The sequence below is a fragment of the Clupea harengus genome, chromosome 12 (genome assembly GCF_900700415.2).
Source record: "Clupea harengus chromosome 12, Ch_v2.0.2, whole genome shotgun sequence".
Classification (NCBI taxonomy): domain Eukaryota; kingdom Metazoa; phylum Chordata; class Actinopteri; order Clupeiformes; family Clupeidae; genus Clupea; species Clupea harengus.
This window is the reverse complement of record NC_045163.1, coordinates 10,451,785-10,523,873: the sequence shown is the minus strand read 5'-3', so window position 1 is coordinate 10,523,873 and position 72,089 is coordinate 10,451,785. Positions and strand designations below refer to the sequence as shown.

General features: G+C 42.1%; 1 protein-coding gene and 2 long non-coding RNA genes across 5 annotated transcripts; all 3 read right to left on the bottom strand.

Moving 5' to 3' along the window:
* Positions 1–4,363: 4,363 nt before the first annotated feature.
* LOC116222907 lies at positions 4,364–5,127 on the bottom strand. The gene is made up of 3 exons (XR_004164828.2): positions 5,065–5,127; positions 4,592–4,756; positions 4,364–4,501 (listed from the first exon to the last, which is right to left on the bottom strand). It is a non-coding gene; the product is annotated as an uncharacterized LOC116222907 (long non-coding RNA).
* Positions 5,128–5,758: 631 nt separating this feature from the next.
* Positions 5,759–6,728, bottom strand: LOC116222896. The gene is made up of 3 exons (XR_004164816.2): positions 6,706–6,728; positions 5,882–5,970; positions 5,759–5,801 (listed from the first exon to the last, which is right to left on the bottom strand). It is a non-coding gene; the product is annotated as an uncharacterized LOC116222896 (long non-coding RNA).
* A 38,209-nt stretch (positions 6,729–44,937) lies between these two features.
* On the bottom strand, positions 44,938–64,997 carry pargl (poly (ADP-ribose) glycohydrolase, like). Of its 3 annotated transcripts, none has more exons than XM_042709291.1 (16): positions 64,427–64,997; positions 59,542–59,940; positions 59,211–59,330; positions 58,589–58,678; positions 58,433–58,504; positions 56,304–56,390; positions 55,992–56,152; positions 52,965–53,044; positions 52,099–52,171; positions 48,684–48,759; positions 47,330–47,477; positions 46,924–47,002; positions 46,417–46,525; positions 46,132–46,237; positions 45,544–45,672; positions 44,938–45,233 (listed from the first exon to the last, which is right to left on the bottom strand). In XM_042709291.1, the coding sequence occupies exons 2-16, from the start codon at positions 59,938–59,940 to the stop codon at positions 45,127–45,129; spliced, it is 1,836 nt and encodes a 611-aa protein (XP_042565225.1). In that variant the 5' UTR covers positions 64,427–64,997; the 3' UTR covers positions 44,938–45,126. The 3 variants fall into 3 exon arrangements, with proteins under 3 accessions (XP_042565225.1, XP_012669939.2, XP_031433787.1); XM_012814485.3 differs by having other exon boundaries at positions 64,362–64,994; XM_031577927.2 differs by lacking the exon at positions 64,427–64,997 and adding an exon at positions 61,152–61,236.
* Positions 64,998–72,089: the final 7,092 nt, after the last annotated feature.

Sequence of the window (72,089 nt, the reverse complement as noted above, 5' to 3'; positions counted from 1 at the left end):
TTAAACACCACAGAGCCTCCGCACGCAGTGTTGGTGTGGCACTGTCATGGAAAAAGGGGTCCGGGTGATGTAATATTGGCTTTCGAACGACTCTTGAGTGACAGTTGCTATACCAACGGTAGTATTACGTCACCCGGACACTTTTTTGGAAGTGACAGACTTGCGCTGCATTAAATACCTCAATAACGCAATTCACCCCAGAGCATCTCCCATTATACTTCTCTACCTGAGACCAGCTTGCCTGTATTTTACCTGCCATAAACCAAGCAAAACAACCATGTGCTTGATGTTTGACTGTGTTAGGAAAGTTGTTGACTTGCTAGTTTGTTATAGTATCAAAGTAATCAAATTTCAGGTTCGCGCTAGCATCTTGTTAGCGATTAGCAATTCCTTTGTTGTGTTGTGATTATTAGACATGTCTGACGGCAGCCACAATTACATTTTCACAAAACAGGGAATTGTTTGCAGCACCTTTAACTGTAGATCACAACTGAGTAATTGCTAATTGCTAACTAGATGCTAGCGGCGAAACCTGTTAAAATTTGCTACAGGATACCGGCAAGGCAGGTGTAGCTAAAACTACAGCTTAGTGTCCTTTTAGGCACAATATTAAGAGACTATGTAACCCGGACACTTTTTGGCTATCAGTCAGATAGTCTCAAGAGTTGTTAGAAAGCCATCAGCTGCTTTTTAGTCGCTTAATATTGGCTGCCAGTCTCCTGTAAGTAAGCACATAGGCGTAGCCACTAGCATCTCGTTAGCGATTAGCAATTCCCGTGTTGTGCAACAATCTTAAGCGACTAAAAAGTAGCTGATGGCTTTCGAACGACTCTTGAGACTCACTGACTGATAGCCAAAAGGCGTCCGGGTTACGTAGTTTCCGTTTAGGCACAATATTAAGCGATTTAAAAAGTAGCTGATGGCTTTCAAACGACTCTTGAGACTCACTGACTGATAGCCAAAAGGCGTCCGGGTTACGTAATGTCTGGGTTACGTAATGCTAGCGTTGGTATAGCAACTGTCACTCAAGAGTTGTTCGAAAGCCATTGTGACATCGCCTGGACCCCTTTTCGCAGCCGGACACCTTTTTCCATGACAGCGCCCATAGTCACCCGGAGGTCAGACGTAGTTGCTGGAGCCGTAGCGTTGGCTTGTACCGTGGCACTAGCTTTCGGTGGTGGTGGTGCAGCAGCACAGACAGTTGGCAAAGTGGTAGAATTAACTGCTTTCGCCGACCGCGCATTCCATTTTTATGTTTAGTGGATTGCATATGCGACCGAAGTGCATTAGCTCCCATCCAGTTGACATTGATGTTTTTTGTTCAAACCGAACAATAAGCCTGCCGGTTATTCCCTACGACGACCCCATGACGACGACGATAGTTGTCTGGACGTTGAAGATATGCCTAAGCAAGTCAAAAACGTAAGCCAGCCAGTTGGCTACCCAGTTGAAGCGCGCAGTGTTTGAGATGTCGAACGACCACTGAATATGACGTCAGCATCAAACATGCAAAGTTGAGACTTCAGGATTGATACGGAAGATCTTTGATTATGTGTCCAGCTTTGCTAAAGCCCGCATTTAAACGAACTAACGGGAACTTTAGAAGATAAAATTTCAATCAGAATAGGACACTTGAAAAAATAATACCTATTTTAAAAAAAAAAAAAACCTCTGAAACTACATTTAACACTTTTAATGGCCTTAAATTTGGCAATTTTGATTTATCACCTTTTAATACTTTTTAAAACCCCAAGCACAATGGCAGCAGAGGCAAGAAAAAACTCCCTGTTAGTCAGGAAGGAACCTTAAGCAGAACCACGGCACATAAGGGGGGACCCATCTGCTTGAGGTTGGCCGAGTGGAGATAGGAAAGGGGGGGTGGGGGAAGGGTTGTGTGGCAGAAGGGGAAGGGAAACAACAAGTGTTGTATACAGCATGCATTTGGTAGATGTTGTCGGCAGAGATAACGTGTTGACCAGAGAATCCGTATAGAAGCCGGAAGTGGGTGATTTATTCCGTTTGATTGGTTAATAACAGGACCTTTACTTTTTCGTTGAGAAATTATGTTGATCGCCTGACATTCAAACGATCAGTTTTCTTTTAATTATTATTATTTTTGTGAAGTTATACAGCTTAATGTGAATAAAGCTACATACACGACTTTTTATATGTCTACATTGACTCGGTTAGTTGTTCATGTGGTACACAAATGTTGCAGAGTATTGTAGGTCTTAACTGAAGCTATCGACCATTATTGTTAGGTTGCTGCTAACGCTTAGACCAACAATCTATTGGAACACATAGTAGCTAGCTAGCTAGCTGCTAATAAGTATAACGTTAGCATGCTGATATGAATTGACCCATTATAGTCAGGTGGCTTAATGCTCAATTGACTTGTTAACCGAACTTTTACGAAGTCATACAACTAAACACACAAGTGACTTGTTAAAGCCCCAGTAAGGAGTTTTTCCCTTGGAGCTCCCCCTTAAGGTTTGGAGGTATTTAACGTTTACTTCAGTGTCGTAAATACCCAGTTACGATAGATGCAGCCTCGCATACACTTGTATTGATGACCAGACGAAGTCAGAAACCAACAAATTATGTCAACCGATAAGGTAAGAATATTCAAAGATTTTACATAAATATGACTGCATAGTTTTATTCATTGTGATATCGGAGATGAATGCTAACATAACCAAATGAATGACAACATTTAGTTTAGATGAAATACCGATCGCGTTTTCAGCGTATACATTGTGTGATCGAATACAATATTATTGACAACACCAAAACGCTACATATTCATCAGTTACATTGGAACGTGTAATTCATTACAAGCTAGCGAAGTTAGGTTTCCAAGGTTGCAAACTTCTAAGGCTTACCTTGCGTGTGATTGACTAAGACTAACGTGTGAAATCCTTGGCGTGTGAGACACTGATTTGCATGCTAGTCTGAGACGGTCGATGACTTTTGGCATCTACTTAAATAGGGTGAACAGACGTGCTCTCTTGCCCAGACAGGTCCTCTTTCGAGACCTACAAAATGCGTCCAGCAGGGATTCCAAAAACGTCCGGGATTTTGCCTTGTCGAATATCTGTGTTTATCTGGGTCTTTCACAAACTAGTTATTACGCCCTTACAAGGTTTGGAAAGGGTATTTCCCTTACGTTCCACCTTCTTGCGCGAGCTCTGACTGTAGAGAGAACTGTCAATGGTCGATAGCCTTGTCAGTGCTGGCAGATGTACGATAATTATCCTCTAAATACGATCATTCTGAGCCTTTGGTAAATTTCGTCGCGGGGGAGGGCTATACACTACCCCTCCCCCGCAACAAAGTGTCCTCTTTTTCACAAACTAAAATCTGGTCACCCTAACTAAAACTACAAATCTCCGTGAGACAGGGATGACACTGATAAGGCTACAGCATATTCTTTCATTAATTACATAGGCAGGGATGTACATCACAATACATCAATTTTCGTTGTTTTATCGACATAGGACAGATCACAATAGCTAACGTCAAAGACAGTAGAAACAGTTTATTATAACACTGTATTAGCTAAATTCGAAAGGATAATTCATGCATGGCTTAATGGTGTATGAGGTTTGGATGTCAACAAGTTTTTTTCTATGGTTTTATTGCAGGAATCGACGTCATTGTCAACATCTGCCTCTTCTGAGGTAGAGACAGGTAGGGACCTTTACATTGGTGCACCTGCAGTAATTGCAGGGAGATGACAACAGACCAAGAAAGGCTCTGCTGCCGCCAGGCCCCTGAAAACTCCGTCAGCAGCATGGCACATATGCAGTTATATGTTCTTGACCCGGGCGTTTTACGGCTGGCATGGGCTGCATGGAACGATGTGTTTGCTGTTGATGACGAACAGGAACCAGGGGTGGAGCAGCGACAGTACAGACATGCGGCATACCGCCAATTTGTACTGTGGCAGCATGGCCGCTTGGGTGAAGGCAATAGGGTTATTATTCCGAGCTGCTGCGTTTGGAAGATAAGAACTGCATTTCCTGACCCCTTGGGTCAATATGTTGGCTTCAGGATGCGCCGTTTGGTGTAAATATGTAAATAGTTTTGTTATTTATGTTCAATGTCAAAAAACATGTACAGTTTGATGTTCATTGTTTTTTATTTACATATAAATAAAAAAATATTTCTTTTTACGACTCTTGAATTATTTGCAAATTATTTACACACACAGCTATGAAAGAATGGAATAGTTCAGAATTCAATTTGGGCACCACCCTCTCCCCGTGAAACCTGAGCCGCGACAAGTTCAAATGTGGATGGAGGCTGCGTTGCGGCAAGCAAACCCAAGCGCCTGGGATCATCAGGCCTTAGACCCTGTATTCTGGGAAGGCCCATTCCACTTCCCAGCCTCTCAGCAAGGATGGCCTTCTGCAGGTCTGGAATGTAATGGTAGCCTTTGCTCTCCTTCAACACATATACACTCCAGCGCTCGGACTTCTTGTTGAAGTACTGTCTGTACCTAGTAAAGTAATTGCACAATTCCACAACTGTTTAGGTAAGAACTAATGAATTATTTTTGGTAGTACACTACTGTTATAGCAAAGCTTACATTCGGTGTCCATCCTTATCACGTGCAGGAATGCGGTGGTTGTGATAGTTGTAATCGATTGCTGCAAGCAATGTCTGGGTTTTGTAAACAGGGGGGCTGTAGGCAAACCGCTTTCCTGCATACATGAGTATGTGGTTTTGGAAATTCTCCAAATCTGAAGTTGTCCTGAAAAACACATACATAACCCGAAAGGCCCAGTCAGTGACACACTTCTCACCACTAGATGCTACTCCAGAAAAAGTATCAGATGAGGCTTCATTTCAATTTCAATTATAATGTGCTTAGCAGTCAGGCCTAAGCAGCTGATTTTGCACACAAAACAAACATGGAAAATCACCCAGAGTTATACAATTATTGTATTGGTAATGGTTCTACAAGACAGACAAAAAAGTTCAGAAATATGATCATAAGTGCTTGTGTGTATGTGCAAATGTATGACAAATACTAGCATTTGCATAACTATAGGGGCATACCTGAAACTTTTTGTTGTTCTGGAGTTTCTTGTATGTCCTCACCTGGAGGATTGGGTGTTGCCACATCAAGCACGGCTTTATCCATGCTTATCTCCAGGAGTTGGTTTATGTTGGCAGTCATAGCTGGGGCACTGCAAAGCAGCAAGATATGTACATAGAATCAATTTGAAGATCAAAAAGGAACAACTGCATCATGTTCTCCTAAAACGTTGTCTTCTCCTGAAAGACCAAAATATTTGTGATTGCACCCTTCAACATAGCAGTAGTTCAACCTGAAATGCAACTAGAAACTGAAACATACCGTAGATGAAGAAAAGGACTATAGTCTTCATCAGAGCTGTCCCGATCTTCTTCCAAGCCCTTCTGATTAGGATCCTCCCAGCAATCATCCATGTCAATACTGTAAATAAAAATGATTTACAAAACACACACACCCACAACACCATAAACTTGAAGCACAAAAGAACACGAACTAAGATGGTTTCATGTGCAAGACTTACATGCTATTCCTCATATAATTCGCCGCCTCCTCATCCAGAGAGTCATGCTGCTCCTCTTCAGCAATGCTCAAGGAGTGCATGCTGTGAATATAAAACGAATCTAAATAAATATATTCATCAACAAAACAATGCATTACGGTCGCAGTTGTAAGACGAACTCACCTAGATTCTAGCACACCAACCGCTTCGGTTTCTTTGCCCAACGGTTGAACACCTTGCATAGCGAATTCTTTGTCCCTGATTCAAAAGATAAATAAGTCAGTCACAACTTACAATGTCCTGCATGGCTGGTTTAGAAACGCAGTTCTAAGATACACCCATCTCGGTCGGACTCTTCTGAAATACTAGATACAGGCGGCGGTGGTGGCTGTGCATGTCCCTTGCTGGGAGTAGACATTCCCTACCGCTTTTGATATAAAGAACCAATTCAGTATGTTTGCCGCTACATCTTTATATATGTTTTCACAAATCATGGCATTCAAGTCAGGTAACACACAAGTAGCATACTAAGCTAACGAAACATGAACCACAGACCAACTGGCTGTAAGGGAATGCTAACAGACAAAGTCAACTATGGCTAAATTCCTTGGAAATATCTGGAATATTCTGAGACTAGTGGAGCTTGGGTGGCAAGTTAGCCAGATAGCGATCACAATAGCATTACAAAGAAGTGTATACGACGTTATTACTAGCTACTCGATTATTACTAGCATCATTGTCCAAGCGTGTTATAACAAGATGTCTGATATCGCTAACGAGATGTCTTGATAGCGGCTAAGCTAGGGTGACCAGACGTCCTATTTTACCCGGGCGGACAAGTCCTCTTTTACCTGGACAAAAAAGAGGACGTAAACCTAGCATCAATGTCCAAAAGTGTTATAATAGGGTGACCAGATTTGAGTTTGTGAAAAAGAGGCCACTTCGTCGCAGGGGAGAAGGCAGGGTAGGCTAGTGTTTAGCATGCTGGACCCCGCACCCTCCCCCAGCGACGAAGTCCTCTTTTTTACAAACTCAAATCTGGTCACCCTAAAGCCTAGCAAAACCTATTGAAATGTGCTTTCCTCGAGTATGACAAACTAGCGAGTCAACAACTTTGATAACACAGTCAAACATCAAGCAAGAGACAGTACAAACTACTTACTAATCCAGCAGAAAGATGGCTAGATGTGAATCGAACTTGTATCCAAATGTGTCTTTCAGCTCTCTCCAACTAGTAAAAGCTGTTCCGATTGTGACCCTAGTCCGATCTCTTGCTCTGTCGGCCTCTCTTTTTCTCTTCTTTGCTTCATCAGACATCGTCTTCTTCTGTTTCTTTGGTGCGTTCTCCATGATGAATACTGATGAGACTTCGCTTGCTTCTTCCTTATACTGTAGCTGCGAGCGTGGACTGGCACTATATGACATTGCGTAATCACTGCCAGAAAGCAGGTCGAAGTACATCCGCCCCCAGATCGGGCGGCCTCAAAATCCTACATAGCGGAGTTATTTCCCCACAGACCCCCGATGGCAATGGCGGAGGTGCAAATCGCCATATTAAAAGTTATTGTAGCGGCACAATTTTTTTCAAGCTGTTATTTTAAGGTACAATTGTTGCATACTGTTACTTTAACCGAACTTTTACGAAGCTATATGACCAAACACAAAGCTAGAACTGTTAATTCCAGTATAGCTAGCTAGGTCAATTAGCTCACTTAAGATACTGTAATTTAAGCTAACCAATTACCTCATTTCCCCCAAAACCCATCGATTGTGTGTGTTTGTGATGTGTAACATATATCCTTTATTAGTCATTCAAGTTTTTTACGTTTATTTACCGCTAGCGAATACACCGACACAAGTGTAATTCAATCGCTATTAATGTTAACATGACACAACATTAAAAGTCAGGCATCGACATGGTTCCTAAAGAATAAATCAAAGGTCCTTGTCCATTTCTGTTCAGGACATGTGACAAGTTTTATCCAACCAGAGACCGGAGTAAAGTGACGACGTCCGGTTTCAATACGGATCCTTTAGGAAATACGTTATCTCTGCCGACAGATGTACATAATATATATACAGGCATCAGGTGGTATATACATGATGCATACAAAAACAGCTTAGTGGGTATACACTGTGCTCAAAGGGTTACTGTTACAGGGGTAAGGACAGGGGAACAGATCAATGTGTATAGATCTTTTGATGGCATAGAAAGCCCTTTTTGCTTTATCTCTTAATTTGTTCACAGCCAAGTTAAAATTGTGTGTTTGAAATATGTAGTCCTAAATATGTATAATGAGTTGTTTGTTCAACAGGGTTGTTTCCAATTGTGAAAGTGGAATTGCTTTTCTGTGGCCTGGACCTTTTTGGAAAAATTGGTACTTTGGGTTGGTTGACTGTCAGGTATTTGCATTGTATGGTGGGAGGTGACTATTGCTCTGGTGGGTGTTGCTGCTCGCGAAGGAGAACTGAGGTTTGTCTGCGGCTCTGGTGGCTTCTGCAAGTCTGGAGAGGCAACCAGTTGGTGAGGTGTGGGCTTGAGTTAGTAAGAACTTGCAGCTGCTTGCTGAGGCTGTTAATCGTCACCTCTCTCTCTCTCCGCTTCTCAGACAGTGAAGAGATCTTTTTAGTTGTCAGTTCTCTCTTGTTGTATTTCTTTCAGCATTTCTTTTAGCATGGCTAATTCTTTCCTGCTTGTGTCCCTGTCATGCTGAAGGTATTTTATCTGACTTTGGGTGTGTTCATAAAGTGTCCTTATTGTTGACAGTTACTGGTAGATGGCTATGTTTGAGTCTCTAAGAGTGTTTGTCTGGAGCGAGATTTCCTGTAGTTGCACTAGTTCCCTTTCCATATGTGCCAGCTTGTCTCATGTCATTCATGTGAGGTGGAGTAATAGTGGTCAATTCCCTCTCCTTGTCACTCTTCCTCCTCTATCAGGCTGCTGTGTGGTGGTGAGGTGGCAGCTGAGGTTGTCTGTGGGGGATCCAGAGGACCAGATTTCTTTCTCTGTGCTCCTGCTTGTTAGCCTGGATACCAGACCGAACTTAGCCCCGCCCACAATTTTTTTGGTTGGGAAGTTCGGTCTGGCATTACTCCATTGAGGAGAAATTATCTGCGGACAGATATTGCCGTACCAATCAAATTGTCAAGGCGGGCTTTATACGATGATGGACAGATGATCAACCATCACGTAATCAACCACGTCACCAAAGAGCTTTTGGGGTGAATTTGTTTTCAACAAACATGGCTGCCGTTGGAGAGCTGAAATGTGGTGATTCAAGTCTGTTTTAGAAGACATTGACAGCACATTCATTTTGAAAGAGGAACAGAGAAACGTGATCAAGGCATTTGTCGATCGAAAAGATGTTTTTGCCGTCCTTCCTACGGGATCCGGTAAAAGTTTAATGTATCAGCTGGGCCCATGGTCTACGTTATGGTCATACTACGTTGCTCTGATTGGTTCTAGATATATCCAATTGAGCGAAGAGGCATTTTTTTTCCTGGTTCGGTTGAAACACGCCCCATAATCACAGCCCATTGGAGCGGTATCAGACTCATATTCTGACTAGAATTATGAGTATGACATCGTCAGGCTACCTGCTTGTGCTTTGAGGGTTTGAAATTGAGCGCGACGTTGCAATTTTAACACATCACCGCAACTTTCCCGCAAATTTGACAAATCATTGTCATCTGCCACAACTTTATCCCTTCCGCTTCTCCAAGGGCGGAAATTCTGCCCTGTGGACACGGTGCAGACACTAGCAGAGTTCTAATCCGTTGTAAACAATGAGAATGGCTACACCAGACATGTATATTGAACACAGCCCATGTCCACACTGAAGATTCCGAAATAGATCTGGCTTCAATTTTTTATAATTTTCCGCAAGGTGTGCTTGGCCCTTTTTACATAGAGTCTGGTAATAGATCTATGAAATGTAATGAACATTATTTATTTTGCTGTGAATAATGAAGGAAGCAATACATCCGATTATTTCCCAAACCCTCGAGAGCTGTTGCTATGGAGATTTAACATTACTTTTGGATTGAAGATAAGGTAGCAGCTAGTGTAGAAGAATGGATTACTTGAAATTGGACGACTTTAAATTAATATATGAAATTGAACAACATAAACACCTGTACGGATAAAATAAATCAACAAGGATAGCAAAACAGATTGATAAGCATAGAATGAGAACGGCAGAAACGCAGGCAGGACGTCAGGTGACGAAACAGATCACAGTGACATAGGCTGTTTTTTTTGTTTTTTTTCGTTGTATGTGAAGGCTGAGATATTCATAACATTTTATTCAGTCTTACTTGTGGTCCTTTTGTAATACCAAAAGGTGCACTTCGTTGTGGATAAGTAAATCCTATGTACTGTTCCCCCTACGTGTTTAGCATAACATAGCATAACTAGCTATGTTTCTAGATAACTGTCTAACAGCTGTTGCCATTCCCACGAGACGAACAAATGAATGATGTCAAAGTAAAAGTCCTATACTATACTGTGTTCGTTTCCATAACAACAATTCAAGCAATATACATTTTCTGACCTAAATAAGCAGAGGGCAGAACAGCCTGTTATGCTACATTTTTGTAGTCCTGGTAATCTTTAGTTTGGCATGTTGGTAAGGTTATTTAGAGGACCATTTCTCAATGTTTTTTTTTTTTTTAAAGAATGTTTCTTTATTAATTCTTTATTTTTCAACAAATAACTCAATTATAATTACAAAGAGGGAAATTCGCAACTTTCACTTGCGCCCGCAATTTCATCGCAACAAACACCTAAAAAACACTGCAACTTTCACCGCAACTTGTTGGAAAAGCCCCCGCGAAATCAGTAATTTTAGGCCGCAACTATCACAAAAAAGGCCCGCGAAATCCTGGGGGGACTGCATAATCTTCCCAGTTGTATATGTTTACAGTTGTCATAACTGTATTTGGGTCCTCTTTCTCTTTTAGTTGTGTGCAATACATATGCCTTTTCTCTCTGCCGAAGGGTGATAATGAATGATGGTACTGTGCCACATACTGGGGTGTTCAGAATAAAATATTAAGTTACTGACCTCTCCATTTTTATATAGATCAGCAAACAGAGTTTCAGGATTTCCTTCCAGCAGCTTCTGTCGAAACTCTCTTCTTTGGGATTCATTTTTTGCCTCAGAAGGGTAGTTGATTGGGTGGTAGGTAGCCAGAGTTGAGCAGTGGGGGATTGTTTAAGTTTGACTCATGCTGGTGGGGTTATTTGAATTAGAGATGCTCCGATCAGCATTTTTGGGGCCGATCACCGATTACGATCACCAAAATCATGATCTGCCGATCACAGAATGGCAGGGGAATGGTAATCTTTTATTTATAATCTAGCAGAGTTTGCACCATTTGTAGAAATTAAACTAACTGTGAATTAACTGTATTGAAAAAAAAAAGTAAAAATAGGCTACAATCAAGTGTTTAATTAATGCAAAATGTAAAACTTACACCAAAACTGGTTACTGCCACAAAGGATAAAACTATGGCGAGTTTTTTTTTTCCTGTTATAGGAAACAACTACATCAGATCCAAAAAAATGTAATAATGTAAGCTACTGTAAGGCAATGCCATCATTCATAAATAACAAGGCAGAGAAACATAAGGAGGCCAAGCAGATTTACCAACCCACATTAAATGAACTTGGGATGGGATGAGGTCACATTGCTTTCTGCATGTTTTTGGCGTTGTCTGTTAAAATTGCGTGGATTTTTTCTCTTTGGATCCCCCATGACTGAAACATGCCGCTAAATGCATTCACCAAAGCCTCCACAGAATGTGACCCTGTGAAATCCTGACAGTGTAGCACAATGTTGTGTCTTTCGAAGTTTGAGTCAATAAAGTGTGCTGTTAAGCTTAGCAGGGACATTGGACAGGCGTTTGCACCCCATATATCGCTTGTGAAGCTAATATGTACACTATCCTTCAGAAGCTTGTCAATGTGTGTGTACACTGTTTGGTACAACGTGGGGAGACATACTTCAGTTAGATATTTCCTGCCTGTGGGGTCGTATCGTGGATCAAGGCAGGTTAGCAGGCGACGGAACCCTTTATTCTCCACAACGGATAGAGGTTGTTCGTCGAGGCAAATTAATTCCATAGTTCTGAACGTGATGTCTTTCCACCTCTTACTATCCCTGCTGTATGGTTCAGGTTGTTTAAATGTATTACTCACAGTCGGCTGATTGAGGGATGGGGATGAGCTCGACGTTGGCTTCGGCTGGTTTAGTTTCTCATACTCGGCATATTCAGTTGTATGGCGTGTTCTAAGATGCCTAATCATGTTAGTGGTGTTAAAATGCCGTTGGTGGCTTCCACCTCAAGGGATTTCAGCACGACATACATTGCAAATGGCAAATTTTACGTCTTTGACGGACACTTTGAAAAACTTTCAGACGGGAGAACTCATGTTGCTTGCCACTGCCAAGCTCCGCTCTGCTGTTGAGTGCCCGTGCGCCGCGCATGCAGGTGGAAAAAAGTTGCGCAAGTAATTTACGTCACGTGATCGGCTTATTTGATCAGCGCTTTTGGAGTTCGCAGATCAAGCTATTTTTAGCTACTATCGGCCGATCATGATCGCCAGCCGATCAATCGGAGCATCACTAATTTCAATATAGCCTTCCAATTGGGCAGGTAACTTTAATTTAGGATGATCGTGGAAACTGACAATGGAATGGAATCCCAACTGTCAATACTTGGCTAACTGTTTACATATATTGTTAGCATAGACTCATGTTAGCTTAGTTATGTCGGTTATCGGCCAGTTTGTTAAAAAATCGATATGCTAAATTTATTTATAGATTAACGTTATTAGCTAAACCAAACTAACGGTTTTAGAGACATATATTTGTCTATTTTAACTTGTACTTGTTTAACACCACAAGAAAACGTGTTTCTAAATATTAAGGTTCACGGTGACACGTTACATGAGTGTTTGCGCTTATGTTAGTTATTGGCCACTCCCACTTTGTTCTACTTACCGTGTTGGTTTTTGAAATAATAATATGCATGCCGCCTGGTTTTACATATACCGGTCTATGTTCTATACAAATTACTTTGTCAAAATATGTTTTGACATGCAAACGTTAATCTAACTAGTGTTATTTTTGTTTGATTTAGGTATTTTGTGGTTTTCTTTCACCTGATTCAGTTGTAGGTGCAGTCTATTCACTTAAACGCACACAAACAAACATGGCATGATTATGACGAGAGATGAGACAGACGACTCAAAGCAGTTTCGTGAGTATTGACTGGTTGTGCGCGCTCTCTGGCACGGAATATGTATTGGGGCAAGTGAGAATTTAGACTGTTGGAACCGACGTGGGACGCTCGGAATTGCATGTAGTTTTTGGGACTCTTTTTGTGTGTGTGTGTGTATCCAGGACGCGGGTGCCCACGGACTGAGCCTTCGGTGACGGGAGGGTCTCGATGGCTGCCAGACGGAGGGAAGTTAGCCAATTGTTTTAACGTGTTTTCATTAACTGTGTGTGTGTGGGGGGGGGGATCGTCGCTAAGATTGAGTGCTGAATATCGCAGGTGGGTTTTGGGGAAATGTTTTGTATTGACTAGCCTATGAGCCCCTGATGAATGGCTTTTGAGCAATTGCTCACTATGGTGACTCCACTAATTAGGCGGAAAACCACAAATTTCAGGGACTGCATTTCTCCTGGTGAGCATCTGATGCTGGCATTAAGATTTTTGGCACCAGGTAAGATGCTAAAACTCCTATAAATTCTCTCACAATACAATTATTTCACTACACAGTGTAAAGATTATTGTGTAACAAGGTTAATGCCAATCTGTGTTGTTTAACAGGCGAAACTTTTCCAGAGCCTTGCTTCTCAATTTCGTATTGGTTGCTCAACCATCCGGGAAATTATTCCTGAAAACATGTGACGCTATCCATCAGGTGCTTTGTGAAAAATACCTCAAGGTAAGCATAATGTATTATTAGGCCTACCTCACTGTTAGAGTTGTTTCTGTTCTTTGATGTGTACATAGATGCTTAGTTGAGGGTGTTGCTTTTGTTTTTCTATTTATACATTTTTTGTGATGTAATTTTGTTTCTGTTTACCTATTTGTTTTGATATTTTATTGTGATTTAATTGTACAGCACTTTGGTCAGCGTGAGTTGTTTTTAAATGTGCTTTATACATACATTTGACTTGACTTAGGCTACCTTGGCAGTACTGCACTACTGCTCACTAGGCCAACAGCAAGATTTGTAATAACAAAATGAAAGTGCAGTCATAATAGTACATTACAAAGATGCCAAAACACACAAATGATCAAATAATTGGACATGTTTAATAAATAGAATAAATAACGAATAAATAGCCAGAGAGAAAGAGGGAGAGCAAGAGCGAGACAGAAAAGAGCGGGGCAGAGAAGAGAATAGAGAGCTGAATGCCCTTCACAAACACACTCACAATTAGCCCTCGGAAGGTCCATATGGATGGTTGGGTGAACGAGGGTTATAAATAAGCCAACCTATTTCACATTGCACAAATCGAAAATACCGTGGATGTAGTTGTTCCATTGGTCTTAATTCATGTTCTAGGTATTGGCAGTAAGATGTTATGTGGTCTTGTTGCTTCACAGCTGCACTCTCAGTGAGAGAGCTCAGTGTACACTTGATAGCCTCAAGCATTTCTAAGTCTCTGTCTCGAGCCTGAGTGTCAGCAGACTTCCTCTTACGTCGAGGTGTAGGGGGGGGATGAAATACGATGAACCAGCTGTTTCCTCCTCTCCCCCATCAACTGGTGTCACGTAAGGGTCCTCATAACTAATGGTGATAGTGTTCAGACATGAAAATCGCCGTTTTGAAACCAAAATAGGTGACCTACGTGAATCGTGTAGATTCAATGAGAAAGGCCGCGAAGGGCCTTGCATCACCAGTGCAGACCACCATCAGAAGCTGAAAGCACGCCTGCTGAAGAAGAGAAAAGGGCAAGGCTGAGACGTGGCAAAACAGCGAAAGCGGGCCATAGAGACACTGGTGGTTCAGGCAAAGAAGAGAAAATGATCTGGTTCTGAGAGTATTACGAACTGTAGTGTAAATTGTTATCTTTGCCAATAAAATTTATTGAAATTAGGGCTGTCCAAATGAATGCGTTAATCTATGAGATTATTGTGCCCGAGATTCAATTCAATTCAATTTTATTTATATAGCGCCATAACAATACAATTGTCTCTAGGCGCTTTACAGAGCCCAGAGCCTGAACCCCCTTAGTGCAAGCACATTGGCAACACGGGCAAGAAAAAAACTCCCTGTTAGTCAGGAAGGAACCTTAAGCAGAACCACGGCACATAAGGGGTGACCCATCTGCTTGAGGTCGGCCGGGTGGAGATAGGAAGGGGGGATGGGGGAGGGTTGTGTGGCAGAAGGGGATGGGAAACAACAGGTGTTGTACATATCCTGCATTTGGTAGGTGTACATAATATATATACAGACATCCGGTGGCATATACATGATACAAACAAGACCAGTTTAGTGGGTATACACTGTGCTCAAAGGTTTACTGTTACAGGGGTAAGGGGAGTAGGAACAGAGAAACATGTTGATGGTGGCAATATTATATATTGTATATAAATGCTAGCATAGGGTATGAGGTAGAGTAAGTGTACGGCGGTGGCGGTGGGTGCAATTGGCAGAGGGTTTCTACGGGTAGACCGGGTGGGGAGATTACAGCAGCGTCCCATAGCGAAGATAGTCTGGATTAGGAGAAAAAGAACAGAGTGAGTGGGTAGAGTTTGGCTGTCCATATGCGTAGTTGAGGAGTAGTGGGGGTGAGGAGCAATGTTTCCACTTCCATCAGCAATTGGAACATGCTACAAGGGAGAGAGAACATTTTTGTTAGTAGACATTTATTTCAGAAACAGATAAGGAGATACCTTTGGGTAGTAGATTGACAGTAGGCAATATGGCCATTTTATCAGTATTATTATAAGCATTAGCAATGTGATATGAGAGGGAGGGCGAGAGGGAGAGGGGCTGCCTGGCTAGGTGTAAGGGAATATTATTTAATATATTATTTAGATTTTAGTCCAGCATCTGTTTACCTATCTACCAAGTGGTCCATGGAAAGCATCACAGGATTGAGAGAACTAAGAGGTGCGCCACCGGGTCTGGCAGGACAGCTTCCCTGCCGTGTCTGGCATTGTCTCTCTCACCCGCTCAGCCCCCAGGCCCAACTAAGCAGGACAGGGGCAGAGCGGGTGTGTATCTATTTTTAATTTTTTTTTTAAGTCCAACAATAGGTTTCTGATGTTCTTAATTGTCCCTTAAGGGTTGGCCTAGATTCTAGGTGTATGTTTCGGTTTTTTGACCTCTAAGTACACCTTTCTAAAGTGCCCTCAATGTAGGTTTTGGTTTAATTTTGTCTCACACTAGCATCTGTTTACCTATCTACCATCTACCGTGATAAAATATTTTAAGGCGGTTAACGCAACTTTGTTCACTTCCGATGTGTATTGACACCTGACACGAAACCGCCGCGTGCCTAGAGTCAGGCATAGGAGAGACCGAGACGGTAGTTGAAGATGGAGAGAGCAGAGGGTGTGTTGGGCGGAACGTTTCTGTTTAAGAGTAAAAATTACGGAACAATCGACTAAACTAAAGTTGTATGTAGCATTTGTCAGGCTGAATTTAGCTATCACCTTAATGCAAAGCACCCGACAGAAAGCAGTACCAGGTTAGATGGTCGCCAACCCACACTCCATGACTTCACTAAGAAAATAACTAGACCATTCCGTGAAAAGGTTACCAACGCTTACGCAGTTTAGGTTGCCGGTGACTGTCGGCCCATCAACATAGTTGAGGACGGTGGGCTGTCTGAGGTGATTCAAATTGCTTCAGGGGACAATTCTTACGATTTACCGTCGAGGGGCACCATTGTGTCTCGCATACATACCTTGTATGACGGCGAGAGAGCACGAAAAATTAAGCTCCTCGAACAAGCTGCCAGCGTCGCCCTTACTGGTGACAACTGGACGTCAGTCAGCAATGACAATTACCCGGGTGTCACAGCTCATTTTATTGACAATGTATGGAAATTGAGATCTTTTGCATTGGAAGTAAAAAAACAGGCGCGACATACAGCGGAGGACTGTGCAGAGGAATTCATCGACGTCTCAAACAGATGGGTGATAAGTGGCAAACTGACCACTTTAGGCACTGATAGTGCCCGTATTATGTTGGCAGCTGCTAGGCTACTTCCATTTTAACATCTACCCTGCGCGGCACACAGTCTGTACCTGGCTGGCAGGCCTGAGCCTCTTTGAAAACACAGTTCTGCGTGTAGTTTTGTGTAAAAAAAAAAAAAAAAAAAAAAAAACTAAACAGTGTCTAAAATACACGCTGTCTGAAAGTGAATCCTCGTTAATTTATAAGATTTAGACCACATTTACACATAGCCGGGTATTTACAGAAACGAATATTTCTGCCCCTCCGTTTTCAAAAATAACGTCGTACACACAAGATCGTTTTCAAAAAAGTTTCTGTTTACATGAACCCGCCCTTCTATGGAGGGATGCAGTAACTCCGAAAGAGACAGTAGTGATGAGCGCGACATCTTTCTCGAAGTTTTCCCACCAGACAGCAGTTCGCCCTGGTCGGATCCAAAACCGTCGGCGGCGACGTTGGCAGGCTATGTAGCCTACGTCTTACATTTACATTTAGTCATTTAGCAGACGCTTTTATCCAAAGCGACTTACAATGTATACACATTTTACATTTACACTGATGGCACACTGCACATCAGGAGCAATTAGGGGTTCAGTGCCTTGCTCAAGGACACTTCGACAGGGAATCGAACTAGCAACCTTCTGATTACTAAACGACTTCTTTACCTCCTGTACCACTGCCGCCCCCGTCTTGGGAGTGAAAGCAGTAGAAAGACTGCTGACCTCCGTGCAGTTCTTCGCCTCTGCTCCTCCATATAGAAAAGCAGTTGTGTTTGTAAATACAAACAGGCGTTTGCATTAACGTATAAATGAGCACTACCTTAACAGCATCCATGATCAGTAAGCAAACTAACTGTAAACATAGGACGCTCACATGATGTGATGCATTTTTAGTCGCATACTGTGACGTTTTAGAACCTAAAACTCTGTTTGACCTAGTTCACACGCAAACACAAAAACGGAGTTTTCAGAAATCTCTACTTTGGCCGGAGTTTTTAAAAATGATCGTTTTCCGTGATAAAACCTCCGTTTTCGTGTAAATGAAAGGCCAAAGCGCATAAAAATATGCGTTTTCCCATCGTGTAAACGGGGTGTAAGTCTTCAGAAGTCAAAGTAACTTTTAACCGCGATTAATCTAGATTAATGAATTTCAAAATGTGAGTTTTATTTTTATTTTTTTATCTATTCAGCCCTAATTCAAATCTGAGTTACATAACATTGTATTGGCTGTCAATCATGATGGAAGAGTAGACAAGTTAAAGTGGCATTATGCAGTAATTGTACATCAGGATTAGGGTTAGGATAAGCAGTTTTACCTTAAAATAACAGCTTTAAAAAAATTGGGGCGCTACAATGACTTTTAATATAGAGAATCGCCTCTGTGCGATTGCCATACCAGGGTCCGTAGGCATATTACTGCTAAATGTAGGATTGCCTGAAGCCGCCCGTTTTCTACTGTCTGCCGAACTAGTAAGTAGCTTATTTGCCGTCTTGCTTTGTCTTGTGTGTTGCACTTGCTTGATGTTTGACTGTGTTAGGACAGTTGTTCACTAACTAGTTTGTCATAATGTCAAAGTCAGCACATTTCAAGAGATTTCGTTAGTTTTAGCCGCTAGCATATCGTTAGCGATTAGCAATTGTTCCGTTATGCTACTTTAAGTTACAGCATGTCCACCACTCTTGTGGGGGTTATGCATTAAGCCATTTGTGGTGCCCTTACCACATTGTGCCTCATATACTGTATGTTAGACCCAGTGACATCAGTGCATAATACTTAGTAAGGAGGCCATAATACTTTTTGACTCATGGCTGAAGTTAAGTTTCTCCAGCTCTCCCCAGGTTGGCAAAAAAAACTCTAAAAATGCATCAGATTGATGCTTTAAAATATGGAATATTACATTTTTTCTTACGGAGGAGCATGCCCCCGGACCCCCCTAGAGGGGTAATATCCTTCTCACCTTTTTCACCCCTGACCCGTTTTCATGCCTGAGTGTTTGTAGAGCTGTCTTTGCCCTCAATCCCATCCAAAAGCCCCTCATCCACTTCAGTTGACATATCCTGTTGACAAAAAATATTGACATTACCAATGTGTTTTTTTATCTCCTTTTAGTGCCTCAACACAACATCGGAGTGGTTACAAATTGCTGATGGATTTCAGAAGAACTGGCAGCTTCCCCATTGTCTGGGTGCTTTGGATGGGAAGCATGTTGCAATCAGACCTCCACCAAACAGTGGTTCACTGTACTACAACTATAAACATTTCAATTCAATTGTCCTCATGGCCCTAGTTGACAGTGACTACAAGATCCTATATGTCGACATAGGATGCAATGGTAGGGTGTCTGATGGAGGTGTTTTCAGGGGGTGTACTCTACAACAGTCACTGGAAAAACAAACGGCCAACATCCCCCCACCCTCTCCCCTGTCTGGATCCGAACAATTGGTACCTCATTATGTAGTGGCTGATGAAGCGTTCCCGCTAAAGCCCTACATAATGGAACCCTATTCAAGGCGAGGCCTTTCTGAGGACCAGAGAGTATTCAATTATAGGCTCTCAAGAGCAAGAAGAGTTGTGGAGAATGCCTTTGGCATACTCACAAACAGATGGCGTGTGTTGTTCACAACCATTAATCAAAAGCCACAGGTTGTGGAGAGTATGGTTCTGGCCTGCTGTGCAATGCACAACTTTCTCCGGGAGGAACACAGAATTGTGTACGAGGTACCTGATACCACTCCTGACTGCTGGAGAGAGGATCCTACGTTACGGCAGGCTGCTCTGCCTGGGTCTACAATTCCCACTCAGCAGGTCAAATTTATAAGGGAATCCCTAAGAGAATATCTTAATTCTGATCATGTAAATATGTAATGGTCTCTAGTTTTTAAATGTGTTGTGCTTTTGAATGTGAATAAATTCTTACATCAAGAGACAAGTGACTTTGATGGCCTTCTCCTCATGGATTTCAAGAAACATTTTCTGCAGCATCCAGGACTGGCGTGGTGTGACGAATCCATCACTATCCAATGGCTTGGCTTTAAGGTAGCGACTGTATTGCGTCCTCATAGTCTCCATCTTTGCTTTGACTGCTTTTTCTGTAACATACAGTAGATTGAGACTAAATTAACACCAGCATAGGCTAATGATTTCTTTCAAGGAGCACAAGTTCAAATACCTAGTGTATCTGATTAATCATTATTATCCATACAAATGCCTTGGTGCATTTGTCATTACACTGATACTTGTAGCCTACTTGTAGATCAGGGAGCAGTGAACCATAGTCTACTTATGAAACAACCATGTTAGCAACTAGTTAGATGCCACGATGTCAGACAAAAGTCAACTCTCTCAACTTGTAAGAAAGTTAACTTACCCTTAAATAACTACATCGTTTTTGCTACTATGATGTATTTGGGTGCAATGAGACAGGAGTGGTCTGGTGTAGGATTTGATCAGAGGAAGAGGGGTCTGATTCTTCTGCCGCGCTACTTCCAGAAGAAACTGCAAGGGTAGAGAGTAGGTTAGGGGTTTGACAGTGTATTGTAATGGTACAATCTAACATAAAAAACACTTGCTCTGTATTCATGTTCAAATAAATATTTGTTCTGTAAAACATTATTCTAATCCCATGATGTCAGTGTTAATCTGTTTTTTTTTTTAAATCTTTTTTTTCATGGACATATGAACAAGGTCAAACACAGAGCTTGCTATTGAATAGACCTAATGCTAGCTTCAAGGGCACTATGTGACGCAATCTGAGGCTAATCTGCCATAAATATCACCAAATAAACTCTGATACAGTACAGTTAACGCATAATATGGTATTTCGGCAAAATAGTTGAATATAAATCAATATTTACCACAATGTTCTAACAATAAATCAAGGATGGCTTCCTCACAGCTAACGTTAGCTACTATCATCGGACAGAGCTAGCTATATTGGATAGACCTGATGCTAGTTTAGGAGCACCTGTCAGTTAAGGATGGGTTTACCACAATGTTGTAACTTTACATCAATGATGGCTTCCTTCTACAGCTCACCTTTCGTTTAGCTAACGTTAGCTACCATCAGGGGACAAACAGCTAGCTAGTTAACATTCGTATATTAGTTGACCTTACCTTGGATGTGTTTTTTGGCTAGCTCGATGAGTTTGCACACTTTCTTTGTCTTGCTGCAACAACCTGTTTGTTCGTTCTTAAATCAACACTCAACACTTTGTTTTGAATGGATTTTAAGTGTGCTAAAAAATACTGATGATGATGACGACAACTCAGTGAATTGATTCAGTTTGAACAAATGGTATTAATGTGAACCTAACCAAATACAAGTATGACACATGAAAGATGATTTTAAAGTAACATGGTTTAATCATTTGTGTTGGTTATAAAATTGAAATCTTCCTCTGTCCCTTTGTGTACAGTACATTGAAAACGATCCATTTTCTCTTTACATTGTTATGAAATATACTGTTCCAGAAGAAATTTGAAAACGGCCTTGCATGTTGAAAATAAAATTTGTAATTTAATTCTAGACTGAAATTTCTATTGTCATTAGCTAAACTACACTATTTACTGAAGGCTTTGTCATGTTCTTAAAACTAAGTTTCTTCTCTGGCATCTCTGTTTATGTAAACTACCCTTTTCACTAAACACTCAGTTACTCTCCTCACACTGATATGGTTTATTTTCTCGTGTGTGGCTTCTGTTTAAAGCTGTCAAAGTTAAGGTCACTGCGATATCAACCTGTTGTACAACCCTACATTTACTCAAAAGGTACAACAGAGGTGCACATGTTGGTTAGACTGCAACACACTGTAGTTCATTTATCTATTGTTGTCTCAGATCCAGAACTCACCAAGTAAGAGATCGGTATCTTCTCTGACAGTAAGACATGTTTATTGCGCAACTGGCCTATCTCTCTTTCTACGTGTATGCGTTCATGTGGAATTTTGCGTGTGGACTCAACTAATTATTACATATTACATTTAGTCATTTAGCAGACGCTTTTGTCCAAAGTGACGTACAAGGGAGAGAACAGTCAAGCTAAGAGCAATAAAAGACCTGGTTAATACAATAAATACTACTTTACATAAGAAATAGAAAAACGACCTAGAAAGGAAAAAGAAGTGCAGGAATGTAACTTCTGAAGTGCAAGTTAAGCGCTAGTCAAGGTGCCAGTTAGGAATGGAGGTGCTCTCTGAAGAGTTGGGTCTTCAAAAACTTCTTGAAGGTAGAGAGGGACGCCCCTGCTCTGGTAGTACTAGGCAGTTCGTTCCACCAACGTGGAACTACAAATGAGAATAGTCTGGATTGCCGTGCTTGCACAGACGGCAGTGCCAAACGCGCAGCGTCCTGGGTGTAACATTTGCCCTTACAAGAGCATTTAGGTAGGTGGGAGCAATTATAGCCTAACTATCGAGATTCTAAGTATCATTGAGACAACTTTTTTTGGTACTCTACGTAGATCGTAAACCCTGGAATATAAAAACGACTTAGTGAAATCGGTTGAGAAATGTAAACGCTATAGTGCTTTTTATCCAGAAAAACCGCAGCTCCACCGTTAACTCGCGTTTGTTTACAGGCCAGTCTTTACCTCCCCAAGATGGTGGCTACGTTGGCACGTCGCAGCAACGTTCTGAAGCAGTCAATGGGGCATCTATGTATATATGTCTATGCTTGTCGCTGCCTGATCTCAGCCGCACGTGCGAGCGTACTGGGCAAGGATGTTAACATTTCCAATTTGAACGTTTATGTTTCAGTCTGAGGTCATTTCCGACTCGTTACAACTATCTTGAAGAATTAATGTCAGCCTTAAAAACGTCTCTTAGAAATTGTTTTATACTTACATTTTATTATCTATCATCACCTTTGGTCAGAGGTGGTAGAAGAAGCCTATTCTCAAAACTGTAAAAATAAATAAAAGTTGTGCATTCACAATTTTACTCAGGTAAATGTATAGAAGTATCAGCAATACCTTTTTGTCCAGTAGATGGCAGCACACAACAGAAAGATTTCCCCTCTAGCTACATAAGTTACAGGTGGAAAGCTATGGAAGAAAATTGCATCTAGGAGCGCTCAACAGTGTGAGGGTTGTCATGGCAAAAAGAGCCCGGGTGACGTAATATTGGCTTTCGAACGACTCTTGAGTGACAGTTGCTATACCAACGTTAGCATTACGTCACCCGGACACTTTTTTGGAAGTGATAGACTTGCGCTGCATTAAATACCTCAATAACGCTATTTACCCTAGAGCAGCTCACATTATACTTCGCTACCTGAGACCAGCTTGCCTGTATTTTACCTGCAATAAACAAAGCAAAACAACCATGTTTTTGATGTTTTACTGTGTTAGGAAAGTTGTTGACTCGCTAGTTTGTTATAGTATCAAAGTAATCACATTTCAACAGGTTTCGCTGGTAGCATCTTGTTAGTGATTAGCAATTCCTCTGTTCTTATGTCTTAAGAAAGTCCTTAATGTGTTGTGATTATTATTATTAGACATATCTGACGGCACCCACAATTACGTTTTCACAAAACAGGAAATTGTTTGCACCACTTTTTAACTATAGGGCGTATTCACCCACGTGACCCCTATCCATAACAACAAGCTTTGGCGGCCATCTTGGGGTCCATGTACGGCATTGTTTTTGCTGTGTTTTATTCCGCTCTGACCATCATATTCTGAAGGAGACACAATTTCAGTGCCTTGTAATTATGGTACTGTGCCTCATTGTTGGATGTGGGACTAGGACGGGTAAAGCGCACCCACACCGCGAAAAGGTTAGGTTATTTCGCGTCCCGCGTGTGATAACTAACCAGGGGGAACATGTGGATGGACTAACATCTACTCGCCACAGACAATGGATTTCTGCCATAAGTAGAGCGAATCTGACAGCGGAGAAGTTGGAGAATAAACGTGTGTGTGGCAGCTTCAAAAGTTCTTGCTGCTCCTGAGGAACAAGACAACGCTACTACTGGTACCAAAGAAACATGGACAACTTCACATCATCCAGAAAACCAGACTCCATCCAGTTGTACGGAACTCATAGGTACAAGCACTTCTGACAAATCTTCCCAGACATCCGAATTTAACTATCTGTTCAAGGAAAGCAAGATGCAGTCTTTTACTGAGGAGTATTTTTCAAACTGTCATGACAGTGATGACAAGGTACGATTTTACACAGGCTTGCCAAGTTTTGATACATTGAATACAGTTTTCAATTTTGTTGAGGCCCATGTGTCAAGGAGGACCAAAACCATAACACCATTTCAAGAGTTTGTGATGGTTCTCATGAAACTGAGGCTCAATGTGCCTCAGCAAGATCTGGCATATCGATTTAATGTCAGTCAGCCTACTGTCTCAAGGATTTTCTGGTCATGGATGATAGTGATGGATGCACGACTCTCACCCCTTCTCAAATGGCCTGAACGAGAGGAGATCATTCGGACAATGCCAGCATGTTTTGAGTACTCATTTGGTAGTAAGGTGACTGTAATAATTGATTGTTTTGAAGTGTTCATCGAGAGGCCTTCCAACCTGCTCGCAAGAGGGCAGACCTTCTCCAACTACAAGCACCACAACACTGTTAAAGTACTAATCGCTATCACACCACAAGGATCCATCTGTTTAGTGTCTAGGGCATGGGGGGACGTACATCTGACAAGCACCTTACAGCAAACTGCGGTCTGTTGGAAAGACTGAAACCTGGTGACTTAGTCATGGCTGATCGTGGTTTCACAATTCAAGAGAGCCTTGCCCTACGCCAAGTGAAACTGGCCATTCCTACATTCACTCGTGGTAGCAAACAGCTTGACCCAGTTGACATTGAGCACACAAGAGGAATTGCCAATGTGAGGATACATGTTGAACGTGTGATTGGACAGTTGAAACAGAAGTACAAGATGTTACAGGAAACCTTGGAGATTGATTATGTCAGCCTTACTGGTGGTTCCACAGAACCGATGGTAGACAGATTTAACAGAGTATGTGCTGTTTTAACAAACATGTGCCCATCAGTTGTACCCTTAACTTGAATTGCAGATGTCTCAACCGTTACATGATAAGGACACTGTTTTTTATTTGATATACTGTTTTGAATTCATATTCATACTGTACAGATAAGGATAGTAATAAATATACTGTTTTGATATACTGTTTTGATTTCATATTCATACTGTACATATCAGGATAGTAATAAATATACTGTTTTTTATTTTATATACTGTTTTGAATTCATATTTATACTGTACAGAATAGCGCTAAATCAAGTTTTAGTGCAGATACTACCATATAAATTGTGACAGTGTGAATGTAGCAATGCATCTTGAATTTATTTCCATCTTTATCCAAATGACTTAGAACATTCATTGCCCCAAATAGTGATGGAATGGGGGTGAACGGGCACATGTTGACCCTTCATTTCTGTAGAGTTTTTTGTAGCGCTCAGTCTTCAGGAACAAAACCTCACAACTCCAAGGTATGTGGGGAGGGGGGCACCTGCAGCACTGTATGACTTTATTTAGCCTTGCACTGTAAACAGGGGGAAGGACAGTAAAGGTTACTATGGTTACAAGAATTACAAACGACATTATCTCCAGGTTAACCTCAAATGTAAAATACAAAAACTTTCCCAACCACGACGTATTTCCCATCAAACCGTTTTCCCTTGACGCCTTGTACAAAGCCAGAGACGACGTAGTTGTAAGCCTGCAGACTTTTGTACGCCTTGAAACTTTCCTGTGTGTAAAAAATTGTCTCCAGTACTAAGTACGACGCAAGATCCATTGCCTCCACTGGCGGCAGGCGATCTGCGTCTAACTGCTCATCTTGAATAAAAAAAAGGATCGATTCCAACCGCTGAAATCTTTCTTTGGTAACGCAGAAGGACATGAGGTTGCAGGCCTCTCGCATAATCAGACAGCGGACACGCTAGGTCAACTTCTTCTGACATTTAATAAGTGGACCCCAAGATGGCGCCACGCGAGATGCTGACGTCACGTGAATACGCCCTATAGAGCTCATCTGAGGAATTGCTAATCGCTAACGAGATGCTATTAGCGAAACCTGTTGCAATTTGCTTACTTACAGGATACCGGCAGGCAGGTGTAGCTAAAATGGAATACTTCATAGTTAAGGCACAATATTAAGCGACTAAAAAGTAGCTGATGGCTTTCGAACGACTCTTGAGACTCTCTGACTGATACAGTCAGTTACGTATCCGGACACTTTTTGGCTATCAGTCAGATAGTCTCAAGAGTTGTTCGAAAGCCACCAGCTACTTTTTAGTTGCTTAATATTGGCTGTTGGTCTCCTGTAAAGCCCAATTTATACTCATGTCGCCGACACTTTTGAAATTGTCGCCGACAGACATTACGTCATGGTCGACACTTTAAACCGTCGCTTGGAAGTGTCGGCTACATGAAGAAATTTCTACTGGCGCTGATGTCGTCACATAGTGTCGCGCAAGTGTGATTGGCTAGATAGACGGCACGCGTCGTTGACTTCGTTGTTTGAATTTTACGCCAGCGCTCAACAGCTGATTTCCAACAGTTGTTTTTGATGGAGGGGATAGAGGAAAGATTGGCGAAGCAAGTGAGGAAATATCCTCACCTCTACAATGTCTCTTTGCCATTTTATGAAGATGCCCAAGTCGCACTTAAGTCATGGGGGGAGATTTCAGAGAGCATCGGCTTGACGGTAGTTGAGTGCAAGGCGCGATGGAAAAAAACTGAGACAGGTAACGTTAAATTCCTCCTGGTGGCTAATGTAGCTAACAGCAGAATACAGAATAGCTATTATAGATAGTGTTAAGTTATCTTAATAAAGGTCACACATAATAGTAGCATGTACGTGTACCAGGTATAACAAGGCAAAGAAGAGGATGGTGGGGAGAAGCGGTGATGCCGGAGGAAAACGTGTCCCCGACTTATACACAAGCCTCTCTTGGATGTTTGACTTTGTCAGGCTCACGAACAACACCGTAACAAACTTCCCAGAGAGAGAGGAGGTGACGGTGAGTAGTGTGATTTGTGTCATTATGCTGCAGTCAAAACATTACATATTGCAGGGGCAGTAACATTGAAGCTACTATTTTGTTAATCCTTTAAATACACAGTATCTAAGCAATCTGAGATGAGGCACAATGCTCGAAATGATTGGAATCAGGCTAAAATGAAATGTATATAAATATATATATTTCCTCTCAATGTGGTATTCAATATGCAATGCTTATGAATTAAGGCTTGACATTTTACAATGTATTCCTTTTCCTCCTAGTCGGAGAATGAAGAAGAGGAGACAACTATCAACACGGAAGACCTAGTTGACATCTTCCCTCAGACCAGCACAGCACAGCCTACTTCTCAGTCAACTGACTCACAACCTACAACATCAAGGCCATCTCAACGACCTAAAAGGAAGGGCTCGGAAGAGGCAATCCTGGAGAGGCTGGAGGAGTTGCGGAAAAGCAGGGAGGAGAGACAGGCTCGTCCTGAGAATGAGGACAATGTTTTTTGGCAACATGGTGGCAAATATGCTACAGAAACTACCCCCACAAAAGAAGTGTGAGGCAAAGTTTCATTTTCATAAACTGTTTCACGAAATGGAACAAGCACAGCAAATAACAGAGTTGTGAATAAAAAAAGAAATAAAAGATTGATGAGATATTTATTATTGTAGTAATTGTTGTGGGTGGGGATTGAGGAGACCTCTTCTGGCATGGTCAAGCTGCCAGGGTACCTGACCCTGTATAGTTAAAAAAAAAAAAAATCCTGAGGTCATCCCTGGTGGCAACGGCAGTTTGGGATGCCCTCGCGTTAGACAGGCGCCCAATACCCAGGAGGTTGTTGTCCCCTTGAACCACCCGTCTCCACTCACCTGGCTGGATCTCCTGAGAGACAGACACTGAGTCGATGAAGTAAAAAATGTCCCTCGTCAAGATTGGTACCTGCGTATAGAAGCAATAGACAAGAGACATATGTATATTATATTTCGTACAGGTTTATTTATTTGTTGTACATGCTTATGATAATAATAAAAACTCTATTTGTATAGCACCTGTCCTGCAAGACAATGCAGCTCAAAGTGCTTAACAGCAAAGATATTCCATACATATGATCTGTCCTTAAAGCTAGACAACTCCAGATAAATTTCACACTAATCTAAACTATTGTAGCTATTAATCTTTTAACTGAAGCACACTGCATTTGTATGCTTTGTCTGTTTAGCTATTAGTGACGTGAATCTTACCGTAGGAACGCATCAAATTCGCGTGTAGGGAGAAAGCTGCATCTCCCAAAAACGCGTGTGGGATGGGCACCTCACTTCCAGGTAGATCAGCTGGCGGAGGAAGGTCAAGTGTCCCCTGGAGAAGCCCCTGCCCAAACCGACTGGCCTGAAATTCCCCCGTCGCTCTGCCTCCCGTAGGCGCCAACGTCCAGCATCGTGAAGCGGTAATGGGCATCGCAAACGGCCATCAGCACCACGGAGTGCGTCCCTTTGTAATTAAAGTACTCACTGCCGGCGGATGGAGGGGCTTTAATCTGTACATGTTTGCCGTCAATGCAACCCAGGCAGTTGGGGAAGTTCCACATCCTCCAGAAATCCTTTGTGGTTTCCTCAAACCCAGCCCTTGATGGGTAGGGGATGAACTCTTCTTTCAGAGCCTTGTGAATGGCCTGGCAAACTTCGGTCACGATTTTGGATACCGTGGCCGACCCAAGGCGGTAGCTAGCAGCTACACTGTGCTGTGAGCCCCCACTGGCCAGGATCCGGAGGGTGACGGCCAACCTCTCCGCTACCTCAATAGGTGATGTGTGGGTGCGGGCATGCTGGATGTGGGGAAGGATGCGGTGTACCAAATCATCGAATCTACGGGCTGACATCCTAAAATATTTAAAATGCATCTCAGGATCAAGTTCCCTCATCTGTTTTACCAGTACGAACTCTCCCTGGCTCAAGCGGGTCCTGTTAAGAGGACAAACACACCATCGTCTCTCCCTTCTGTGCCCCTGCTCTCTCGCTAATAGCAAGGCTGTTAATAGCTCTTCCTCCTCTAAATCAATTTCCTCCTCTGACATGCTGTCAATAAATCCTACAAACCCTCTCTCTCCCTCGCCCCAACTCTCCTCCTCTAGTGTACTCACAAAATTCGCTACAGCCATTTTCTCAGATCAGTCACCTACAAAGCGTTAACAATGTAACGGTAAAATAATTCAGTTGACGTCGTCCACCTACGTCAGTACGTTGAGTGTCAAGCGAACAGTGAGCACAGGCGACTGTTCGCTTTAAGTATAAACACAACAACTTGAGCGACACTTTTTTTTTTTTCGGCGACCATTTCAAAAGTGTCGGCGACATGAGTATAAACCAGGCTTAAGTAAGCACGTTTCAACAGATTTTGGTAGGTTTAGCCGCTAGCATCTCGTTAGCGATGAGCAATTCCTCCGTTGTGCGTAAAAGTTCGGTTAACAAGTCAGTTGAATATTGAGCCGTATAACTTAGGAGAAATCAAATAAATAAAAATAAACCGATCGTTTAAAAGTCAGGCAGTGACACAATTTCTCAATGGTATTAGCCAATCAAACGGAGTAAAGTACCCACTTCCGGTTTCAATACGGATTCCAGCGGAAATACGTATTATCCCCCGACGGCAACATTGCTTAGAGAAGATTGCAGCGCGGTGTGGTAGCCTGTGAGAAGTGGTTGAAGTGAACTGTGAAGCTGTAAGTCAGGACGAACCGGAGGACAGCTGGCGAGTCTTAGCGAGAAGACGGCGTCGGAGTCCACGGTGAACGGTGATTCGCACAGCAAGTTCAAGTGTTTTGCTCTCTCTCCCCTTCCCCTCGTGTCTCCTCCTGACTATTTTGCCACTTGACATTCTCCACAGTAGCACTGGGCTTGGAGTTAGCTACTGCTACGACGAAATCTCCCCTACCCAGTGGAGGTTCTACATGGAATTACGCCCCGGGCGAGACCCCCTCCGAGCGGGCAGAGATACAATAATATAAAATGTTAAGAATAATATACAAATAAGAGCAGAGATACAATAATATAAAATATTAAGAATAATATACAAATACAATATAGAATAAATAAACACACTAAAGAAAATATAATTACACTATTGCACTAAGAACAGAAAACACAAACTAAAACTTAACCTTTCTGGCCTTCCTTGATGCAAAATCATCAATAATGTCATCATATGAAATCTGCTCCCCTATTGAGTGATTGGTACTGATGACGGCAAGGCCAGTCAGCCGTTCCTGAGACATGGTTGACCTAAGGTACGTCTTGATCAACATTAGTTTTGAAAAGCTCCTCTCTGCTTGAGCCACAGTGGCTGGCACAAAAAGGAAAAATCCTGAGAGCAGTCCAAAAGTTGGGGTAGATCTCCGATAGATCCTTATCATGCATCAAAGTGATAAGCTCAAGGAGGCTCATGGTTTTTAATGGCAGGTCAGGGAAGTTCTTAATTTCCTGTACAAGCTCTCTACTGTCCAAATCAGAATGCCCTTCAAAAGTGCAGTGTGGTGCCTAGTGGCTCGCATTGCTCTGCCAGCTCCTCATCTCCTCGTCTCCAAATTTGTTTCCCACATTTTCCCATGTGGAAAACCTCTCCTTGATGGCTGACGTGGCTGCATCAACGGCAACATTGAAGAATCCAACTTCCTAAGTGCATCACTGATAGGCTCATCATGTGATTCAAATGAAGTGCCGCTTTGTGGACCTCAGCCTTTTTTGTTTCAAAACAGCCTCGACATTAATTTCTTCACAAAGGTCTTTTGCCGCCATCTGTGCAGTCACAAAGCCACTTGCCCTGTAGCTCTGGAGACCTCTTCCAGTCTTCAAAAGACTCACAACTAGGTCCACATCCATATTAGGAGACTGCATGAGTTTGCTGACATGCTGTATTGCAGATAGCATGTCATACCAAACAACCGTGCAGATGCTGAAGCGGTACGACCCTACCTCCTCAGACAAAGACTGGGCCTCCGCCTTTATAGCATGGTCTTTGGTGTGGTCTCTCACCTCGATTAAAGCCTCTCTCACGGCAGCTCCCTGGTACCTCATGGGCTCGACGCTCTTGACCTTGCTCTCCCACCTTGTTCTGCCCACATCTTTAAGGTGATGCTCACATGGTTCTTCAATATGGCCCATCTTTGGGTGGAGGCTGATAATAATAAGTAAAGCTTTTGCAGGACACCAAAGTAGCTCATAGCATCAACAGATCCCTTTGCGACACACAGAGAAAACAGGTAGAAACCAACACGTAACATTAATGACGAAGACTCAACGAGTAACAAGAATACATGGACTATATATACACACACACACAACAGATAACGAGGGACAGGTGAGAACAATCAAGGTGGGGCAGACTCACAGAGCATTCACACGCTTCCGTTGGAATGCGTTGCGCCAACGGATGGCGGAGGAGGAGTCTGGCGCATGGGGTTCTGTTGATACCAGAGACGTTATAGTGAGATTGACAGGTCAACAAACCAATCACGCCACTAGCAAGCTGCTTACCTTGTAAGCAGTAGCATGCTAACATTAGGTAGGGTGCTCACACACCTCGCAAATCCTATTAGACGTATTGTTCAGTTACAATAAAGGGGTTTTTACATTGTACAGTGTCTATTTCTCGGTAACTTTTTAAAAATCTAAGCAAAAAAAAGTCAAACAAACAACTTTTGGGTACAAATACGACCATCTACGGAGTTTGGGCGCCATCTCTTTTTTTTTTAGCTTGCCGCTTTCTAGACGTGGGCATATATGGGATCTGATTGGCTAGCGCCTGTGCTGTCAGTTATGCATGAAAGGCAATTTGATTGGCTGACGCATGCATTGCCTCTCGAAAAGTTGAACATTCTTCAACTCTTGCTGCAAGCAAAGCATGAAACGCAACGCACGGGAACCCAACGGAGCCATAATTCAGTTCGGCAAAGGATGACGTCACCCCATTCAAAGTGAATGGAGATCCGTCAACCCTGACGGATCAACGCATTCCAACGGAAGCGTGTGAATGCTCTGAAAGAGACACAGGTGGACTAAACAAGGGGAATTAACAGGACACAGGAGAAACCAATCAGACTAACAAACCCGGTGATTGGCAACAGGTGAGGGGTGGAGACACGGACAACAACAAGAGGGCACATGGCATAAACAAACAAACACAGGAAGGAAACAATGGCTTACAGGAAGTAACATAAAACGAAAGGGAAACAGTAAAAGCACGGACAAAAACAGCACAGACCTGACAACAACTAAATTCAATGTATGCGCCCCACATGGCACAAACAGAGCTCGGGGATTCTTTTCTAAGAGCCTGGCTTGAACTCCCTTATTTTTGCCTTTCATGTTTGCTCCGTTGTCATATGACAGATATGTCCTATGCAGTCTTCAAAAGGAATTCCCAACTCAAACACAGGACTGAGGCTTACCAGTCAGGCAGGAGTATTATGAAGTGGGGTATTATCTCCAGGTGGACACAGCAACCGTGCACTGCTCACACCAAATGCACACAAAAAGGTGAATCCACACGCACACCAAAATGAGCTTGAAATCACACACGGGAGATGCTACCACCACTAAGGTGGGGAAGGATGGACTACCCAGCCTTGGGCACCCAGTACAGCCAACAGAACATTGAATACAAAACAAACAGAACCAAAACGACCACACACGCGCACACACGCAGCAGCTCTTGCGGACAGCAGCTGCTTGCAAGGAGGACGAGACGTGAAGTCAAACGAACAGCAAACAGTAACTCTAAGCAAAACAGCAGCGGCGTCAAAACACCCAGGCCAATTCCTATGGGAGAGATGAAACGTTACCGCCACACAACACTAGTAATAATTATTAAAAGGAACAGCAAGGTAACCTACCAAGCATCCAACGGCAAGGAACGCAGGATGACAGGCAGCTGCGACTATGCGTCCGCTAGCTAAACACAGCAACTGCTCCTGCAGAGCAAAGACCCATAAATACCTGTATGTAGCACACAACGAGCGTATGATCAAACTCGAAGTAACACAGGTGCACTGCTGGAACGAGAACCCAACCAAATTAGGCTTAGCGCTTCCACAACCTGGTGGACCTGAGCTTGACGCCACAGGTACCGTGGAATACGACGCATGCCCATATGGCACCTCGTTGTTCATTTATAGGGGCTGTACAGACTGACAGAGTGCCACCTAATTACTGGCAAATTAGACGGACGGGGAGAAGTCAACAGACGGCGCAGTGACGTCAGCTTAAATCCGTCCTGCTACACCAGCATCATAGCAAGAAGGCTAACAGAGCATTCAGACGTGCACGTTGGAATGCGATGCGCCAACGAATGGCCTTGGAGGAGTCTGGCGCGTGGGGTTCTGTTGATACCAGAGACGTTATAGTGAGATTGACAGGTCAACAAACCAATCATGCCACTAGCAAGCTGCTTACCTTGTAAGCAGTAGCATGCTAACATTAGGTAGGGTGCTCACTAGTGTTGCCACCTGTCCCGGTTTTACCGGGATTGTCCTTCTTTTTTGTAGCCTGTCCCGGAATATTTCTAAATTCTCCTGGGACACGGAATGTCCCGGTTTTTCATGGGTTCTGTCAACATGAACATTGCTGATCATAAAATATTTTTTTCTGCGCGTCCATACACTCAAAATATGCGTTGTATCTCATTGTGCTCAATCTCTCTCTCTCGTGCGCAGAATGCACGGCCACTAGGGGTGTGACGTAGAATAGCCTATCTCGCAATTCAACGGAGGGCGTGTGAGAGATGAAGTTGAATCGCTTGCTGCAAGTTACTGTAACTAGGTTCTTCTGAATAGAAACAACGTTGACATGGGAGGGGAGACTGAGGACGAGGATGGCACTACTGGGACTGACAGGCCAGTTAAAAAGAAAATGAAACGTAACACGTTTTAATAATGACTGGATGAAAAACGAAAATTACTCCAAATGGCTAATACCAACCCCAGGCGATCCACTTCCTGCTACATGTTCCCTATGCTCAGTTAAGATTCTCGTTAAGCATTAAGGGATTTCTGCTTTGGATGGCCATGCTAAAACAAAAAAAAACTAAGAATCGTGTTCAAGTTACCAGACAAACCAGAGACCGCACTACTTTTCAGTATGTTCTAACGCGTCCAACTCTGGCCATACAAAATTGTTTCCCGACAGGGTCCAGTATTTCAGTGCCTCCAAAGGTGTCAAGTAGCCTATGGCTTGTTAGAATTCTATGATGACCCTGACAAATCTAGTGAAGCCATATTTAAACAAATAGTGACTATTCCTGAGAGCAATGGACTTTCAATCAACCAAATCAGTATATATGGTGCAGATAATGCATCAGTTAATTATGGGTGGCACAGCTCTGTCTTTCAGAAACTCAGAGCAGCTAACCCACGCATTGTGAAGGGCAATTGCGAGTGTCATATCATTAACAACACTGTGAGGTCACTGATCGAGGTCACTGATAGTTGCAGCAAAGGGAAACACAAAATATAAATGGAAGACCAGGTAAGAAAATGATTACATCCAGAAGGCCTATCTGACAGATGCATTAAGTATAGGAGGCTATGTGATGCCAAAGTATGTTAAAGGCAACTCTAATGTCATCCCTCTACTCATGTGTTTAGCCGAGAAGTAGAGAAGTCAAGCACAAGCAATGCACACACCAGTATCTAAGGAATCAGGGAAGCTGTTTCCTCTCATGAGAATACTTGATGTTTAAAATATTCAGTGCATACAATCTGCACAAAAGACAATTCTGTCGCTTCGGTCGGATGTCTAAGGGACCTTTTTGTTCATGCAGGTGGGTCGTGGTATGTTGTGTCATTGATATGTCCAGGTTTTTTGTCAGACACAGGTGGCAACCCTAGTGCTCACACACCTCGCAAATCCTATCAGACGTATTTTTCAGTTACAATAAAGGGGTTTTTACATTGTACAGTGTCTATTTCTCGGTAACTTTTAAAAAAGCTAAGCAAAAAAAAGTCAAACAAACAACTTTTAGGTACAAATACGACCATCTACGGAGTTTGGTCGCCATCTTTTTTTTTGGAGCGGATCAACGCATTCCAACGTGCACGTCTGAATGCTGCCCGAATTATAGATCTGCGTCGGTGTCCGTCCGTTTTACGGATGGGCGGGGAAACAGATTCGGACGGATTCGGACGTACTGTTTTTGATTTATACTTCTTCGACGGCTGTGGGTGTTGAAAACAATTCACCGCCAGAACAGTGGGTGGAGCAGCGGTTTTTTGGTCACAGACGAGCTACTACGCGACCTCTTTGAGTGATAGAATTCGTCGATTGTTTATCTCTCTCCTCCCAGCCGTCACGTCATCAAGAGCAACAGGTGTAGTCACATGGGTCTTTGAGACACACTACATTACAATGAGTATTCTGTCTAACGCTATATATTCACTTGAAAAGGCAAACTTATCTCCATCATGGTAGGTATTATTTGTGTGAAAAATAGTAGCAATCTATAACAAAATTATATGCTTATCTTACATACACTATAGAAACTATTAAAAACGATTCAATGAAATGAATACTATCTCATTTTCTTTGGTATTTTTTGTCATATTCAGATTTGTAATGATGATTGCTGGGTAATATGTATGCTGTTGTCCAATGTCAAGTCTCTATTTGATCATGTGACGAGATGATATGATAGTTTAGGCGCAACATCTGAACGTCAAGACCAACAAGCTGACTGGGCAAATAAATATCTGTGACAACGTGATTACAGGAGGCAAACTGGTATCAGGGAAGAAGTTAAAAATAAACTGTCATCTGGAGAGTTTAAAAGAATACAAAACGAGGGGGAATCTACTGTATGGAGATATTTCTGCTTAGTAGTCAACGCGGATTTATTAAACCTGGATGGTTGGGGGAGAGAGATGAACGTCAAAACCGACAAACTGGGCCAGAGGCAAAAGCACCTGCAAGCTGAAAACAATGGCTTTCAAACATAAGCGTGATAAGGCATTGAACATTCCATATTTAAATATCTTAATAAGTAGTCAAGTCAACGTGTCTGCCCCACGTGATGGAGAAGTTCGTTTTTGAGACTAAAATAAATCACATTTAGGATAATAGCCTTCTTGTGTGCGGGGATTTTTTTATGTCCTAGCTGTGACAACGCGATTACAGGAGGCAAACTGGTATCAGGGAATAAGTTAAAAAATAAACTGTCATCTGGAGAGTTTAAAACGATACAAAACGAGGGGGAATCTACTGTATGGAGATATTTCTGCTTAGTAGTCAAGGCATTGAACATTCCATATTTAAATATCTTAATAAGTAGTCAAGTAAACGTGTTTGCTTCACATGCTTCTCCCCTGTACAAAAGCGTCTGCTAAATGACTAAATGTAAATGGATTAGACCTCGATTGTTGGACTATGTAGATCGTTTTATAACGAACTTTGTGCACTTAAAGTTTTTAAAAAAAAAGAAACTGTCATCTGGAGAGTTTAAAACGACACTCGAGGGGAAATTTACTGTAGGCCTATGGAGCTATTTCTGTCGGATGGCATCATATTCTATGCGGATTCTAATGAGGCTGTTTGATATGTCCAATGTAAGAAGTGTGAAGCTTTAATGAAATATGATTGATGCCATCCTCTTTCTCCACAACATGGATTAAACATCGATGGTTGGACTATGTAGATACTTTTATAAGGAATGTGTCAAGAAAAAAGATAATCTTCAATGGTAAGACTTGTTTTATTCGCGCCTTGCGCGCTTCTGGTGTAACATATAACGTGAGTTTTATTTAGGCATATCAGATGCATAGCGTGTGTAATGTGTAGGCCATTTCATTCCGTTCTTGCAATGTGAATAATTCATTTCAATATGCTTATATCCCTTTTGTGCGCGCTTGTGCGTTTAACGGGGCTTGTTTGTGTGAGCCAGTGCATTTATCATTCATCTGTTGATGCTCGAGTTTAATAAAGGCAGGTATTCTTAAGAAACGTATGTAAATGTGTCAGTAGTATGAACAGTTCGGACTAAATATTTTACTTGCTGTCGGGCTGGGGTAGGGCTGGGACAAGTCAGCGCGATAAGGCATTGAACATTCCATATTTAACTTGGCATAGTCGCCCCATAATGCCGTGCGGCGGGCACATACTTTTCTCGATGTGATGCAGCGCATAGACATATATACATGTCTATGATGCAGCGCCCAACGACGTTCTTTAACAATGTTCCTTACTGTTCTAATTGCATGTCGTTGTTCTGTGTTGGGACGGAGTTTATACAGGTGTGTGACGGTAGCACAGTCTGTTCGTGATAACTTGTAGCAGGGCATAAAGCCCGTGCCATTTTGACATTGTATTGTGTTTAGTGTTTAATTAAAAGCCATAACAAATATTCCACACTTCCGTGATTTGTTACAATATCTTAATAAGTAGTGAAGTCAACGTGGATTCTATGGATTCAATTCATTTATTGACACATCTTTTCAGGACGGCCACAGCGCTTTAAAACGACGTGTTTATAAGTTACATTATTCAAAGATGGTAGATAAAAGGCGAGATAATCGCCAGGTGTAATAAGCCTACTTTCTCATTATGTGCGTGTGTTAGGGTTTGTAATGCAATGGTGTTGGCTGCAAGTTAACTCCACTTCACGTTAAGGTTAGCTTTTGTATATGAGCATTCATTTCAACTGTTCCATCATCTGAAATATCACGGTGTCGAAAAACAAACCTTTGATCTAAACAGAATATTCAGTATGGAATGGGAATATTTCAGAGCAGGGCTATCTTTTATCGCGTTTGACAAATATGCTCCGATTGCTGTGATGTCTCCTGTGAGAATGGGATAGTATTCTCTCCTATGAATTCGCGGTCATTTGAGCGTCCTTATAAGTGTTTCAGAAATATCTTCAGACCTCTTCTGTTATGTTTGTTCATAATCAACTAGAAGAAGCTTGTGAGACGGTCTACAGGCTATTCATAAAAAACATACGTAAAGGTGTCATTAGTATGAACAGTTGAGACATTGACAATGTCTGGTTGGATTCCGACAATATATTTGAATGGCTGTCTGGCTCGGGCACTACTCTGTCGGACGCAGGCCGGGCTCGGACAGAAATATTCGGCTGATCCACACTCTATAACAGAATAGGAACAGATAGGGAATGAAACAGGAAATGTGAGATTCCGGAAATGATGTCGTTAGGAAATGATTTCGTTAGCGGACCAATCACAGCCAAGGGGGTATCCGTCGCTATCCGTTCGTATCCGAAAAAGTTACAAAAATCGAGAGGTGCACGTCGGTGTCCGTCCAGCTCTCCGAAGGGCTCGGATGGGCGTTTCACCACGGGGAAGGGTGTTGCCAAGGCGTGGCTATGTGTCCGGACGGACACCGACGCAGATCTATAATTCGGGCTTTACACAGACCTTTCACACGAACGCGTTGGAATGCGTTGATCCGTCAGGGTTGACGGATCTCCATTCACTTTGAATGGGGTGACGTCATCCTTTGCCGAACTGAATTATGGCTCCGTTGGGTTCCCGTGCGTTGCGTTTCATGCTTTGCTTGCAGCAAGAGTTGAAGAATGTTTCGTGAGGCAATGCATGCGTCAGCCAATCAAATTGCCTTTCATGCATAACTGACAGCACAGGCGCTAGCCAATCAGATCCCGTATATGCTCACGTCTAAAACGCGGCAAGTTCAAAAAAAAAAAAAAGATGGCGACCAAACTCCGTAGACGGTCGTATTTGTACCTAAAAGTTGTTTGTTTGACTTTTTTTTGCTTAGATTTTTTAAAAGTTACCGAGAAATAGACACTGTACAATGTAAAAACCCCTTTATTGTAACTGAAAAATACGTCTGATAGGATTTGCGAGGTGTGTGAGCACCCTACCTAATGTTAGCATGCTACTGCTTACAAGGTAAGCAGCTTGCTAGTGGCGTGATTGGTTTGTTGACCTGTCAATCTCACTATAACGTCTCTGGTATCAACAGAACCCCACGCGCCAGACTCCTCCTCCGCCATCCGTTGGCGCAACACATTCCAACGTGCAAGTCTGAATGCTGCCTGACAAACGTAAGAGTTATACCCACCAATTAACATTAGCCCTTCATTCATGACATGGATACCGTAATCACACAGAGAGAACATAGTGGCATACCTTTATGTTTTGCTCGTTTCTCCTCTTCTTCTTTTCTTTTTTTTTCCGAAATTGGGCACCTGACGGCTTTGGCCTTTTCCTGTCCATCTCTGCTTATTTAGCACTCAACAATCAACACATTTCCCATCCCCCAATACTGTCACTCGTACAGAAGTTAAGACTAAACCAATTCACCTTGCCCTTGGTGACCACATAATCGTGCTGTATTACCTATTTGTATTAGCCATTTCACACAATTCAGAAAAACAAAAACTTGCAGGAATTATAGGCCTGTAATTATAATGTTATGAATGTGCGTTATTTGGAAGAAAGTCGAAGTGTGACTGACTTTAGCCCACTAATTGCATTAGAGTATTGCTCTATCAGTGGATCCCCCGTTCTCCCCCTTGTCCGTTCCATTTGGGAGACCCAGAGGTGAACTGTCCCCCGCGCCCCCTCCCCTTCCCCCTTCTCACACAGGATCTGTCCACGGCACCTTCTTAGACCCCATGCAGACGAAGCCTAGTTTGCCTGAACCCGGGTTCATTTTTCACACATATCAACTTTTTAAATCGTGTGCACATGAACCCAGCGAATCCGATTGACTCAGCTGTAGTACATCCCCCACGCCTGTTGGTGGCGCTTTGGTGCTACAGACAACTGAAGAAAACGGAGAAGAAGACAGGAGCATGCTATCAAAGTAACATATGTCACTACACGATGGTAGTCCTTTGGGGGATAGTAGTCCCTCACATTGCGCATGCTCAGACACAAACGGTTTACGGCAGGGGTCTTCAACCTTTTTCAGCCCAAGGACCCCTTGGCTGAGAGAGACACTGAGCAGGGACCCCCACCCCCGCCGCCCCAAATTTGGGCCTGATATTCATATAATTTATTTGGAACTAAGTGTCAGTCACACACACACACACTCCTCTACACATTTTTTAACAGAATTACAAATCATCTGTGACACACAACTCGTTTCAATTTATTCTGTTTATTATTGACATTTTTTCTCCCTTACAGTTAGCCATCACTCTGTATTCAATTAGGGAGGGACAAATAAATGAGTAGCTTGAGAAGCTTAAGTATGGATGAAATATCTCATACCTAGTGAGAGATCTGACGTTTGAGAATTCATCATTCATGTCTTTGGCAACAACATTCTCCCTATGAAGCATGCAGTGCGTCATACATGGCTCTTGCACCGTCTGGGCACATCACGACACATTTTGGCCAGGGTATATCATGTTCACGGAAAAAATTGTCGATCACTTTGAAAATCTTTTTTTCACTAGGCAGCTGCTTACAGAATAGAAATTCCTCCTGCATCTCATTTTGGTCGACAAATCACAAAAAAGCTGAGCGTCGTTTGACACATCGGTGGATTCGTCTAATTGTAGTGCAAAATAATCTGCCTTTGGGAGTTTTGCGACTAGTAGTGCCCTCACATCAGCTGCCAATTCATCAATAGGGAGGGCATTGGGATGCTTTTCAGTTTTTTTACATACTCATCCTTCCCAAACATTGTTTTGCACATATCACTAGCTGTTGGCAATATTAAACTTTCCGCAATTACGTATGGCTGTTTGGTCTGAGCGACACGTAATGCAACTTGATAAGAGGCTTTTAAAGATAGCTCGCACACTTTGGCTGATTGTCTCATCTAGGTCTGCTGGCCCTCAAAAGATTTTAAACGGGAAATATTAAATGTTTTTTTTTCTTTCAAGTGAGCATGGGTTGCCTTTGAGTGTCGTTGCAGCTTTGATGGTTTCATAGTTTCGTTTGATAGCACGGAAGAGCAAACCACGCACACTGCTAATTCTTCACCATCATTCTCTTTGTAGGTGAAGGCAAACTTCAGATAATTCTCTGAATATTTACGTGTCTTCTCCCGTTTGCGTTTTTGTGGCTGTTCATGGAAGGGGTGTTGGCATCCTCTGAAGGTAGATCATCTGAACCGCCATCAGTGGTGTCTGACGAGGAGCTTTTGTTCCGAGAAATTACAAAACGATCAATTATTTCAAATTGTATGGTTATGGCAGGTAACGTCTTTTGGCACCAGATAGCTAAATGTAGCTAAAAGTGCATATGTTACCATTATGATCAAATGATCGCGTGAAGACTCATGGGTAGCCTATGTAGGATTTTATTTTTAAGGAATAGAAATCCATTTTTACGTTCTGTTTATGTTTATGTAGTCTTTTGGACGTTTTAAATTTTTGGAAGAGGGAAAAAATGCTTCAGATGAAATAATTTGGCGGACCCCCTGCAGTACCTCCGCGGACCCCCGGTTGAAGACCTCTGGTTTACGGCATAAGGCTCAACATCAACATATCTGGCTTGTCTTAACGCATAATGTAGGTTTATTTAACGTAATATTTAATAATGTTGTAAACGGTTTAAACGTCAACATATGGGGCTTGTCTTAACGCATAATGTGGGTATATTTAATGTTATATTTAATTATGTTGTAAACGGCTAACAGCATAAGGCTCTACGTCAACATATGAAACGAAACTGGGGAGAGACTTTTTGATCCTCCACCTCATCTGTTTTGTCCACTGTGACATCTTCTTTGTTTTTAAATAAATGGTCATGTTTTCAAAAAACTGGCTTTCATCGCTTTTCTCCATGATTGAAAACGGATCTGTCGTTGTGACGCATGCGCGCGCGGCTTCGCTGTCGACAGCAGTCGACAGTGTCGCAAAATGACGCATGCGCAATGTGAGGGACTACTATCCCCCAAAGGACTACCATCGTGTAGCGACAACATATGACAGTAGTTGAGCTCCAACTAGCAACGTTTAGCTTAGCCGCAAAGCCTACATTTAATCTGCACAGTAACACATTATGGTGGTTTATAAAATCAGTGGTAAGAGCAGACTGTAGGTGAAGCGAAAAATAAATATATTTGTTATTGATAATAAAGAGTTTAGAACAGTGCAACAAAGCAATGTGCAACATGACATGTCTGAGTTGTTTAAATGCCTGTGCTTTATGGAGATGCTGAGCTTGAGCACGAGAGACCACAATGCAAGTGCTGTGGATCCTGAATGTTTCATGGTTTACAATTGCTTCCAATTTCATGGTTTTATTACTAACAACAAATGTAGGCTATTGTTGAGGGCTTTGTCCTTCACGTACTGTAGGCTACCTCTGAAGTAACGTTAACGCTAGCTAGTAGCTATCGCTATCGTTGTCTGACAGGACTAAAGCTAACGTAACATTCATCTGTTTTGAAACTTCCGTCTATAATAAAAAATCTTTTCACGTCAGATTTGCTCATATAGGCTATTGCTGACACTTTTAAAAACTGTTTTTTGACAAATGGTCTGATGCAAATAGATTAAACAGTGATAGATTAAAGTGTGGCTTGTTAATGTCATCCCTTTCCTAACAACAGATAGATAGATACATTTGTATTAATCCCGTTAGGGAAATTCACGTGGAAAAGGAGCAAGGTAATAGGAAGATATTTTTTTTTTAAACTGGAGAGCTGTTATAACTGGCTGCCAAACTCACTGCGCCATGGCAACCCATTCAGTTATTAAATAATGCCGGTTGTGTCCGTTGTTCTGGCTGGTCTAATGATGCGATCACGTGGGGCAATCCGATTAGGTATGCGGATAGCGTGCAGACGAACACCAACCGGATTTCGAGTTTACTCACTTTGGACCCCCGATTCGAGGGAGTGCGGATACAGTGTGCGGATACAGTGCGTTCGTCTGCACGATAGGGCTATCCGGAGACAGGGTTCTCCGGGTTCAGGCAAACTAGACTCCGTCTGCATTGGGCCTTAGCAAGCAGGGGGGGGCAATTTGCCAATTCCCCACACAGTGATATGATAGATAATAGAAAACCGCTTCGCGGCCCAGATGATTTTTTTATTATTTTTTTTTTTTTTAAGTGCTCGTGCCGCCCCCCACGTGTCATAAAAAAAGTGCCGCCCCGGGCAGCTTCCCGGTACGCCCGTACCCAAAACCGCCCCTGCTATTGGCTCACTAGTGTTGGATCGAAATGGCTGTGGGCCTATGGCAGCTTGATTTTTAGGGTAACGCTAACAAACTTTAGATAATACTCTCAAATATCAGTATTGGTAATAAATCTTCTTACCGTTGGTTGTTGTCTAGCTACGTGGGCTGTGTTGAAGCAAAAATCAATCTTTAATCCAATAATAAGCAAATGTAGCAAAGCACAGAGAAATGCTTTGGATTCACTGGCGTCAAAATGAATGATGAAACATTATATACAATACATTTATGAATACATACTAAACTTCTAGAAGAAGGGGATGGTTTTGCTTTTCCCATCTATACTAATTAGATATATTTCTGTAATGTATAATAACAACCTTCTGGTAACCCCTTTTGAGTGAATCAGGTTCTAGCGACCTTTTGCCAGTCTGTCTGATCAGTGACTTCTTTGATGTGCTAATTAAGTTTTGGTGACCGTTTGGCTAGGATGGTTTCTCGCAGGCCTCCTACAGCACCCATCTATAACTGACGGCTGTCGCTCCTGACTCCAGGTGGACCTTTCCTTAGTTGGCATAAGAACACCACAGGTCATTTCACAAGCAGTTTCACTGTCATGCCTAAACGTCTATCAGCCGCAATCCATGTTGTGTTAAGATTACTTTAGGTTCACCCAATATCATTCCTGTGAAAGTTGACAACCTGTTGGAGAGACCACAGAGGATTTGAATCTCCAAGTCCTTCCAGCAGGGATTAAAGTATTCCGGCACCGTGCCGGATTTCCGGCGTGCGGCTGCGAAAAAAAAATATATATATATATATTTAAACACATCACCATCACTTTCGAGTTTATGAGTTCGTCTGCCAATGAAATGAAAGGAGCACAACTCTCCCGCTCTCAAAATAACATTATTAGCCAATCAGAAGTAGATTGGGGCGGGTTCTGGGAAAATGTGCTTCAAACACCGACTTTTCTCTCGCTCTGCCTAGCGTAGATGCCCGAGTAGAGAGACATCACATCAAAGGAGAGTAGGATGGAAAGTAAGTTCATGAAAATAAATGGCGCTGGGCATGGATAGAAGAGATGAGAAGGGAAGGACAGTAAGCCTTTTGGTAGCTGGTGTAAGAAGTTAAGAGAAGCAGGTGCTTGCTTCTGCACTTTGTGCTCGAGAAAGCTAATATATGCAACTAGCTCTCCAACACACAACGCCTTTACCGGGATCAACATTCACAGCTGATGTACCGGCATCAATAACTGACCGTGTGTGTGACGTGTGTTTGACTAAACTGTCAATATCCAATCGGCATGCCGCTATTTTAACACACACGGCATAACACCTGTTACCTGAGTTTAAAAGACGTATTTCGGAAAAGCTAAAAAAAAATGGCATGTTTTCCTTAAATGTCGACGAAGCCACCAACAAGTACATGGACAAAGTCCTGTATTGTATTTATTTCCCAACATTAAAGTTACCAGTTCTTGTAACATTTTAATGTTTTGTTTGTTATTTATTTTATTGATATATTCTCTATTAACAAAGTAATTATGGAAATGTTGCAATATAAAACTACATTATTATCTACAGTTCACTGTTGCACTTTAAGTAAATCGCTGTCCTTTTTCATATATCCTCAATGAAATGGTTGCAAATCAAATCTTCTTCCACTGACATACCCCTATAACATGTCACCTTGTGATTGTAGGTCATCTTGTAACCTTTCAAGGACAAAGCTTAGCAGCTTAGCAGTGTTAGTACCATATTGTAGTGAGGTGGCGTACTATTGCTGACCTTTCTTGGGATTGCTGTTTCAAAAGTCTCACCATAATCTGCAATCATTCATTTCTAAATGTGTTTGTTTGTTTTTTTGACCCTGCGGATGTGTCCATGCTTTAACCCCTGTTCCAGTGAGAAATCCATGTCGCCCCATTGTCATTGTTCTTCATAGTGCCTAAAAAGGGTGTAGATGCTTCCTTTTTTTGAACATATCTCTTAATATTTACCTCAAAGCTACACATATTTTGTAACTTCATGACCACTTGACCACAAATGAGCAAAGTGTAAATCAGAGCCAGACCAGGTTACATTTAAGACTTTCTTTAATCATGACCCATTGCACTGTAAATAGTATACATAACGATTATGTCTGTGCATTCAGGTCTCCTTCAAACATGTCCAGACTAAATAAGGCATGTGTCAATCAATCGGTTCTGTAGTGCATTACGTGGCTTTGTGAGGTTGGCATCAGGCTTAGCAGGTCTCCGATCTATTCAGAGGGGACTGTTCCTCGTGTAAGTCCGTATGTATGAACACAGATCCAGGTCCTGTTTGCGTGCTCTTTCAACGCAGTAGAACTCCAACATGACGTATATGTCTCCTGGCGTGTGAAAGAAGAGAAGAGGTGTACACGCTGCTGTAAATGTTAAATATTATACAAAAATAGTTTCGGTGATTTAACCAGCGGAGTGAAACCAAGACAGATATTCTGTAATGTAATGACCTACCAAAAGTACCTCCAACTTAACTGCACTTTTTCCGTAACAGAAAGAGGTTTAATAGGTTGTCTATTAAAAAAGAATTTGCAATATCTTCTTAAGCAAAGGATTGTCGTATGATACAATAACAGTATAATTGAAAAGTAGTAACCCATTATAACCACAGTTGTTTTTTGGTGTCATGTTTCTTACCGACTGCGAGTTTGTGCTCTGTGAGAATTGTGTGTATTTTGCGCAAATTTTTCTCCAGGTGTTTATCTCCGAAAGTGAAGAAGACCAGGTCTCTCTTCGCCACGGCAGCAGCCATCATCTGAATAAGAGCTGCAGACAGACGAATCAATCAATTGATCAATAGTCGTGATGGGGGAAAACATGTCTTTAGCTGTTCCTCTCAGCCAGACTTTGAATACCAATATTTATTTTATAAGCCAGAAGTACAGTAAACTAATTACATTGTATTGGTATTATGACGTACATTTTCTATATTTATTTATTTATTTAGTTTATTTTGGGTTGGGATGCTGCTGCTTGCGTCAGGTGCTCCCCCTATACTGCATAGTATTATGTGTTCAAGGATGCAGGGACAATGAAAAGTCACAACTTGACCTTCCAAAACACATACACAAAGCAACCACTAACGAAGAAAAGCCAGACTCCTGCATACATGTACACATGTATGCCTTAACAAACAGCTAGACAAAATGTATATCTGGTTTAGCTTCAGTCATACAGTCAGTTAATACTTAATTAATTGTAAATGGAGAGTCCATGGTATAGTACCTTTGAGGATGGGATCTCCATGGAAAGCCCCACAACCCCAGTTTCCAGTGGCAATTTCTGGGAGTTTATTGGGAGAATGGTCTTCCTCTTTAAACCCAACGAAAGCCTGAGATTGAAAACACAGTACATGAAATTTTAATTTGTGATTTTGGGGGCGGGGCGGGGGGGTTGTACCATGAGTACAAAATATCACAAGCGCTCATTCAATTATATAATACTAACACTGAATTAGAAAAGTAACTTAGTGACTGTTAATATAATGTATACTTGAAAGTGACCTCTGACCTTGTTCAGCTCACGCTTTATTTTATTTTTCTGGTACTGCTCGTTCGGGTGTTTGAAGTTGAGAGCATCGATGGCGACTATCTGACGCTGAAGCCTCCTCCAGTCATCTCTGAGAACACACATCACACATTCCAGAGGCATGCAGGATAAGACTACATAGTAAACAAATAATACTTTATATTCACATTACAATTGATTATGAGTATAATATGATTATGTGATATATGAAAATTAAATTTTTAGTAATTATATATTATTTATATAGTATTTATATGTTTAGCATATTTATATGTTTATATGGTAGCATGGCACTTACAAAGCCAAGAACATGGGGTCTGAGACAGCATGCTATCAAAGCCTTCAGTTTATTATAAGTTGCTTACAGTTAAGTTATCTCAGTGATGTAAGGGCCTGCAACACCTGTAGGTTGTTGACATGTGCTTTCTGCATATGCTTATTACATGAGCTCATTACATATGCTGAGCTCAATATAAAGAGTTATTTTACCTCGGCAGGACTTCGCGGTGGGAACCTGACCACTCAAAGCTCTTACTGTAGCCTGAATACTCGCTGTACTGCTGAGCTCCTGGATGGACAATAACAGGAAATAAAGGTCAGTTAGACTATAATTAACAAGGTCAGAGGTCCAACAAATGTTTTTTTATTTTGTTTCGATTTATTTATTGAGGAGATAAAATACGAGTAAGCTATTCATTTGCATGGCCGCCTTTGGGCATCCCTATGTATAACCTTGGGGTGTTGCTATGTCGCAAGTCTTTTTGCTCACCTATTCAGGGTCTTTTTGACTTGCGTCTTCAACCGATGTTATTTATTATTTATATTCTATTGTTGTGTCTACTCGTATACATGCAGCTCTATGGTTAGCCCTCTGAGAAGGGTGGGGCAGTTTCACCTTTGATTCTGAGGCACTCGTTATCGTTGAGTTTCTCTGTGAAGAGCCTGGCCACTATCAGCTCTGGGTTCATGAGGAAGAGGATCTCCTCCTGGACCAGCCCCGAGCTCAGAACCCCTCCCCCCACCAGGTTGCAGGCAAAGTCCACCTGCACACAGAGACAAGAACCACGTGGCCGGGCAGCAGAAAACAGCACAAAAACCTCACGTTTGAACTGTATTAAAAGTAGATCTGTTTGTTTTGGCCATTTTGATTGATCACGTCATTATCTGCACGCTAGCTTTTCTTCTGCACAAAGAGCTAAACCCTGTGTTTTGATTGATCATGTAATTATCTATTAGTCTGTAGAGTTGTACGGAAAGCGGTGTGTCCCAAGGTACATACAAAATCATGCCACATAGTGGCCCAGTGCAGCACAAAAGCAACCAGCCGAATAAGGCAAATGCCCATTGGCTGGTTGAATATTATTCTAATAACCAAAAAATGCACATCTTGTAATGATAATCTTGCTGCTACTCACAGGGAGAGCTGACAGGTGGTGTCAGGGCTAGTCCGTTTATGAAACGAAAGGAGCAATTTCAAAAATTTGCAGTTAGTAGATTATTATAGCCTGACGATGTCATACTCATAATTCTAGTCAGAATATGAGTCTGATATTGCTCCATTGGGCTGTGATTATGGGGCGTGTTTCAACCGAACCAGGAGAAAAAATGCCTCTTCGCTCAATTGGTTACCTACAACCAATCAGAACAATGTAGTATGTGACCAGGGCCAGCTGATAAATTAAACTTTTACCGGATCCCGTAGGAAGGAAGGCAAAAACATCTTTTCGATTGACAAATGCCTTGATCGCGTTTCTTTGTTCCTCTTTCAAAATGAATGCACTGTCAATGTCTAAATGGACTCGAATCTATACATTTCAGCTCTCCAGCGGCAGCCATGTTTGTTGTAAACAAATTCAAACCAAGCGCCTTTTTATGACGTGGTTGGTTACGTTACTGTTGATCATCTGTCCATCATCGTATAAAGCCCGCCTTGACAATTTGATTGGTACGGCAATGTCTGTCCGCAGATAATTTCTCCTCAATGGAGTAATGCCAGACGGAACTTCCCAACCAAAAAATGTGTGGGCGGGGCTAAGTTCGGTCTGGTATCCAGGCTAAGGTTATTACTGTACAAACTCAGAACTTCACTCACTGGCAATGGCACTGGCAACAATTGGATTTTGAATGTAAACTGCTCTCCGACAGGAACGCAACCACTACGGGCGTAGGTTTTCTCTTTCCCTTCCTATTGCATAATGGTTGGTAAATACTATACAAATGAAATTATTATAATTATGAAACAGACTTACCTGCAACAAGCCTTTGCCCTCCTTTTCAATGGTCCCCTCAGATGTAACACGGATATTTCCCAGGAGTTCGTCCTTCCTAATAAGCAGAGAGCAAAGATAAGTTATACAAATAACCTTCATTCAAAATGGATGAAAACCCCAAAACACATGAAGTATGTGGCAGGGAATCAAATCTGTCCCCAACTACAGCAGAAACATGAATAGGGACGTGAAACCACCCTACCAGACAACCTCAACAGTTTCTATGCCCGATTCGACGGACTGAACTCAATATCCGCCTGTAAGCTCTGAGCTCCAGGAGAACACACACACAGGTTCTAAAGGGTTTATAGCAGGTAAATCCCCTAATTTTAACATCATTTTAACTCCACTCTCATGCGGGAAACAGTCCCATGGCCCTTTAAGTCCTCTGTTATAGTGCTGGTCCCTAAAACCCAAACACACCTACAATGAACGACTTTAGAGTAGTAGAACTTACACCGGTCACCGTGAAGTGCCTGGAAAAGCTGGTTTTCCAATCCATAAAACCAGACATGGTGGATCCTCTATTTGGCCTGCCGTCCAAACAGGACAGAGTTTCCCAAAATCGCCGTTGACCTAGCACCATGGTAACCGTGGAGCGGGTGTTCAAAATGACAGTCTCTCTCTATCTTTTAACGACAGTAGTTGTTTAACAACGCCGGTTAACAACCGGTTTCGGGCCTGCACTTTTGGCATTACAGCTCTGCTTTCAACATGATCTGGCCAATGAAGCACACGGAGTCTAGTTTGCCTGAGAAATGTCTCCGGATAGCCCTATCGTGCACACGAACCCACTGTATCCTCACACTGTATCCGCACTCCTTCGAATTGGGGGTCCAAAGTGAGTAAACTCGAATCTGTCCGCGGGTTGGTGTTCGTGCGCACGCCCTATCCGCAAACCCTTTCTAATTTGATGATGTCATTGCCCCACGTGATCGCCTCACAACCTCAGGCTGAACCTGTATTAACCCCACTGCTTTACTTCATAACAGCAACAACATAAACTAAATGTATGACGTGGCTCCTTTTTGACTTACATTTTTCTACTGTGTTTAGTTGTTTGTATTGGGATAGTGTGCTGCTCTACCTACATGTGGATAGTTTTTCGTGGTCTTACTTAGCCAGTTGGACGTAATTTTTGAGACCAGCGGAACACGGACACGACTGGCATTATTTAATAACTGGAATGGTTGCCATGGCGCAGCGAGTGTGGCAGCCAGTTCTCCAGCTTCCAAAAATTTAAAAAAAAAATCTTCCTATTACCTTGCTGCTATTACATGGGATTAATACAAGTGTATCTATCTATCTATCTAAATCGATGTTGTTAGGAAAGGGATGACATTACAAAACACACTTTAATCTATCACTGTTTAATCTATTTGCATCAGACCATTTTACAAAACCAGTTTTTAAAAGTGTCAGCAATAGCCTATATGAGCAAATCTGACGTGAAAAGATTTTTTATTATAGACGGAAGTTTCAAAACGGCCTGTAATAAAGATGAATGTTACCTTAGCTTTAGTCCTGTCAGACAACGATAGCGACAGCTACTAGCTAGCGTTAACGTTACTTCAGAGGTACAGTACGTGAAGGACAAAGCCCTCAACAATAGCCTACATTTGTTGTTAGTAATAAAACCATGAAATTGGAAGCAATTGTAAACCATGAACCATCCAGGATCCACAGTACTTGCATTGTGGTCTCTCGTGCTCAAGCTCAGCATCTCCATAAAGCACAGGCATTTAAACAACTCAGACATGTCATGTTGCACATTGCTTTGTTGCACTGTTCTAAACTCTTTATTATCAATACAAAATATAATTATTTTTCGCTTAACCTACAGTCTGCTCTGACCACTGATTTTATTAACCACCATAATGTGTTACTGTGCAGATTAAATGTAGGCTATGCGGCTAGGCTAAACGTTGCTAGTTGGATCTCGACTACTGTCATATGTCACTTTATTAGCATGCTCCTGTCTTCTTCTCCGTTTTCTTCAGTTATCTGTAGCGCCGTTAAAGCGCCACCAACAGGCGTGGGGGATGTGCTACAGCGGATTCGCTGGGTTCATGTGCACGCAAATTTCTCTTTACCCGGCTCCGTGTGCAAGTGAATAAAAAGTGTGTGAAAAATGAATCCGGGTTCTGGCAAACTAGACTCCGTGTGCACGGGGCCTTAGAGTGCCAACACCCACCTGTAAGTGGATTTTGGATTTCCTGACAGACAGACAATGGGCGGTGAGGATGGGAAATAAAGTCTCTGCTGAGTTCACAATCAGCTCAGGAGCTCCCCCGCCTCAGCCCCAAACTCTATGCCTCTATGCAATGCTGACTGTTTCCCGACTGTTTCCCTGAGCTGGGCCACACACACTGTGGCAACAGTGAAGAAACTTCATCAGGTTGCTGAGGAAGGCTGGACTCAGACTCAGGTGTCAGCCTCTCCAGCGCCGCAGGAGAAAAGCACAGAGCATCCTCAGTGATCCATACCACCCAGCTCACTCTCTGTTCAGGTGGAAGAAGTCAGGATACAACCAGAGACCCCACAGAACAGAGAGCATCTTCACCCACAAGGCACGCTTCCACAACACCTTTTCTCCAGCCACAGTAAGACTGAGTGCTAAGGATATTAAGGCCAGAGGAAATACCAACCCCCCCAGTGTGTATTTTCATATTGTGTGTATTTATTACTTTTTTATATTGCTATGGATCTAAAGACTATTTTGATTATTGCTTATTCTGTCAATTGTTTTTCAATTAACCAATTAGTTGTTGATTAATCAATAAATAGTTGTAGGTGTGAAAAAATTAAATCCTACAAAGGCCTAATTTATATCAACTATCCAAACCAAATTTGACAGTTTTGAAAGTTTAGACTAATTACACCAACGTAGTGAATCATTGCGTAGCTAATCATACTGGTTTTGAACTAAAGTTAGTGAAGTCTCCTTACGCAGGGTCGACATGTTTTTCTTCTCAGATGCCTGTATAGCATATGTGTGCCCGTGCTGCTATTATTACAATACAGTTGGCGACACTCCTTGCAGAGGCCAGGCTTTAGTGAAATGCTCCTACATTTAAATGTTTTCGATCATGCTGATGTTACCTCCCCTCAATTATAGATATATTTTCCCTCATAACAGCATAGTGAAGAACCTTGTTTTTATGTCTAAGAAGCTAGTTAATGTGGGCAACAACGTGCTTAATGACATAACCAACTAATCGACTATTACATTGGTTGGCAGCCATTTTTATAGTCAATTTTAGTTGTTTCAGCCCTAGTGCCAACATAAGTAAATAAATGCATGGGTGTGGTATGGATGGTTGTATTTTTTTTCTTAAAAATTAAAAGTATTAAAACATCTTCCATGAAATGTAAGTACATTGCCCTTCCTTACCCTCTCCAGTCTGGAAGTTGGGCATCTGGGATGCAGCATCTCTGAAAGGTAACCAACCCAGATGGCCGGGAGGCTTCAAAGACAATCAATGGAGAGGGGAAATAATCCAAAACAGCAATTAACTACTTATTCACTATTCAACATATTACCTACTAAACATGGATGGCTAAGCTTATGACATCACACTGATGGCCAAACATCACAGTTCTAATATATGTTTGGTTTTGTTGTTTGTTTGGTTTTAAGTTTTAACAAACATGCCATTTATGTTATACATTCACACCACAATATTGCATAATAACAGTTGCTGTCACAAATAATGCTGTACATATACAGCTGAAAATAAAGCTAATTTAATTTAAAGTAACATTATGGAGTTTCTGGAGCCGCCAGGTGGGGGGCTACTTTCTGCTGGACTATTCAGTAACTTATTTGCTGTCTTGCTTTGTCTTGTGTTGCACTTGCTTGATATTTGACTGTGTTAGGAAAGTTGTTGACTCGCTAGATTGTCATAAACAAAGTAAGCAAGTTTCAACAGGTTTAGCTAAGTTTAGCCGCTAGCAAGACATCTCGTTAGCGATGTTAGCAAGCTTGTTATAACACGCTTGGACATTGATGCTAGTAATAAGTGGTCTCGCATCAGCTTCTTCGTAATGCTATTGTGATAGCTATGTTGGCTAGCTTGCCAACAACTTTCCTAACACAGTCAAACATCAAACAAATGCAACACAAGACAAAACAAGACAGCAAATAAGATACTGAATAGTCCAGCAGAAAGTAGCTCCCTACCTGGCGGCTCCAGAAACTCCATAGTGTTACATTAATACCGGATTACACTCAAGATTAATTTCCTGCCAGTAGCCTACCTTCACATGTGACAGTGTTGAAATATTGAAGGATAGCTCTCAGTTTCTCCATCACCATGGGAGAGGTACTGCCAAATAAACTGAAAATTCAAAAAATAAGGCAAAAAAGAGAAATGATAACCAAAGCTTATAGTCCAGGCAAAGTAGCGTTTTACGACAGACTAATTGTAAAATAATTTGTTTTAGCATAGATCATTTTTATGAGGTGTTCAGAACAACATACTAAAAGTCCTAAGAAATCCTAGTTGAGGAAATATGTTTAATTCTCATCAATCTGAGATGTGTTCTAATAATGCCAGGCAACAATACACCCAAAAAATGTATTTTTTTTCCTTTTCTCCAATCCAAATGAAACGTTACACAATTAAAGTACATTTTTTTGTATTACAAGTTTCTCTGAAAATGAATTATAATATGCAAATGAGCTATACACTAATCGAATATGCCCAAAATACACCCAAATAGGCTTAATGTTTTCCTTTACTCCTACAACAATAAAACATGAAAAGTAACTTTTTTTGTATTACGAGTTCCTTTTGAAATTAATTTGAATATGCACATGAGCTCCACACTTATTGAATTTGTCCTAATTTGCATAGGCAGAAACACCATTCATATGTATGACAAATACATTGGCCCAATCTTCATCCAATCATCCTACTGCCAATGGGTGATGGCAATGCTGCTTTTAGACTGGCCTCTAACCTGAAAACTGCCTGGCTTGGTAGTACTGTACCTGCCAGGGGTATGGTGTTTCTGCCTATGCAAATTAGGACATATTCAATAAGTGTGCAGGGATGCAAACACATGTATGGTCAAAAAAGAGAGAGGTAATTGAAGCCCTCGCCACGCAGCAAGCTTTTCCAAAAAGTTGCGGTGTTTTTTAGGTGTTTGTTGCGATGAAATTGCGGGAGCAAGTGGAAGTTGCGATAGAGTTGCGAATTTCCCTCTTTGTAATTATAATTGAGTTATTTGTTGAAAAATAAGTTATTAATAAACAAACATTCATTAAAGAACAAAACCATTGAGAAATGGTCCTCAAATAACCTCACCAACATGCCAAACAAAAAATTACCGGGACTACAAAAATATAGCTAAATAGGCTGTTCTGCCCTCTGCTTATTCAGGTCAGCAAATGTATATTGCTTGTATTGTTGTTATGGAAACGAACACAGTGTTGGACTTTTTTGGACAATGGACTTTTACTTTCACATAATTCAAATGGTCGTCTCGTCGGAATGGCAACAGCTGTTAGACAGTTATCTAGAAACATAGCTAGTAATGCTATGTTATGCTAAACACGTAGCGGGAACAGTACATTAGATTTACTTATCCACAACGAAGTGCACCTGTTGGTATTACAAAAGGACCACAAGTAAGACTGAATAAAATGTTATGAATATCTCAGCCTTCACATGAAACGAAAAAAAATCACTGTGTCACTGTGATCTGTTTCCTCGTCTGACGTCCTGCCTGCGTTTCTGCCTGTCTCATTCTATGCTTATCAATCTGTTTTGCTATCCTTGTTGATTTATTGTATCTGTATAGGTGTTTATGTTTTTCAATTTCATATATTAATTTAAAGTCGTCCAATTTCAAGTAACCCATTCTTCAACACTATCTGCTACCTGATCTTCAAACAGAAAGTAACGTTAAATATCCATTGCAACAGCTTTCGAGGGTTTGGGAAATAATCGCTGCTGATTTGCTTATTTCGTATTTACTTGTTTGGTGGAGGCAATCCAGAATTACTGTTGATGGAATTATAATCAGACCCCCCCCCTTAAAAAAAACTCTTCGGATCTGCACGATTCACACACGTCACCCAAACTGACGGGGAAAAAAGCGGGAGGCGCCGAAAAGCGCGCTGTTTGCATCTCTGAGTGTAGAGCTCATGTGCATATTCAAATTAATTTCAAAAGAAACTTGTAATACAAAAAAAGTAACTTTTCATGTATACTTTTACTATATAAAGTTTTATTGTGGTAGGAGTAAAGGAAAAAATTAAGCCTATTTGGGTGTATTTTGGGCATATTCGATTAGTGTAAAATAAAATGTTTTTACTTTTCATTGTTACTTTCATTGTAAAGTGTTATTTTGATAGGAGTAAAGGAAAAAAAAATTGGGATGTATTGTTGCCTGGCATTATTAGTAGGGCTGAACGATTTGGGAAAAAAATCTAATTGCGATTATTTTCCCCAATATTGCGATTGCGATTTAATATGCAATTTTTTTATTTTATCCTCTTTTTTCCCCCAACAAAACATAATGAATGATTTAAATATGACCAACACAATATTAGATACATTTAGTGTAAAATATGCTTTCCCACATTTTACATTTTTCCTTAACAAATCGGTGGCTTTGCCACTGTGCATTTAAGTAGTTTAAACAAGGTCATTGTAAGTATAAACGCAAGGCATGCACTTTTTAAACACTGTGTGCAAAATGTACCATCTTAAAAAAATATATATATTTTTTTTTTTTACGAATATATATATATTTTAGACCACGTTGTAATCGTTGCGGTTAGAAAATCCCGTTTTACCATATCGCGATTTAATCGCAAATGCAATTAATCGTTCAGCCCTAATTATTAGCACACATCTCGGATTGATGAGAATTAAACATATTTCCTCAACTAGGATTTCTTAGTACTTTTAGTATGTTGTTCTGGACACCTCATAGAAATGATCTATGCTGAAAAAATTATTTTACAATGAATTCTATTTTTGGCTCGAAAATTGGTTACTTTGCCTGGACTATTATGGTACTTGAAATGTATGGAAATTAAACATAATGGTTATAATGGCCATATTGCCTCTATAACAACATGTACTTTTGTGTTATCATTGTTTACAGTTGTTTTCGTAATAATTATTTTGTCTTGTTTATGTCATCCTATTATAACATTACGTTTTTGGTTGTTTATGAACTGCAAAAGGCAATGAAGCAATGATGCATTATCTCCCTTAGCACTTGTGTATTATGGAATGACCATAAATACACTTGGAACTGTGTGTTAACCTGCTGAAGTTGATGGTGGGGTATTCGGCATATTCTGCGTTCCTAGAGGTGGTGTTGCGGTGGGGGAAAGTGCAAAAAAAGGCATTGGCCAGCAGAGCGGCGATCTGCATCTGGGAGAGAGTGATGGCATGGCTCCTGCCCCGCTGAAGCAGAGGAATGGCCTGCATTGAAACAACAAAAAACATAGTTAAACAACAGGATACGGACAGTAATGAAACATGCATGGCATTAGATGACATCTGAGCTTTGGTATGGCGACATGAATAAAAAAGACATTTACATCCTGGAAATAGATGAAATTATTTGTCTTACCCTTTTAACCCACTCTGGCAGCCTTAGAGCCAACTCTGCTATTTTGGGAATGACCTTGGAGAAGATAGACTCTTGTTTCGGAATTGTCTGAAATAAAATATATGTGTAAGTATGTGGACAAATCATCAATAAATCCAGTATCCCTGGCAGTAGTGGCAATGCAATATCTATTTATCTATCTATATAAAATTGGTGTTTAAATAGTTTGCCCGTCGGAATGCTTGATTGAGAGCACTGGTAATAAGCATTTTTGGCTCGGTAAATGGGATACCTAAAGGGAGATTGTGTGTGAGCAATGTCCACTGACACCCCAACTTAGCTTAGAGCTACTAATGAAAAGGATGACAATAGAGAGGAGTTGGGATACTTTGTATGACGTGGTGGACAGATAAGGAAGGTTTAAATCTCCTAGAAAGTGGAAGTGGGGTGAGTCATTAAATCATCATTAAATCAAGCACAGACAGCAGAGTTATTATAGTTTTGAAATTTTCATTACTTTATTTTTTTATTTAGTCTTTCATGTTAATTTAGTTTAGTTTAATTTTTTTTAGGCAGAGGATGACTGAGACAGATGTGGCCTACCGGTACAACTGTGTGCTGCTTCTTCATGTTGATCTCAGGCACTGTCAAGCTGATTAGAACTAGACTGATGGTGCTTTCTCTCAGTGTGTCTCTGAATTTACTGAAGATGGAGCTTAATCTCAGCCTCTTTGAATTTAGTGAATATGGTGCCTACTCTCAGCGTGTCTCAGAACTTACTGAAGATGGTGCTTACTCTCAGCGTGTCTCTGAAGCTTGACTGCTGTTCCTCACTTGTAAGTCGCTTTGGATAAGAATGTCTGCTTGTTATTTGCTCTTCAGGAAACCTTCAACCCACCAAACATTGTATTTGAGAGTAAAGCCAAATGGCCTATATTATACACTATAACCCTTCACAGGTTACCTAGCCTGACGATGTCATACTCATAATTCTAGTCAGAATATGAGTCTGATATCGCTCCATTGGGCTGTGATTATGGGGCGTGTTTCAACCGAACCAGGAGAAAAAATGCCTCTTCGCTCAATTGGTTACCTACAACCAATCAGAACAACGTAGTATGTGACCAGGGCCAGCTGATAAATTAAACTTTTACCGGATCCCGTAGGAAGGAAGGCAAAAACATCTTTTCGATTGACAAATGCCTTGATCGCGTTTCTTTGTTCCTCTTTCAAAATGAATGCACTGTCAATGTCTAAATGGACTCGAATCTATACATTTCAGCTCTCCAGCGGCAGCCATGTTTGTTGTAAACGAATTCAAACCAAGCGCCTTTTTATGACGTGGTTGGTTACGTTACTGTTGATCATCTGTCCATCATCGTATAAAGCCCGCCTTGACAATTTGATTGGTCCGGCAATGTCTGTCCGAAGATAATTTCTCCCCAATGGAGTAATGCCAGACCGAACTTCCCGACTTCAAATGTTGAGGGCGGGGCTAAGTTCGGTCTGGTATCCAGGCTACAGGTTACCATCACACTGGTATGTTTAGGCCCTGCCCACACTAACGCGGGTACATTTGAAGCGCATAGTTATTCCTCAGTTTAGCCCTTCCTTCCACACTAAAACAGCGGTTTCCACCAACGAAAACATTTAAAATGCCAGATTTGCAGTGTAGTGTGGACAGGGAAAACTGAGATTTTCAGAAATTATGTCATATGGTTGCCGTGACACTGACGGAGGTACAGTATGTGCTTGCGAATACCAACAACAAACACTTTTAAGGCGTTTCAGTGTTTTGGAGTTTTACATAAAATCAGTGATTTCAGATTGATCTGGCTTAGTGTGAAGTGCCTTAGAATGCTGTAAAATGAATGTACTATAGAATATTTGTCAAAACATTTTAAAATCTCCCATTTTTGATGAATGCATTCTTTTAACAGAATAATAGAATGCCTTGAATTCAAGTGCTGAAGGGCTAAATAACTTATATTGTATAGGGCTATATTGTAGACACTAAACTAATCAAGGAGCTACACGAGAGTTGAATGTTTTCCAAAATTGTTCCCTTCTGTGAATTTTTTTGGACTAAATGGTTTTGAGAGACCTCTGATCTGAGAGATAATATTGGTTACTAAACACAGTAGGCCTACCTGTACGTATCTCTGAAGTCCTGCAAAGGACCATGAGTCTTGGTACTGTGGGTTGTATGACATAATGGCTTTCTATAATGGAGGAAAGAAAAACACAAATAACCAAATCATCTTCTTCAGCATCACAATCCCTTTCCACCCTGTACTGTCTCTTACCTCAATATCAGCCACAGTGGGTGAGCCTTTGTGCAGCTTCTTCAGGTGTTTGGAGATGACGTTCCAGCGAGGCTGTTTGTCAGTCCCAAGCTGATGTAGACCACAAGAGATAAGAGTTAACATCAGCTCTCAAATGAGGCAGGGAAAGGCTAAAAGAAAATAAGATAGCACTGTGGCAGGCCTTTCTGTATGAGTATCAAAGTGACCATGTGAGCGACTCCTGGCAGAAGAATGAAATGTCTACCTAACGAAATGCTGTTCAAACCAAATGACAGCTATAGGAGCTATTAACCGAAATGGACAAAAAGTGTATTTGATTAAATTCCAGGCTACCCCTTTAAGAGCAGGGTACTCTTTGTTAACACTGTAGTAGAGTTGACAGTAAGAACACAGAGCATTTGGATCGAACCCTAGACAGATGCATTGCCTAATCTCCATGCATTTTAGCCACGACAGATGGATTTGAGTGATGTTTTTTTTTTTTTTTTTAGAAATGGCTATAGCATGCATTTACAACTGGCATTTACACTTTGAACAAAAGCTGCATAAAGACATTTTAGACTGCCTTTTTATGTGAGGATATTTTATCAAAAAAGGAAAATGTTGATCAAAAAGCCATCACCAAAAATCCCTTGGACATGAAGATGTTTTCTTTGGAGTATGGCATTTTCACATGGGCGGCATCCCACTGTGGCCTCCCATCCACTGTATTTAGTTTTCCGTCATGGTTGAAATCCTTTACCTATAGAGACAAAACAGATACAAAATGGAGAGCACTCACCTGCATTCTATTGGAGTAACAGACCTATAGTGGTTGCTACACCATACAAAACGCTAGGATTAGTTTGTTAGATTGACTGGATGTCACTTTCAAACTCCTTCATGTCAATTCTTCAATTCCTTTACAAATTGGCAAACCACAGCAAATCGTCCCATTAGTGAGAATGACTTACATCGATCAGTATCGTGTGACTTGGACCGTAACGCAGAGGGCCCATTGTTACTTTGCAGTCCTGAGCTCTCCTGAGATGCCATGACTTGAGCTCCTCCCTGGTGGCCCAAGTCTCACTTCTCATGCTGTCCTCTCTGCTTCCTGAAGTGACTTCCTCCTCTCCACCCCCACCCCTGGAACCAGAGGCACCCACTGCTCTAGGCTCCACTTCTGAAGGAGTGGGGTTCACAAAGCTGGTGCTGGTCTCTTCATCAGAAAAGTCTATCAGCGATCGATGTCGGTCACTGTTCGTCTTGAGTTTCTGCTCGTCCGAGTCTCTGGCACCTGGGACGTCATCCCCACAGCTTTGATCATGGTTGAGACAGCTTACTACCTGAGAGCTGTCATTCTTCTTCGCCATCTGTCACAACATAGACAATAGGGAAATATGTTATGAAGTCTCATCTCATCATTGAAGTACTGTTCATCATTTTGCCTGTAGCATGCCATAGCATCATGAGACTAATGTTGATTAATGATGTGGATGATTAGGCAGTGCATTGTTCAGACACTGAGATATGCATGTGGAAGCATTGCAACATGTATCTTGAAGGGTATTCCAAGTATGTGGTTTAGTGACAAACCTGGGTAAGTTTACTCAGAGTAAGTGCTAAACCAAACTAGAAAAGCCCTATAGCAAAACAACCGCTTACTCTGAGTTAATTTACCCAAGTTTGTCACTAAACTACGTACCTGGAATACCCCCTGTTGTTGTTTCTGGTATTGACGTGTGTCGTAACCCATTATGAGTATGGATGGGGGTGGGTCTGGGGCACCAAACACCACTGTTGAGCCTTCTGGAGGTGTTGTGGGCCTAATTCATCGAAACACTGATGAAAAAGGGTGCCAACTTGACAAACCCAATGAAATGCTCACAAAGGCATCTTTGTTAAGTATTGGTATGGTGGCAGTAGTGCACCCTGTTGTGTTATTGTGATGTCGATATGAACTGAATACCGGAGAATGATGGTAAAGTCTAGAAAAACGTACAATCTTTTATTTTCATAAATAGACTTCTCTGAGACACGTCAGCTCACAAACAGGACAAAACAAAACCCAATACAGGCATCGGCCCACTCTCATGTCAGCCCTAGGTTGCTGGTACAATGTACAATGTACTGTGTAGCATCCACCTGACACATTGGTTTCCCCTTAAACTATGACCAAAACGGCCTAACAGATGTAGGCTAACCCCCCACACACATCGGACTGATGTACCAAATTCAGGCAACGGTTGCATAGACTACAAAATGCGGGACATAAGCAGTGGCGTACACGATGCCTGCAAATCAAACAAACATACAAAACATTACCCGTCAATGCCTAATGTTCCGTCGTCTCTGATCTGCTATATACACACAATAAGTAGCTCGGTTTAAAATCACACATACATAGCACAAGGCCCATGCCAACTCACCCAGCTTCTCCATTAAGTCACTTAAAACGTATCCTCGGTAAAACGCCACGGCACTCTGTGCAAGCTACAAATCACATATTCCCATATCACCGAATGCTTCAACGTAATAGCTTAAAACCCATTCGTACAAAAGTTCATAAAGATGCGCATCCTACCTTGGATCTCCAACACACAAACTTCACTGTAATCACTCAGCTGGATGTAGATGGCAAGGGACTCATGCACACCAAAGACAAAAGGCAGCTCTGCCGATAGCTTATCTGACGGGACTATATCCAGGTGATCTAGTTAGCGGGTCTCCCCCTTCACGTCCCACTGATTCGCTCTCCCAACTTTACTCCACAGCCATGTCCTAAGGTAACCCCCTGACTGTGGAAGATTGAAGGGGTTTGGGTGCTGCCCAGCATTACTCCGGATGGTCCTTCTCAGAGATCTGGGTTCAGGTGACGCTGACAGCTCATCTCCCTCTTCATCCGTCATTGGCCAACCTTCTTCTGACTGACCAGCCTGCACTGGGAGGCTCTGACCAGGGCATGGACTCCCAGCATGAGAGCTGCCTGGCCGCACCCTCATCCAGCCCCCAGGTGCCTCCTCTTCACTCCCACTATCCAAGGTCTGCTCTGTCCACTCCTGCTGCACCCCAGGACCACACAGTCGCAACTCTGTGCGCTGAACGTTCCTAGGGGACTTGGAGGCATCCACCGGGACCACAGAATAGACAGGCTTATCTGGGCCGGCCCTTGCAAACACTCTGTGTGGCACTGAAAGCCACACGTCTTGGATCTTGTGCCTACCGGCAAACTGTCTATTCCACACATACACCAACTGACCAGGATGGAGAACACTGTACGTTGTTGGAGGGCCTTTTTGTCGGCTTCTTGACTCCGCTGCCCATTTTAACCTCTCCCCTGCTTGCTGGTATGCTGCTTGCAGCCGTGTCTGGTGTGACTCCACCCACTCACTCAACTCCACCTGGGTATCAACATCACTACCACCAAGGGTTCGAGAGTACATCCGCCCCGGCATTCAAACGACCAGGCCGGTAGACAATCTCATAATCAAACTGAGCCAACTCGGACTCCCATCGTTGCTCTAAGGCCCCGAGCTTGGCAGTTTGAAGATGACTGAGGGGAGTGTGGCTACCCCATCGGCTGAAATCACGTGCCCTAGGAAGGTCTCCTGGGATTTGAAAAAGGAGCACTTGCTGAGCTTGACTTTTAAGTTCAGATCGGCAAAGTGGGCTAGGATGAGCTCCAGACAGGCAAGATGCTGTTCAAAGGTGGTGGAGAAAACAACCACATCATCTAAATATAACAATAGTCGCTGATCTCCCAAAATGCGCTCCATTAATCTTTTATATGTCACCGGCGCATTGCATAGCCCGAAAGCCATATGATTAAACTCATACAGGCCAAAGGGCGTGCAGAAAGCAGTTTTGGAGCGGTGTTTCTCCACCACCTCGACCTAAATACAGCCACTGGCTAGATCAAACGTCGAGAACCATCAAGCTCCACCCGGTGAGCAGGGGCGGACTGGGGGGAAAAAGTGGCCCGGGAGTTACTTCCAGACCGGCCCACTCAGTACACGGCGCGCTGCCCACTCAATGCATCGCACGTATCGACCAGTCAGTGGCCTACTTAAAAAAAATACCCTCACATTTAACATTATTTTGGATGATTACAAAGAAATTACATCATATATGTTTTTTTTTTATAACATTTGGATCCACCAATTTGCCTGGATGGACACATGGAATAAAATGATACTGGCTATTGTAACACTCCAAGGTAGGTATAGTTTGCTAGATGAATATGCTTAACTCTGGGCTAGTATTGTTATACGTATAACTACAGAACCTTAAGGACCGAAACTAACTCTGCAGGCCCGGGTGCATTATAGTCACATGATAATAAAAAACAATATCAGTATACTCATGTGTTATTATTATCTCACTATCTAATCTAGATAACATATTAACATTGTTTATAATGTTAGTGTTGTGTGTAACACGGTGATTTTAGCATAACAAGCTAGCTGTTTAACTTATTTTTAGTGCTGTCAGTTTAACGGCGTTATTAACGGCGTTAACGCAAACCCATTTTAACGCCGTTAATTTTTTTATCGCGAGATTAACGCGATTTGTTTTTTTTATTATTATTTTTTTAGATATACAATCTTTTTGGCCTCACATTAAACTGTGTAGTAGGCTAACGTTACGGTTTGAGTGAATGGTGAGCGCGATACGGCGAAATGGATGATAAAAAGCTTCTGAATGGAAAGTTCACTTTTAAAAGTTGTGTTGTGCAAAAGAAGCGAGCTTCACTGTTGTCTGAAAATGTCAACAGGCAGCTGGCTGAAAGCAAAGAAGTAGTAGGCTTACCTTTTATTGGTAACCTAACTGTTACAGTTTATTGTTTCTGAAATAAGAGGCCTGACTGCTATGTTCCCAGCAAACTTGGAAAAAAGAAAATATTAAGCCATGGTTTAACTGCACTATAGGCTGAGTCCTTGTTTACCTGAAATATGCACTTTATAATTGTATTTTGTACCGCCCAATAAAATAAAACAGTTGCATAAAGCAAGCCAATCCACTTTTCCATGTTGATAAGGGCATTAAAATAAAAATAAAATGATGGGTAAAATAAATAAACGAAGGGACATTTAGAATAGATACAAATTTGCGATTAATCGCAATTCATTTTGAGTTAACTATGACATAAATCCGGTGTATAATTGAAAGGGGTAGGAAGTCTGAACGGCTGAAATTAGTATTGCAAACGTTATAGGCTACTTCTTTAAATATGTCACCTGAGGGTGCATGAGGTGCAAAGATGCAAGTGTCTGTAATTGGATGGATCCTTGATGTCCTCTAATGCTAAAATTAGTGGTAAATATGAGTGAAGGGAGACATTAGTTACATCCCGTGCGTGAAATTAATAAATAAGAATTTAAATTGTTATTAATTCAGTCAACTTAGCTGCATTGTGTGAACGTAGTCTAGTCAAACGACATCTTGCTAACCGGCCAAACTATCGCGGTATTTAAAACCTACACAAAGCTGAATGTTGTTGTATTATCAGAGAGCTACACTACGCCATCTTGTAGAATTTTAGTTTCGATTTCGTGGGAAATGTTGCAATGTTAGGCTATCTATCGAAAACAAATTATAATTTAAACGTCCATGACATAGTTCGTACATCATCAACAAACGATTAAGAACATCAAAACGTTTGGTTTTTTTTAATAGAGGGGGTCCGACACAAAGTAACATCTGCACAACAGCGTAACATAAGTTGAAGTGTTGCCAAACCACCGACACAAAACTGCTGTTCAGAATGAGTTCGGGGCTCGAGTAGCCTACTCACATGGTCACTGTGCACTACAGTAGATGAATGAAAGACGAGTTTTGAAGTTTTCTCCAACGACTTACAGATAACACTAGCTTAGCCTTCAAGGTGTAGCCAACTGTCAGCCAAGCGATGTGGTAACCGAATGTGAAAGTAACTATTCGCTGAACGGAGGTAGTCTGGTTTCTGAAGCGTCCAGACTGGTTGCGAATTGATCATATAACTTTACCCGAGTACCTAGTAGACATATTACTTTTTTGGTTTTGTTTTGTTACATTTTTGCACTTTCACGTTGATTGAGGATTTTTTTTAAATCAAAAGTCTTCGCTGTTAAAATTTCCGTTCGCACTGCAGCAGTACAGGACTTCATCCTAGCCGACTGGAAAACTCAAGAGTATGCTTGTTAAAATGCAGTCTACTGTTCGACTTAGCACACAAGTTGATTCTAGCCTACACTCATTTATTAGTTATCGTTTAGATCGAGTTTAACGTTTTTATATCAAGATATATCTCACAACAGTGATGAGTTTTCACAATATTCAATATTTTTCCTGCAATGTGGAAAATTCGTTTGACCACAAGATGGCGTGTGAACTCTAGTGATAGTGTGTTACTTGCAGTGTCACGGTGTGTTTGTTTTTATGTTTATGTATGTGTTCAAACAGAGAAGTGCAGATGACCTCATGTTGGCATAATAAGTACATTTTCACATTCACGAATCAAACCAGATAGTGACCTCACTAAATCCAACAGTACCCAAGCTCCGTCAAAATGTTTGTGAAGATTTTGGAAGTCTGTGAACGTGTGTCTGAAATCTGGTTTTGTACAGCAGACACCATAGTAGTCTTGTGATATAAGTGTTTTTTTATACCACAACTAAAGGTAGGCCTACTTTGTCTGGGGAAAATCCAATAAACAAACAAACCAGTTGGTTAAGGGGGGTTCTGTCTGAGTATATTGTGACTTCCTAGTAGCATTCCTAGACAGGTGATTCAGTGCAGTAATCTTCTCAACAAACTGGTGTTCAGGTGTTCTCAGCAAAGATGTCTGTTAGGTGCACTCCAGGTGGGGGAAAGTCAGGTTGCTTTTTAGACTTTAAAATGTGACTAGCTCTGCCTCTGTGTAGACCTATTTACTAAACATGCTGCATCCCTCCCTCGCCAGCTCAAGGCACGAAACAAGAAGGGGAGGCCACGCAGAATTTAGGATAATAATAATAATAATAATATATTTATTAAAGGTTTACAAGGTTATATAGTTATCTAATAATTATAGCAAACGTGTGGTGAAGATCAGTGTTATGAAGAGAAACAAAAGATGTGATGTACAGTCAGGTAAATGGTAATATAAACAAACAACGACGACGATAATCCACAACCAACGACACTCCAAAACCAACGACACTCCAAAACCAACGACAATCCAAAACCAATCTCTATCCAAATACGACGACCAGCGCTCTCCCGACTGCCATTTGATCAGGGCTTTTGCTGCCCAACCCATCATGGGTTACACCTGGGGTACACCTGCTTCCCATTACCTGCTAAGGAAACAGAGACAGAATAGGCATGCAAATCACAAGGGGCGGGGCCTAGACCCGCCAGAGTCGTAACAGTGTGGTAGTGTGTGTGTTTGCGTGTGTGTAATATGACGTGCTGTGATATGTGTGTATGTTTGCACGCAGCACTGAAAAATGTCATGTGACAGCCAGCATAAACGGAGACAGAGTCTATTATGACATTGTACATCTTGCACAATGGGCCTTGTTATTATGCATTAGTCCAATTTTAAGGGAGCCTAAAAATGTGCAGAATTTACATATAGCATTGAAGAAACCACTGAGGTGTATCTAATTTTTCAGTCATCTTGGTGTGTGTAATAGCTTGAGGGGGCAGGGGGTACACACACATGTACAGTATATGCTGTATCTCTATGTATTTATGTCTGTCTGCGTTTGTGTGTGCATGCTTGAGAATCCTTCTCTTAGACATCACATGATTTCCCCCTAGCTATGCTCTTCATTTTTGTCACGCATACAGTATGTGTGTGTAGGTGGGTGTGCGTAGATGTGTACCTGTGTTTGTGTGCATGTGTTTGTATGTGTGAGAGTCTCGCTCAGTCATCACATGGCTTCCCCCTGGCTATGCTCCTCATTCTTGCTACCCGTGTGTGTGAGAGAGAGACTCTCCCAGTTGTCTTGCTCTGGTCTTCAGTATTGTTATGTGACACTCCTCTCCATGGCATGCAGAGGAGTGACCTTTGACCCTTAATGACGTCAGCACTCTGGTCCAACAACTAGACTTCATCAATACCGACGTGCTGGTCAATCCTCTGCCACTCTTCTGTGCTTTCTGTTTTCATTTCTCTCTCTCTGTCACTTCTCTGCTCTCTTTCTTTCTCCTTCACTGTCTTCTGCTCTCTCTCTCTCTTCCCTGCTTCATCCCTGTGTCACTCCTCTTCACTCTCTCTGTCAATCTTCCCTTCTCGTTTCATCCCTTTGTCAATCCTCTCTATATCTTCCTCTCACTGTCGTTGCTGCTCTAGTTATCCAGGCTGGTAATGACTGTCCCTGTCACTTCCTCCTCTCTTTGCTGGTTGATGCCACAGACCTCGAAGTGCCCTTATTCATGCATTTTCGAAATGTAGCCTCACTGTGACATCTCTCTTTCCTGACAGAATCTTCCCGAACGGCAGATTCCCTCTGACGCACTTCCTCTTTTGCTCCTCCCGCTCCTTAGCCCCTAATTAGGCCTGTCGTCGCCCGACAGCGCGGGAAGTGACGTCTCCTCCAATTCCCCCGTTTGAGCTCTTGACGGGGTGCCCGGGTCCCTCCGAATCGTATGTCTGTCTCCTGACTGAGATGCTGACAGAAGCCACTTCCCCTCATTCAAAACTAGGGAAAGCTCAAACCCCTTACTTAGTACTCAGGATCGTTGCCTTTAGTCAAGTGTTGAAAGAGGCTGTCGCTTTGTTAAGTGTTTTTTTCTGCTTTGCTTGAGATCAAGCCAGTCATTGAAAAGACCCCAGAAGATGTTGATGATTTGATGATTGCATCCACTTTTAGACTGTCAGTGTGTGTGTGTGCATTACGTCTGTTTGTGTAGGCTACATGTGAAGGCAAGTATTCTTCTGCATGTGTGAATATCAGCACAAGCACCTCTGTGTGTGTCATGATTTGTTCACGTGAAAACAGGCATTCATGTGTTTGTGTGCCTTTACATACATATGTGTGTATCCACTACCTTAGGTTAAGCATTTATGTACTGTATGTGTGCATCCACCGCCTTAGGTTGAGCATATATATGTGTGTGATCCACCGCCTTAGGTTGAGCATAGATATGTGTGTGATCCACTGCCTTAGGTTGAGCATAGATATGTGTGTGATCCACCGCCTTAGGTTGAGCATAGATATGTGTGTGATCCACTGCCTTAGGTTGAGCATAGATATGTGTGTGATCCACTGCCTTAGGTTGAGCATAGATATGTGTGTGATCCACTGCCTTAGGTTGAGCATAGATATGTGTGTGATCCACTGCCTTAGGTTGAGCATAGATATGTGTGTGATCCACTGCCTTAGGTTGAGCATAGATATGTGTGTGATCCACTGCCTTAGGTTGAGCATATACAGGGTATAATCTACATGCTAGCCTGCTAACACTGCCAGGCTGTGGGTGTGTATCTCTGCAGGTATTCATCTGTGTGTGTGTGTGTGTGTGTGTGCGTGCTTTAAAATACTGGTGGGAACTGTGTGGATGATTAAACGCAGGTATTTGTCTGTCTCTGTCTGTCTGTCTGTCTGTCTGTCTGTCTGTCTGTGTGTGTGTGTGTTTGTTCTTTAAAACACTGGTGTAAGCCGTCGGGATGATTATATGCAAGTATTTGTCTGTCTCTGTCTGTCTGTCTGTCTGTCTGTCTGTCTGTGTGTGTGTGTGCGCACGTGTGCTTTAAAACACTGGTACAGGCTGCTGAGGGGGTGTCTCCGTACAGCGTGTGAGGCTCTGAGCCCTGCCCTCTCTGCAGTGATCCGGCCCCTTCGCCGAGCCGACTGTTATTGTCGGTCAGCCTCTTCCCAGGAATGTTCCTCTACAGACAAGGGAGGAGAAGTCACTGCAAAGGAATGCAGAGAGAGCGGCCCAGTAAAGAACAATGTTGACTTAAAAAGGCTAGAAAGTGGAAGAGAGGGAGAGCCGCACAACCCTTTCCGCTCTGCTTTGTGTTCCAGGGGCGTTTGCTGGTGTGTTACTCTGAGTGTGTGTGTGTCTCAGGAATTATCCATGACGGTCATTTCCATGCTGTTATCTAACACGCACCATTTCCATGTAGAGTTACAAGATACAAGTGGACAGCATTGCACAACACACATCCGCCTGCTGCATTCTGTGGCAGTGTCCGTGTGTGTCCATGTGTGTGTGTGTTCGTTTCCATGTGAGTGTGTGAGTATTGGTGCGTATGTTGTTACAGAATGATCTAGCCCTTTGTTCTCATCCTTAGCTTATCCATAGGGAGCACAGAAATCACACGGAGGCTTTGCAGACACTGGCATGCAACCCTCCCTCTCCCTGCCCCCCACCCCCTTCTCCTCTCCTCTCCTATCTACCCCTCTTACTCCTCCCCCAGAAACTGCCGTCGCCCGTGGAGATCATCTGGGGTGGGGGCAGGGGTGGAGAGGAGGAGTGAAGGGGAGGGGGTCAGATTGGTACTGTGTTGGATTGGGGTGCCAAACCTCGCTGCAATGCACTGCACCGCCTCACAGTGACTCGCAAGCAGAGATCAATAGCAGAGAGCATTTTGACCCTGATACAGTGGAGCTGTGTGCTACCAGTGTGTAAGGAGGGCTGGGGGAGGGGGGGGGGGGGGGTTGGTTATTCTGGCCTGTGACATTGTTAAATGACTGCAGTAGATTGGGATGAAGAGTGGAGGGGAGGGGAGGGGGGATGCGGCAGGTCGGGATTGGAGTGGAGTGGGGGGGAGGGGGCATTGACATCGATAGCGAGGGAAAAGATGAAAAAAAGGCAAAGAATCTCAGTACCTGTTTCCAGGGCAACAGGGAGCTGGTGAGCATAAGTCTGACTTTTTTCTCCCCCCCATAACCACCCCCCTGCCTTGCTGCAATGGCCTCATGCAGCGATGCACGAACACACACACACACATAGAAAAAGACACATATTTTTATGTGACCACACGTAAGCATATGCATCGCAAAAGACTTGACATTTTTACACACCCAGATACACTCTGCCTTTCTCTAAATAGCACATCAGAATTATGTATTATATAATTATTTATATTTATCAATTAACTATAATTACGTTACAAATTAAGTCTGTCATGCTCTTGCTGTACTGCTTATTTAATTTTGACAGGTTATCTATAGGTTAGTGATCTGTGTCAGTGTACACAAAGCCTTCTTTGTGCTATGCGATGTGACTGTGAGTGATTTGCATGGTCTTTGACTGTTTGCCTGAGTCCGTCCTGACGCTCCTTGTGGGCTGTGCGGTGAAGACCTGCAGTGTGTCTTCCTCCCTGTTACCTGGTCAGCCGCGTCTCTTTGTCCCCCCACAGTGTTTGTCTGGCCGCAGACCTCGAGAGTGCTGTGCACCAGGGGCTCATTAAAAACGCACATCCATTGTTCTTTTCTCAGCAGCTTCAGTCTGGCCCCAGTAATCTCTTTCTCTCCCTCAGTCTCACTCTTGCTCTCTCTCTCTCTCTCTCTCTCTCTCTCTCTTTCTCTCTCTCCCTCTCACTTGCTTTCCCTCTCTCCCACTTGGTCCCTCTTACTCTTGCTCTCCCCCCCCCCCCCCCCACTTCTCTCTCCCCCTCCCTCCCTCCCTCATTCTCTGTCTCTGCCTCTTTTCATCGCTCTCTCTTGCTCTTTTTCTCTGTCTCTGCCTTTCTTCATCACTCTCTCTCTCCCTCTCTCTGTCTTTGCCTCTCTCCATCACTCTCCCTCCCTTTCTCTCTCTCTCTCTCTCTCTCATTCACTCTCTCACTGCTGGATAATTCCCATGATATGTTATTGCCATCGGCGTGGGGTGTACCATGCTGGCAAAAGGAAAAAGAGAAGAGGTGGGATTGTGCCACATCAAAGTTTCATTTCTAAATTCCCTGAGTCCCTTTACTCAAAATTACTTTTTCAGATCACCCAATGCCGTCATCATCACTGACACATCCCTTACTCATACAGCCAGCGTAAATCATGTGTAATTTGATATTATACTTTGACACATGGGCAACCCTTGCCTCACAGAGTAAAGTGGATCGGTCCGTTCCCTTTTGGCTTGGTAAAGTGTCTGTTTTATTGACTGCATGTCTTAAGGGCAGTTCCTTTTCCCCCTTTTCCATAATGATGGCATAACCCCCAGAGATCTTAACAAGACAAGTATGAGGAAGGAATATCAAGTATGCAGCACACTCAGTTAAAGGTTACAAGGACAGACAGACAGACAGATAAATAGACAGATGGATGGATGCACTTTATTGAATGATTTTGTCACACAACAGCCTTAATCTAAAACACAAGACACAGTGCTGGATGATTGGTGACTAAAAGTATAACACAGTATTTCACATTAAAGACAGATTGAGCTAGGGCAGTGTGTTTGTAAAGATAAAGTTAACTCCTCACCAAGTTAACCACAGAATTAAAGACCATATTTCAGTGCCCTGTATCGCTATTTCTGTGTGTTTGTAATTCAGGTAATGACTCTCCAGTGTGTATGCAAACTGGAACACACTCACAAAATGTAATTAAACTTTTCCATTTTGACTTTCTTACCCACATGTCAATCAGGATTACTGCCGATAACTCAGAGGCCATCAGTGATGCTTTGGGGATTAACATATTTATAGCTCTTGGTAATTACACTGTGTTGATAAAATGCCTTCTACAGACCCTGGCCATGACACAGATTGCCAACCACAAGCCATGTATGTAATACAAGTGCCAAAAGCTTGACAAAATTATTTTATAATAACAATAATAAACAAGTCTGTCTGAATAAAATCTGGATTGTTCCGGTCAGAACTACGCTCAAACAAAATTATACAGCTGCTATCAGATATCGCACATAATAAATGTCGTCCCAATTAGCTACCTAAGCAACGAACTGGGATCCTTTCTCGTCTGATGGGGAATAATGAAGTTTGAAGCCCTCCCCTCTTATTCAGGCCCCTTCACTGCACTCTGGAATGTCCCTGGTCTGTTCAGTGGCTCTGTTGTGCGGTGGGTGTGGCCGGGCTTGACCTCAGGTGACATCTGTATTGTGCTTAGCACAGTGGGCTGAGTTTCCACTTGGATGCTCCACTTTCCCGAAGAGTCCCTCCAGAGACTGGGCTGGCGGCCCTCTGCCACCTATTGCAACAAATTTGTATCTCTGTCTTTAAGAGTGTGTGTGTGTGTTTCCAGTGATACATTCAGATTTGAAGATTTTAGTTAAGAAAGGTGCTGAACAGCAACAACAACAAAAAAGTACCTACGTTTACGTCAATCAATTGATCTCGACTGAGTCTGTCAGTTAAGATCTTTCATCATTTTTCCGTCAGGTAGTGACTCAAACATGAACCTGTGAATGTCCACTTAAAATCTATGCCAATGCTGAGGGTAGGGACAGAGGAGGCACATGATTCTCAGACATCCTCATACATGCACGAGGTGGGGATGTAGAAGTTACTGACGGAAGCCTGTCAGTGTCATTTACCTAACCTGTGAGCCTTACAAAGACTCTCTACTCAAGCAGCGGATCCAGT

What these genes read in the sequence shown, in the direction of transcription:
- pargl (XM_042709291.1), bottom strand. Translation starts at nt 59,940, where the DNA reads ATGGCGAAGAAGAATGACAGCTCTCAGGTAGTAAGCTGTCTCAACCAT. An exon ending in CAACACTGTCACATGTGAAG is followed by an intron (nt 52,172 to 52,964) that starts GTAGGCTACTGG and finishes TTGTCTTTGAAG; the next exon opens with CCTCCCGGCCATCTGGGTTG. An exon ending in AGGGCAAAGGCTTGTTGCAG is followed by an intron (nt 47,478 to 48,683) that starts GTAAGTCTGTTT and finishes CTCTGTGTGCAG; the next exon opens with GTGGACTTTGCCTGCAACCT.